General features: G+C 38.5%; 1 protein-coding gene across 2 annotated transcripts; it reads right to left on the bottom strand.

Moving 5' to 3' along the window:
* Positions 1 to 24,083: 24,083 nt before the first annotated feature.
* On the bottom strand, positions 24,084 to 65,581 carry eng (endoglin). 2 transcript variants are annotated; one of them, XM_063478439.1, is made up of 14 exons: positions 65,490 to 65,581; positions 64,325 to 64,476; positions 48,196 to 48,347; positions 40,871 to 40,984; positions 37,331 to 37,520; positions 34,963 to 35,131; positions 34,772 to 34,877; positions 34,408 to 34,609; positions 33,906 to 34,057; positions 33,377 to 33,607; positions 33,149 to 33,215; positions 27,766 to 27,873; positions 27,622 to 27,669; positions 24,084 to 27,546 (listed from the first exon to the last, which is right to left on the bottom strand). In XM_063478439.1, the coding sequence occupies exons 2-14, from the start codon at positions 64,383 to 64,385 to the stop codon at positions 27,425 to 27,427; spliced, it is 1,722 nt and encodes a 573-aa protein (XP_063334509.1). In that variant the 5' UTR covers positions 64,386 to 64,476; positions 65,490 to 65,581; the 3' UTR covers positions 24,084 to 27,424. The 2 variants fall into 2 exon arrangements, with proteins under 2 accessions (XP_063334509.1, XP_063334508.1); XM_063478438.1 differs by having other exon boundaries at positions 64,325 to 64,498; positions 65,490 to 65,580.
* Between the last annotated feature and the right edge of the window lie 6,508 nt (positions 65,582 to 72,089).

Raw genomic sequence — 72,089 nt, 5'->3', positions numbered from 1 at the left:
TGTGTGTTCTGAGGAGATATCATGGGGTGGCACTAGCCCCGCCGGTTCTGTCTTTGTTCATGTTTGAAGATCGTGACAGGCTGCATAGCCTGAATCTTCCTTCTGGGAAAGCAGCAGGACATTTCTCAGATAGAGACCCTTTAAAGGGCTCCAGTGGTTTTAGCTCTGAGAGAGAGAGAAGAAGTTCCTATTAGTGTTTCCATTTCACTGAGAATCAATGTGAGTTCTGGGTAATTAAGAGGCTTTGGTAATTCTCACTGAAAAAAAAGAAAAAGAAAAAAGATTCTTGTGTTGATTTATGTATTGCCTTCTTTCCACTTCAAATAACCAATTTTACACCCTTCCCCCCCACCACCACCAAAAAGGAAAATCAGGCAAAGTAACGTGTATATTATTGACTCTAGCATTGCTTTGTTGCACAGGCTATATACAGCTCAAAAGAATTAAAGGAACACTTTGAAAGCACATTAGATCTGAATTGGAAAAAAAAACATCAAGCTGAATATCTATACAGATATAGACTAGGTAATTTTAATTCCCACAGCATTTGGTGGAAATGCATGGCCCCACGGCCGGGTAAGCCACTTCAGTAAACTGAATATGTTACTTGGTTTTCCATTTACAGGAAACGTGGCTCTCTGTGGATTAAGCAACAGCAGAAATTCATCACACCATCATCATACGGGTTAGAAAAATGTTGACTTTTTTAAATGGTCATTCATTTTCAGACAAATGAACTAATAGAACATAAGACAAACCAGTGGAGTGTTTTCAGTCACAAAGCTCAGCAAGCTTGTTAACACATAACTGAAATTAAATTCATCTTTCCCTAACCTCTGCTGCCCGGCTAACCCTAACCACAGACAAGGATGTGAGGCGTATTCTCTAAAGTTTCATGCTTTGAGACTATCATCCATCTTGACCACCACTATGCCCTTCACTCAAAAATTTTTCTTTGTGACCATAATCCAGGCAGTGATTGCATTTCAAACAAGGTTGCTTGTGGGGCTTACTGGATTACTTGTAATGCATTTCTGCCTTTATGTGCTGGACAGTTTCTCGCAAGCACTAGAAAATGTGTCAAGTGCCAAACACAAGGGTACTAACAAAGATAAACAGTGCCAACAGAATGATCCAACACCAGCTGTTGCATTTGCTCCTCAGCAGCACAAACTCTCACCTCATAGTTTGCCAGCGTGGTACCAACAACAAGTTGAACTATTTAAGTTTCCCGTGATTTTATTTGTTGAACTTTTATTGCTTGGCATTATATTATAGCGCAATGTGTGCTTGTTATTTCATCCACCCCCATGTATGTGCATCACTGTCCTGAGGGAGTCCACACTGCGCCTGTCATCCAATTAGGACTAAATCTGATTTCACTAAAAGGCTCCATCATTTAGACGGTCTTTTAGGGAGCAGGCACTGAGATGCATTACAACTGGAGAATTGTTTGCATTCATTTTCACAGCAGTGAGCACATTCTGCTTCAGCTTTTAAGCAAATGTGTTACTGCCTTATGTTTGGTAGTGGCAGCTGGCACATACTGACAGATTGGTCTAAAGCAGTGGTTCTCAAACTGTGGAGCACAGAGCATAGGCACTGCAGGGAGGGCATGGAGGACCAGGAGAAATGTATGGCATGAAGCTAAGTTGAATGAATGGGGAAAATAAACTAGAGATTGCTGCAGCTTTCTTTTATCATTACTGTTTGGAGGGGGGGAAGCATCATAGGGTGGAGATTGTAGTTTTTTTCAGGTGCCAGTGGTATAAAATCCAAAAATCACACCTATCATACAGTACTAAAAGGATTGGAAAAAAAAGCTCCAATTTAATCGAAACGTTATATCTTGCAAAGTTTAATGTCCCACTTCCATCGGGTGCTCCATTCTGATGTAATTATTGAATATTGCAATTGTTAGCTAAGTGGAGACGATTAGTGTTGATGCAGGATGCATGAAACAGCAAGAATTGTGTTGAGGGTTCAGGAGTTTGTGTGCATTCTGTATCATTCGTCATTCACAAAGGTATCCTACCCGACATTTATAAGTCAAAAAACACAGGCACAGCACACTCTAATTTCACTAAATCTAATTTCAGAATTTCTGGTAAATAAGTCTAATTTGACGACATAATTGAAAATAATTATGTGCTTTACTATTTGTTTCTTTCTTCTTTTTTTGTAAAATAGTAAACTGGAAAGTTCATAAACAAAAACAAATTATTATGTTTTAATATTAAAAATCTATTTCTGACAAAAGAGCTTGTGCCTACTCATACTAGAAACATAAATAACATTTTAGTCCTTTCCAATACTATTAGTTGAGGGCAACTGTGGCATAAACTTTACATGGGTGGTGGTCAAGGAAATTTGCTAAGCATTGTACATTTCTCAAAAATCCTGTAAGCCATGAAACAGCTACTTGTTCCTATGTGTTTGATGTAATCAAACACTGATTTGGTATTTGCCTTGATGTACTTGCTAAAGCAAAAAATATGGTTTAAGATACCAATAAACTCAAGTTGGGTTTTTGGTCTTCATACCTTCTAAATCAAGAAATGACCACTATTGCTTTGTTATTGTTACATTATATCATTATTTCTTTAACACCTTTGGTGATAGGGCAGATGATCTAACAGCTGAGCTACAGTATGTGCCAGTGAGGCTGCTGTGTGCACACTTACGGTTTTCAAAAGAAAGGCCTAATTAGCCAGAAACCTGCAAGTGAAGCAGAGAGTCGTGTCAAAACAACCAGCTTCAATTCTCAGGACACTGCCACCAAACAGCAAACGTAGGAAACAGAACAACAGAAGCCTCTTCACTATAGCACATCCACAAAGCCAATCTCTCCTTTGGTACCTTTCAGAAAAGAAAAGTAAGAGCAATTTTATGTGCCCTCTTTTGTTGAAGGTCCCCAATGTCAGCCACTGGTGTTTTTCTTCAAATGAACATCATGAAAAGTGTTTTAGCTGCAATATCGGTGACATCTTGCGAGCGACCCCATTTGAACCCAACAGAAGGATGAAGAAATGAGAGGATGTGTCAGTACAAATTCACAGTATAAACCACTGCAAATACAAAAGTGCAGCACTGGTGGGGAGTTACATCTTTGGGGAGCATAGCAATGTGACATTTCGTAGACACATTAAACGCAATATTACATGACAACTTGCTGTGGTTACGATAACAGGCTACACAGTGGTGGAAACGGCTAACTTGCCACCTTTCACACAGACACTAGTGTCCGTGGCTAAATGGTTTATGCAACCTCTGCCTGCCAAGAAGATAGCAGTACATGCTTCTTATACATATGAGTATGAGAAACAAAAGACACAGTCATATTAACTGAATAATTATAAACAGAAGTTTTTTCTGATAGCAGTAGGAGGCAGTATATAACCTGCCTCCCCTGAAAGTCTCATCAGTGGAGAAGGCTAATTATCCACATGCTATGCATCTGAATGAGAGCACAAAAGAAACACATGCAAAAGAATTAAAGCTCTTTTCCAGACATTATGTCTGCCGTATTTTAAACTTGCAGCTCTTTTTTTAATCATAAAATAGAAGCGGGTGAATAACATACAGTGCAAATCATATAGTTTAAAAAGAAGAAAGTTATGACTTCCATTTAAACCGCCTCCGTAAGAAATTTTGACTTTGTTCCTCACATTATATTGCACAGCACTAAGGTTCAAAGAATGTAACTCTGCTGTAACTCTGGTGAAGAAAATTTGTGTGCATGAAATTTGAAAACTGTGACTAAAAGCAGTTTGTATACCATATCATCTAACTGTGATGATCCACTCATGAGCCAAGCTAGATTAAGAAAATTAAAAAAAAAAAAATCTTTATTTTGCTAAAACAATCATCAGAAAAATGCACAAAATATTTTTCTACAAGGTAAAAATGTAAAAATCTCAATGGAACTCCAGGATAATGCATCTGGGCCTAGTTATGCGAACAGGAACATTTGGGAAACATTCGCATTTACATAAGAATACATGTATGGCTTGTACTTGCTATTAAGCAGCCTCAGTCTCACAGACCAGGCTATACATGAAGTGACCTCTTGTTTCCTACATTGTATACTAACTAGTAAATCAGCTCATTACAGTGCTTTATTCCACATCACCTATTAATTTCATCAACTACACTTCTTCTTCCAGTTGCTACATTTAAGCTTCTGTCACACCAACCCTCTACATCCCCTTGTTCACTTCATGAACTCTATGAACTTCCTTTGAGGTCTTCTTCTTTTCCTCTTGCCTGGCAGCTCTATCTTCAGTATCTATTGCCCAGTGTATCCACTGTGTATCGCTCCTCTGCACATGTCCAAACCACCTCAACTTTGCTTCTTTAACTTTATCTCCAAACCGCTTATTCTGAGCTGGCCCTCTGATGTACTCCTTTCTTTTCCATCTTCATCACTCTCAATGAAAATCTTAGCATCTACAGTTCTGACACCTGGAGAACTGACTCTTTTGTCAGCATCACCATCTCCAAACCATACATCATAGCAGGTAAACCTTCCATTTCACCCTTGCTGCTATTTTTCTATCACAAATCACCCCTGACCCCCATCTCCACCTACTCCAACCTGCCTGCACTCTGGTCTTCAACCCTTTTTTGTGCACTGTTTGTTGCTCCCTGTCATCCAGAGACATGTATTCTTTCTTTCTTCTGCCGACTTCTTCTCCCCAGTGAATACCTCCAACTTTCTAGATTCTTATCCACTTGCTCCTTACTATACCTATGGATCACAAAGTCATCTGCAAACATCATAGTCCAGGGGGACTCCTGACCTTATGACCTCATCTATCAGCCTGTCCATCGCCACTGCAAATTCCAAGGCGATCCCTACTGTAATCCCAACCCCACCTTGAACCCATCTGTGACTCCTAACAAACACCGCATCACTGTCTCGCTGTCTTCATACATCTCTTGCACTACCTTCACACACCTCTCATACACAACTACAGTTCGTGTCTTGACACCTTACCACGTCCTTTCTCTAGATCCACAAAGACACTCCTTCTGACCTTCTCTGTAGTTCAACCCTGGCAAAGCAAACATCAACTATTAACACACTACAACATGGCAATGTTACACTCCCAAAAAAAGTGTAGAGAAGACACTGCCTTCATCAGCCAACACCATCATGCATTGTGGTCTGTCTGTCTGTTGCAAAAGAATAAAAGGACCATCAAATATGGAGCTAAGTTGATTTTCTTAATTGCTCAGAGTGTCTGGTGGGCATAATACTTCTCAGACATCTCAGCTCTGCAGCGGCTCATCTCCTCCGCTGCCCAAGCAACAGGATGTAAATAGAAAATACTAATTAAATGCCTACAGTATTTGATATTTTAGTTGCTCAGTCTAAGCTGGAAGTTTCAGAGACGCATTGAGGTTTGGTTATGAAAAATTTGCATGTAAGCAACAAAAACAATGGGGCCAGTGCTCAGAAACAAAAATGTTATAGAAATTCATTTGACTGCTTTGTATGGGTGACATTATTTCACAATTAATACATTATAGATTAGCCTATAATAGCACAGTTACAGCTGTATTTGCCTTCTGGCATGCCTGGGAGATAGAGGACCTACTTCAGCACATAACTTTTCTCACACATATGCAAGTTTCTATAAGATGTTTCAGTTACAATGTGCATGTAAGTCACATAAAGTCAAAGTTAAAATGGCTGACAGTATTCTGATGCCACTGCTCCCCAGACCTGTGGACATGTGGACATTTTTGCAAACATGAGTGTTTGCAGTTGGCAATGGCAGAAGCCACCGTCTGTGTATCTCTGAGATGCCAGCAGCTTGGACAAAACGGTGGTATTTGATGCTTTGGGAACGGGATGAGCTGGTTTAACTGAGTGGAGCTCGAAGTGACAGTCTGACATGAAATTATTTTGACAGCATCTCATTATAGTGTATTGGATAAAAGACACCATATCAATCTCTTCCTCTGTCATAATTTTATATTCTAAGAACTTTTGAAGACATTGCGATGTTGCCTTCATCTAAAAAGAGCCCAATGAAAACACTCAGAAACACCCGCCATTTAAAACCCCAAACCCTTTATTCTACTGACCTCTTACATTAAAACAGTCTTATGTTTCTGTTTCCTTTGTCGGTTTTAAAATGTGAGGGGTTTCAAATGGGGGGAGGGGGGATTTCAAACTATTTCCAAACAGTTCAAGCAATCTGGTAAAACAAGATGCTTTTTAATTGCAGTTACTAGTATTTGCACTATTATCTGCAAGATAACACATTAAAGAACAGAAAATAATTGAATACAGTGGTACAAATTTCTTTAGAACTGTAAGATGGGGGGAAGGTTGGTCTGTTCTCATACACATAAATAGAGCTACAATATATATTTGTGTGTTTCTGACCAGTCTGTCGGAAAAATACTTGCAATTCCTGACACTTTTGTAAGCTACAACTCAAGAAATGTCCAAGAAATGAACTGGATATGTATATTTAACGATATACAACCAAGTATTCAATGAAAAAAATGTTTTTTTCTTTTGGCAAACACTATGAAGCCCAACTATAAGGGAGACTCAGTTTCACTAATATCTTATAGAATTATCTCTCAGTAGGACTCTATCAACTATTACTATCATAAGCTCTCAGCAAACAGGAAATTTAAAACATGATTCATTGTGGCATTTCTAGTAACATTTTATTACTTGCAGATGCAGCTGTGTGTTATTACTGGCAACAAAAAATGCTAGGCATTAGGTACTGATCAAAAGACAAGAGAGAAATTTTTTTAACAGTATGCAAAACTACACTCTAATATCTCAGGGGCACAATTGTATGCAAAAGGTTAAGGAACCCATGGTTAAAATTGCTGCTACTGCAAAGAGTTTGTGAAGTTCTGTACAAATAAAGTTATTATTGTTATTATAACATTTAACAGAGTAGAAAATTAATTGGTCTCCAAATGGCATAAAGTTAAAAGAAAATGAGATTAGTTAATTATATTGAAAAAAGGAAATGAGGACTGTGCATATTCCAGCAGATCTGAACTCTCAGATAACTATTTGCCAAGGTCTGAGATTGCAGCTAGCTCTCCAGGATTGCTTACTACAACACTGATGGGAAAAGCCAGGTTATATCAGTTTTGCCTAAATAATATTCTGCAAGTGCTGTGATTTTTTAAAACAATCAGCATCTACCTAGGCAAAAAAAAAAGCTAAAATAATTGACAGAAGGTCATCAGGCAATAGAAGTGAAGCAGTTTCTTCAGTTTGCGCTGTCATTATGAACGTAGAAAATGAGAGTTGCACTTTTCTGCTTTGCAGCGACACGTGCACGAACAACCCTAAAAAGCTACTTTTAGCTGCGCTCTTATTGAGAAGGGGTTGCTCCAGTATCTGCAGCAGCTCCACCCCAAAGGGATGTGAGTCTCCTCCTATGTTCGAACCAGAGATCAACATTATGAGGTTGATCTCTGAAAAGTTGATCTTATGAAAAAAATCCCAAAAAATGCTTTTCCAGTTTAACCAGATAATTTAGCATCCGATCTTTTTGTTATATGCAATAAGAAAGAACACCTGAATGTCATGAGAAAAAAATCCCCTTTTCAACTTCTACGATGGACAGCTTCAAGAGAGGCAAGTTAAAGGTTTCACCAAGGCCCTGCAGAGACACCCAACCTTAAAAATCTTTTTTTTTAATGTGTTGGTTAGACCTCAAAGGAAAATGGCATTAAAGACAGCCCAAGTGTATTACAAAATTCGAAGCCTTTAGCTAAATAGAATGGAGTTTAAATCTAAAAAAAGAAAAAACTGACCATACATAAAGAATGCCTTGACTTTTGCTTCAGGCCTTTTTCCTTTTTCATTAGTTTGGAACTGTAAAAAACTTAAATAAAACATAATCTGTAAATAAATGATTCATGTTTCATTTTATTTTGGAAATAACACATTTTAATCAGGGTTGCTTAAACTTTTGCTATCCACAGGATACTTGAGCTATACAGAGATAATATCAGCTAGAATATGTTGCTGCAGCATGTTAAGGAACAACACTCATGGCCTGTGGGTTAATATGAATCACAGCTCAATAACAGTGGAATGAACTGTTGCAGTGTGGCTCTTTCAGGGACGGGTTTCTGAAAGGAGAAAATGGATTTCAGCAAATTATCTCAAAATAAAGGGCACAAAACTTATTTTTGCTTTTCAAGTATCTCTTTGCTTGTTTGGCGGTGTTATTTTGTGGATTCGGACGAGTTTAGATCAGCTTTCAGCTGGAGTAAAATCCTATACTGACTGCGGGAAATGTGGCCTGCAGCATCTAGGCGGCGTGGAGATTCATTAGGAGCAGAAGACGAGCACATTTGCAACACTAAACAACAAACCACAACAGTTAAACCGTGAACGTGCTCACGGTCTGCTTAGAAGGTATGTCAGTGGTTTTCACTGTTATAAAGCAACTACTGTCTCATTAGCACATTCTCCAATGTCTGGTCTCTGTGTTTGACTGTTGCATATTTGTGTAAAGATCATTAACTGGGTGTGCATTAAATATAAATACAATTTCTTAATTACTTGCACCTAAGACAAGTAACATAATAGCAAAGACTCATAGAAACAAATAACATATACATAAATTTGGAAGAGGAAAATGTGTCATGTCTTGAAATGAACTGGGGATACAGCTGAATATTGGCTTTGAGTTTTGATATTCTTCACTGTAATTTTCAGTCATATGCACTCACACACTCGCCTATCAAGTTCTTGGAGGCAGCCGGTTTGGGGGCCACAGAGATTTCCTATGACTGGATTTTTAAGACAGTATTCAGTGTTTTGCCATCTTCCAACATGACGTTCTGTGACAGCCTCTTTTCTTGGCCAGACTATGTCTGTGGTGAAGAAGTCTGGGATTGTAGACAAAGCACAGGGTTTGAAGCCTCAATTTTTAAAGAGAAGAAGCCTGCAAAGCATGCTTTTTTCCCATGGCTGCTGAAATTTTCGCATTACTCTCAGGCGTGTCAGAAATAGTATTCATGTATTTTTCTGTGCATATGTATTGCAGTGTAGGTAGTAAACATGTACATTTTCACAGTCCTAAAATATATTAATTCTTTTTGTGAAAGATCAATGGTAGTAAAAGCATTAGAAATAAACTGCATAGAGAGGATAGAGATTGATGTTTTATTTCGGCTACCTTGGAGTTGCTTGTGCTTGAAGACCTGCACACCTGCCAAAACCATAGGATGCAGCCCGACTTATGCCCTCATATTTTATTACCTCTTGATGAGCAGACCTGTGGTGCCATTAATCAAACACCGCATGGCAGACATATCCTTTTAAGCATGGGCTCATTCTCAGCTCCATCTTCTATCTCTTAGAAACACCAATCTCCACTTTGCACTGCAAAAATGCAAAATAATTTCTACATTAAATTACTTCACAAGTGAATATATTACTATGAGAGGCAGCAAAGCTAAGCATGGTAATCAATGCCTTGGCACATCAACAAGCAATTTTTCTTTTTTATTTTCCTTACTTCTCTTGAAAGCCATTTAACTGCACAACTGAAAGTCCCACAATTCTGTTCAGCATAATAGAAGACGTTATTATTTGAAAAGACATCCTTCTATACTTCAGTATGCTAAAGATGAATGCTTTCTTTTTCTAAAGGGAAGGAAAGGCATAAAAGCAGAATGGAATTTCTCTGAATGTGTTGTCATTGCCTCACCGGAACCCAGCAAGAAAGGTCAACCTGTCTAAGATGCACATTTTCCCAATGAAGTACGGCCATCTTACATCCCATGCAAAACACGTTTTTTTAACATACAAGCACCACCCTTCATTGATCAAATGATCATTCTTATAAATCTGATTGACATTTATGACCAAAAGCAGTATTTCTTTCCCCTTTTTTTCTCCCATTGTCCCCATGTTGTATACATAACATCAGAGTGGACTCTGAACAGCAACATCTCTGTTGCCACAGCTCTCTTTAACATCTTGTCGATCTCAATATAGTGGTATCTCACTCCCATCTCATTAAGGAACCCCATTCTTCTCTTATATAACTATGAAATATTTCATTTTCCTTTCTCTGTTGTAAGATTCTTAGCTGTGGGACATGAGACGTGTCATTAATATATTTTGTGTGTGAAAAACTATTTCAGTGACATGGATGATCAGGGACAGTTGGACAACAGAGAGTGTTGGATAATTCTGTTTCTAGTCATTAATGACACAACAGTTTAGTTGGGGTTTTTTTAATATGCAGACTAGTTGCTGTATAATGCTATCATGTTGGGGTTGGGGGTAATAATTTTCTATTTGGTCCCTCGCTCAACTCTTTTATGGTGCCGTTATGAAGCCAGTGGCAGACTGGAGATATATGATAAATTTTGCAAATCAGTGTCCTCAAATCTGATGCAGAAAAGGGTGATTATTTTTTAGCCCCAAGGAGGAACAATCAACAGTAGAGTAGTGAAGCTGGTTGCTACTGACAGTCTCCTCCAAAATTAATCCAGCAGGAGAACTTTGGTAAAGACAGCAAGCTATCTTAAGCGTCTGAGCTATATGTGCCATGTGTGTGGGTGTAGAAAAACTTTTTTTTATCACTGGCATCAAATAATTAATTAAGTGTTGCATTTGATTTGCATCTGTTTGATACATTGCATTAAATCATGTAGGTGTAGTTACTGGAAGTGATTGGATACCGCACAGCCCCATCACCAATCACTTCTCTGCAAACTCGCCTGATTTAAGAGGAAAGACCTGAGTCACAAGCAATGGAAAAGAGCAAAGCATTATAAAAGAAGAAAACCTGATGACAGGGAAGCTGCTGCAACAGATGCTGGCTGTCCATATAATTTCATAAAACATGTGGGACATGTAACACTTATGCTGAGTTGCCAGGAGCCCATCACTTTTTCGTTGTTAGTGTTGTTTGTGGGATTTCACCACTGTCTTAAAATGCTTTTATTCTCTTGTCTCCCACAAAGCCAAACTAAACTACTGCACTTAAGCAGTCCATGAGGGGAGAGGCACACTGTCAAAATGAATAGTCATGGAACAGTCACTCAGACATTAACTCATCCTGACCTGCATGCCATTCCTGACTTTTCTCATTTAGTCTAACTCAGTAGGATACTAAGCTGTTTAAATGCCTCTCAATCAGGGTGTTGTAGTTCATATAAATGACTAGACTAACACATCCTTCAAGTCACCGCAAAACTGAACAATGAACATCAACCAACTGGGTATAAATTGAATGTTGTGTTCTTATGTTTTATGCAATTCTGGCACCATGGCTTAGGCTTACAAATCAAACTACAAAACAACTGGAACGATGCACTTAGGACATATAAGACCAAAATGATGTTTGTCCATTAAGCACAGGCTTCTGTGCCAGAAATCAAAAACATAGCAAATCAACACAAACACCTCAAACCAACTGTCAGCCCATGGAGGAATGATGAGTTGGGCTTATTTCGAAGCCACAGAAGTTGGGCACATTGCAGTAATTGAGTCAAACTGCATACCAAATTATTCTAGAGTCAAATGTGAGGCCATGTGTCGACAGCTAAAGTTTTGCCCAAAATGAGTCATGCAACAGGGTAAGCACACCAGAAATTCAACCAGAGTGGGTGAAAAAGAAAAGAATAGGGTCCAAGACCTTAATGCATAAATAAAATGCCTGCAAATATCAATGAACTAGAGTGTCTCTAAATTTCTCTACAATAATATGAGCAACCTGATATCACGGCAAAACGTGTAATAGACACCCCGTTCTGCTGTGTCCATTTCACACCTTGACAAATCGAAACGTGAAATGGACAGAAGGTGCAGTAAGCTGCAGTAACAGCAGAGGGAGATATTTTATTTCAAGCCAACATTAAAAATATCACGGGAAAACATTTAAACAGACATTATTAACGCATTTGCATGTATATACATATTAGCTGAATCATTTCTGGCTATTAAGGACCTTGGAATGTACTTCATACGTTTCTTTGCTAAGTACTGACTTTGTGGCTTTAAATAAATATATTATCTCTCCTTGCTGGTAAGGCAACTTCTGCATGCAGTAATGCAATTTCTGCATGCGTGTCCATGTCACATTTCAGAGAGGCAAAGCATAAAATGGACCGGTGCATATTACACATTTTGCCATGATATCCGGTTGTTTACATTATTGTATAGAAATTGAATATAGAAATACTGGGTTGATGTGAGAGACTGCTAAAGTCATACAAAAAAGACTTCTTACACATTGATTTCTTTGCAGTCTACGCTGGCTATAACACAACAGTTATGCGTTACTGCAATCATATGACATTTTTCGGTAGTTTTGTAATGCAGCACTTTATACTAAATTAAGTAATCACGTTAAATTTATAATTACATCATTACTTGTGTTACAAAGGTTCTTCTATCTGTGCAGTGGGCAGATAAATAACAATCTCTTTCAGTGCTACAGTCAGCTGGGCCAGTCTTTAAATTTTAAGGAGTGGAGTTTTAATGGGCATTACTTTTATTTTCACAGAACAAAAGGAGCATTGAACATGCTGTTAAAGCGCACCCTGTGTCCAGAAACAGAAACAACTATCCAATGCGGCTAACAGGACATCATTTCTTTGCAAGTATCTGCAAAGTCAGCATGCTAGTACTAATCCAGTAGGGAATGTTAAAAGGTGAGTGTCAGCGGACATGACCCCAGAACCCAGAGGCTGATCAACAAGTAAGAAAAGCAGTCAGTCTTAGTCAGTCTACACCTGCCTCTACAGTAGAATTGCAGTGACGGTTGCTGTGACCTGTTCTTTGGGCTGGTTTCAGCTTTGCTATTGGCTATGTCCTCATTAGGATATAGATTTCAGTCAATGTATGTGACTATGTGGGAACAGTTACTGTGTCAACTTTCATCTTAGGTCATGTAATGCAAACAAGTTATTAAGTAACACATGTCACTGCTTTTCAAAAGAAATGTCTAATACATTACTTTTTGTGAGAAATCACCCCAGCAGTGTTTGCAATATCCTTGTGTGTCAATTACTTTCACTTGCTTTGTCCTGATCAGGTGTTCGTATCAGGGGATTTAGCATTCGTCATAGCATTCACCACCTGCAGTTATTTCAGTTGCTTTTTTTTTCCACTTCTTGAGAAATATTTTAGTAATATGCACCTTTTCTCCTCTTTGGACACAGTTTTTTAGACCGACTAATTCTGACTCAATTTTTAAGGGAAAAAAATGTTTTTAATGAGTCTTCCTGTAATTTTAAAAATATTTCCTGTGCACATATTTTGTGCACAGAAAAAAATGGTTCTATGTATATAATAATAAAATACATAGAACTAAGCCACTAAGAGTGGATGTCATTCAAGTAAGGAAAGTACTCGTGGATAGTTGCGCTACAAAAGAATTCACAAAGTGTAGCAATATTTATGAAAAAGAAAATGGCGATTTTTTTGGTTTAGGGCATTTTTTGGGGTTGGTTGGGTGGGTTTGTTTGTTTGTTTGTTTGTTTGTTTGCATTGTAGTGTTTTCTTCCTTAACACCTCTGTGTGTGTTTGGATCACAAGGTGCAACTTTAAAAGCAGCCAGCGAGCACTGTGGAGTTTAAGAGTTGTGAAAGTGTGGCATGATGGATGCTTGTGCCCAGCGTTGTGGAAAAAGTGATTCCACTTCACACCTAATGGACTGGCAGCCCATCCCCTACACTGCTAGTGATTCCAAAATAAAAGCCCAGTCATTTTGTAAAGCTGACAACAGTCCTTCCATCTAATTAAAACTTTATGATCCAGCTCCACCAGTACAATAAGACAAATACCCCTATATACTGCATACTGTGTGAATAAAATGCTGAAATCTGAATAAATCTGAAGAGTTTTAAGCAAAACAACACTAAAAGAATTATTGAATGTTCCCATAGCTACTCATTTTTGTGATCACGCATCACAATGTTCAACTCTTGATGCATTTAAAAATGCTTAAAAATACTTCTGACCTTTTCTGGTGTTCGCTCTGTGTCGCATCAGCAACACCGCCTCATTCTATAGCTCGTCTCAGCACAGTGTGCTTTACACAAGTCCACAAAACCACATGGACACAGAGAGAGAAACAAATACAGCCATAGACAATGAGGCCAAACATCATGCTGCTTCTCACCTTTCTTAAAACTACCCTACCCTGGGTATTTAGGCATCACAAACACAGAATAGTGCAGTGGGCAAACAGGGAGGCTGCCCTGGTCTGACCTCACTAGTAATGGGATGACTTTGATATTCCCTGGGCACACGACACAAGGTACTCAGATTAAAAGCCTTTTATTCACCGTGACCTTTCGCTCAACATCTTTCCTCAGAGAAATCGTCCCTCCTTCTACGGCCATCACAGTGACAGGCCATCCCCACCAAAACAAAAGGCCAAGTGGTAGGGTGACACAAAGTCAATATGGGAGACTTGTTGATGTTTGAACACGTCACAGAATATCCTCTGGGTTTTCTTGTTTCTTTATAAAACTTACAGGGTGAAGAATGCAAACTTAGGTGATTGATGTTGATTAATCACCACTGTTCAGAGCCTTATGCGTTTCCACCAAAAAATATAGATTAACTACATTAATTAATGTCTGCATTGTAAATGTTTTATTTATCACTTTCTTCTACTAAAAATTTAAATTAGTCATTTAATTCTTGGTTGGATGGATATCATGCAACATTATTGTTTTATAATCCAGTGTGCTATTATTGAAACACTCCAGTGTGATATATACCAGATTAGTTTCCTGCTTTGCTCCAATCATCATTATCACCATCCTTATTATCACCTTCTTCATGTGGGTGTGACAGCTTACCTTCAATATGTCATGACTGTGCATGAACATGGATTTGATGGTTTCTTCAATCACACATTTTGATATATTTTTGTGTAACTACAACTCTCATGAAATCTCACAGCTTACCTATGACAAACATGTTAGAGAGGTATAGTAGCTTAATGCTGCAACAGAATAACAGTGGACACTTTCACGTCTTTGTAAAGTGAAAGTGATCGTTGTTATTAGTGTGTGGAGCTGTGACTAAATAAAGTGCGCCGTCTAGCTTTTTAGAATGAAGAAAGATGTTACTTCAGCGGTGTGGCTCAATAATGCCTTTTTAATAGTTTATTTTAGTCCTATGGCACAGAGAAGTAAGCTGAATCAGAACACAGAGTACTTCCAGGATTAATTCAGTGTTCAAAAACATATGCCTGCTTTGTTTTAAAATTAATACGAAACGCTTCCATTCAGTTGGTTTAAATCTTAGTGGAGCCTCACAGATTTGGAGCTGTGCTGATTATATCTTGTAGTCTTATGCAAAAAAAAAGAAAAGAAAAAAGAAAAGAAAAAAAGTGCTTGACTGAGTTCATTACACAACCATATAGCGGACAGAGAGTGGGATGTAGCATATTCATGCATATGATGGCTTTTAGGTTTGCCCTTGTGCATAAATAATTGTCAGGAGACACAGAGGGATGGTAAAAAAAAAAGTATATTATATAAAATATAGACACATTTACTAAGAATTATCACTTGATATCAAGGAGAACTGGTGAACAATATTATAGCTGGCATGGTCATCCAATTCTGAAGTTAAAATCTTACATAGAGTCATATAGACCATCGTAGATAAACTCTCCAGATAAGGAAAGACAATATGGGTAGTCTGCTCTTGGGGCTACAATAGAGCCAAAACACTGATTACCATCAGTAGATGAAGGTCATGATAGTCCTAAAGGTTTTTTCCAGCTTTAACAGATAGTGAGACGTCACCAAATAGAAGGATTGATCTAAAAAAAAAGAAAAAAAAGAAAAGAAAACACTGACAACAGGAGTCAATAGCATACGCTGAATGCTGTATTTCTGTATTGCATTCATGGTTACATTACAGCAAAAAACCATTGGTACCATAACAAGGTCAGCCAGTATCTTTCAATTAAAAAACAAAGAAAAGAAAAGAAAAATTGTATCAATGATATCACTGCAAGATTACTTGAAAATGTTGACTTTAGTAAGCACATGGCCATTTCACAGATTTTTATCCTTCTGGCTTTTGTTCATTGCACGGAGCCTTCACTGTGAGAGGTCATTTTCATTTTATAATGTAATCTCCATAACACTGGCACTAAAATTTGTTCCAAGCAACATATGGTGAAGGGCCTCTGCAGGACTTAAATGCTAAATATCAGTCTGTAAAAAGAAGGACGGAAATGCACTCGAGCAATTACACATAAAACCATCTTCTCTTTCACTCCTGTGTAGCACACACATAAACGCACACACTTCATCTCTCCTTGGTGTGCAGATATAATCATAATAATTCGATTTGAAACCACATTAACATGTATGTTGTTCCCCAAAATTCATTACGGCTGTGATTTTGGCTCAGGGCACTGTTACTCATTGTCCAATTGGTCCGTGCCACCCGCTACTAACTTTATCTCTCAGTCCAGCTTTCCATCCACTGTAGCCAAGTCCTCTCTCCCCCCCACCCACAAAAACTGTCTTTTTTTTTTTGCACAAGGCCCCCTCATTCATTCTAATTAAGCCAACTGAAACTAAATAGCAGAAGCTTTGTTTACAAGGGGATAGCTGCACTCAGCATTCTGTGCACGGAGGCACTTGTCTTTACAGCCAGCCAGAGGTTTATCTAGAGCTACACTTACTGCTTACACTAATTTACATTTGTGTTTTCCTTTCCACTTATTTCCATATCTGCCACGGTGGGGCTAGGTTGCCTTCACAGAGGAAATTTATCAGTCACATTTAAGCTATAACTAACACAGGCTGCTTCAGCACTACAAAAACATGAGCTTACACTCAGTTTCTTTTAAGAAATTGAATGGTGATGCAATAACATCATCACCATCAAGGAAAACAGCATTGCCGGATGAGGTCAAATAATAATTTTGGTCTTAAAAAAATAAGCAAAACAACATTGTGGGTGAAAGAAAAAGAAAAGCATCTGACAACTTCAAAGAAAACATCCTGAAAATATCCTTGAGGACCTTAAATAGCTGATGAAGGGTAAAATACCCAACACCATGGAAATGCACACCACTTTGATCAAGTAGAAGGAGACTTATGGATTGTGAAAACATAGAATATTTCAGTATTCAACATCTTATTTTATCTAATTGTATCTCAGAATTTAATGTGAGAAACCTTAAGAGTTCAATTTTGCCAAAGCTCAACTGCACCTGTCAGTCAAATCTATCGATCTATCTATATACATATATACATATATATGTCTATCTTTCTATCTATGTATCTATTGATCTATCTATCTTTAGGGCTACATAACCAATTAGGCAAGTGCCTGGTACAGAAACACCAGCATATGAGGTACAAGGATATTAACACACATGCTCTATGATCACAAATTTGCAGACATGTAAGAAACATCAGGGACCTTCATGTAAGAAGCATGGAAGATGTTTTGCCATACATCCCACTGAACATCTTTAATTAGCATTAATAAGCAACGTTTTGTAAACCAGAGTCTAACCAATTGTCTTGTTTCTGACAGCTACCTATCCAGTTTCACACCTGCATTATAGATCATTTAGAATCACCCACTAATTAACATTGATCTCTAACATTGATCTGTTTGGACTGAACATCCAAATTCCACACAGAAAGGTCTCTGCTGACCGAGAGGTTCCAACACAAAACCATCTTGCTGTGAGGCCTCCCTTCCAACCGCTGCACCGCTATACAGTCAAATCACTAGTGTCCAGTTCTTCTTAATACATTCAGGGTTCATATACAGTGATTCTCACTCATTTATTAATTTATCGATAGCTAGTCTGTGTACTGACTCATAGTTACAGGGTTAGGGTTAGGGGTAAAGATCATTGTAAAGATACAATGATCTTTACCATTGTATGCTCCATCAGAACCATTCGTGGCGAGCCATCTGCATGACTCACTAGACTATACTATGTAATCTGTTCTTGTACCGCTATATATTTAGATGCTTATTTTTTTATATTTTGCCTTTGTGACTTTACCGTTTTATGTGCAAACACTCGTCCATCATTCCCGAGTCAAAACAACTCGGGCGTGTTTGGTTATATCGAGATCCACTAGATATATAAAACAAACCTGTAACTGTGAACTCTGTAACGCTTACCTAGTTCAGCCCATTTGAAAGTGGTAAACAAAATGTTCTGTGATAGACCAGCATTAGCAGAAGCGAGCAACCTGATGAAAATTTTAATCTGTTGTGGCAGTCAGCAGAGAGACAAACTAAAAGAGAAACAAAACCCAATACCTGTAGAGGATTTAGGCGAAACCAATTACACATCAGCTGGATCACCAGGCAAGAGCAGAAAATGTTCAGCACCTAAAATGTTACTGCAAGAGCCTTTTTTTTTTAAAAAGTGAAGTCATGGAAAACAAAGGTAGAGTCGATAGAAAAGACACCATTCTGTTCTTTATTCCTTTTCAAAGAGCTGTTGCAAAAGGAAAGGGCTACAGCAAGATTGGCTTCTAGTAAAAGTAACATTACATTAGGCTACAGGTTAACTGTGGCTGAATATGTGTAATAATGAAGAAAATACACATATGTTTCAAGACTCAGTGTTCAATCAATAAGTAAACGCAACAGTCCTGGCTTTGCTCTGTCACATGAGGATGTCTGTCAGACCTACTTTTGCAGCAGTTTAAAATGCATTGCTCCAGGCACTACTTCTGGGTATGTAATTTCAAGAAGAATTCAGCTGGCGACAACCTGGCAATTTTAGATGAGGAGACCACTAAGGGTTTGTCGGGGTAAAAGTTTTCTCCAGCAGAGGGAACTGTTGTGGACCATCCTGTTAAAACTGTTGAACCTTGATGAACTCCCAGGGCAGCACTTTGCAGCTGTTCTTAGCACATCTGAGGACACAACTGTGGAACTTTGAGGACACACTGGTATGGAGAGGCTGTGGGTTACTTCTCCTAGCAGGTCTGCAAAATAACAAGTTGGATGAATGGCTGGATTGACATGAACTACCATCTGCAGACTAGGTTTCCCTTCACCTATCAGGAAAATATATTCACACACTAGCGGCACCTGGACTGAGATGTGCTGTATGTTAGGAAGTAGAACTGTATGTATTTTAAAATTTAGAGAAATGTATGAGCTTACAGGGTCTGCATCTATATTGGCTTTTATTTTGCACTATTTCTATCCGAGCACTGTTAGAGGAAAATAATAATGCTCACAACATTCACTTTTCTTATATGTAGACCTGTTTGTGTGTAAAAGCAACAAATTACAAATTTAAGTTAAGCTGCTTATTGTTAGAAGCAGTTCACCTGTTAAATACTATGTTTTAAGAGAATGTATGCCTTGAAAAAAATCATTTTCTTTTTAATTACAGGAGTAATATGATACTAGCTGGGATATTTGTATTAAATGTCATATTTCCAATAACTGTTTACATGTAGGTGAGCAAGGGAGCAAGATGAGCAAAGACTGAAGGACGGGAAAGTGTTGCTGTACACCTCTGAGGTGTTTTATCCAAACATCAGCTCAGAGGTGTCTGCATTTTGAAGGAATACAATTTGCTTCTAGCAGACTGTACTGCCTTTAAGTTAGAGGATTACCCCGGACCAGGCGGTAGATACTCAGTGAGGTGTGGGCAAGTACATGGGCGCCTGCGAGAGAGTGATGTGTGGGTGAGAGATGAGGTGAGAGGCTGAGCCTGTACACAGGCTTGAAGAGTGTAAACAACCTTGTGTGCAGCACAGTGCCTCAGGGTGTGAAAGTCTGACGGAGAGCCGCCTTACTCTGGGTAGCTCCAGTTGTGCTCTGATGTAGCTTCCTGAATTCAACATGGCTATAAGGCTTCATGTCAGGCTTTTACACTGAATTTCTTTCTTGCTTTGTTATTGATTTCATTTAAGTGTTTCTCTGCAAATTTGTTTGGTACTTTGCTTCCAGTGAAGGCTCATTGTCTTCTTCTGTTGACAGGCCACGCAATCTGTGCATTCAGAGAAAAATACAAATTGTTGCACCATCTGGTGGTGGCCAGCAGTAATCCATTCATCAGGGTAATTAAATGGAATGGTATGTTTCCCCGCAGCCACTCATTATGCAGTGTTAAAGGAATATTTAACAGTATAATGACATCTATACTGGGATAGTTTATCTTTTTAATTTCATCATAGTCGATGGTCACCTCTACACAATTGGGTTTATTGAGTACTAAGGTGGTGCTCGGGGACATACGACTGAACAAGACCACGAAATTAGAGTCACCGGTAAACTCCTACTGCACCAGTTTTCTCCCATTCTTACTTACTTTTTTGAGTAGTTTGTGAATGTTACATTTTTTAGCTTATTAAATGCTATATATTAATAATGTAAATGTAAATGAAGCCCAAAAACATAATGGAGATCCAAACATACATTTACATTACAATAATAACACATTATTATGGATTATTATTCATAATGCCGTGTTATATATATTACATATTTATTATTAATGTTGTTTCCTTCTTTCTTCTGTGCGCGGTTGATTTTGTTTTCTAATTTAATGATACCATTCCTTTGCGCCCGTTTTCCTCGCAGCAAATACACACTGGCACAGCTCCCATGATTACCTTTCTATTTCCAGTCTTTTCCTTTCTCTCCCTGTGCTTTTACCATCTACTAAATGCACTTTATGCAGTTCTTACAAAACAGATGGCAGCGGATCAGAGGTAATGTTTTCTGTTTGTCTACTGCTTAGCACATTTGTGTCAATAATATGTTTTACTTTTTTTAAATATAAATGTAAAGGTTCTATTAATATACAGAGAATGTAGTCTAAACACGATATACTAGTTAATAATCCTAAAAGTAATGTGCTCCCATACTGTGTGCTAATTTTCTATATTTCAGCTTGCACGGTGATCTTAATTAACTTTTTTTAACAATAGGAAAGGCTAAAAGTTAACCAATATATTTAACAACTACTGTCTGCAGTACATTACTTATTATACTCATCTGAGCTGACTGAACAAGAAATTGTTTTTCTAATGGTCTATTGCTGAACACTAATGTGTTACCGACTCTGCTGCCCTTGAGAGCCTAGCAACACACTATGATGTATATCGTTGGGAAGCAACTCCTTGGCAACAATGGCTTTTCTTTCCTTCTACTTCTTGAAATATATCCTCAGAGCCTACAGCTCCATACAACACTGACATCTGTTTCTTTATTTACATATAAACACACGGAGTGCATGATGTTGTCAAGAGAAAAGAAAAATCTTTCTCTCTTACACATTCACACCTTAATTCTATAGAAAAGAGCTGACAACTGTTTTTACCCCGAGGCTATTGTTGCGAGCTTTATGCATGGATAACACATTTCACCAGGCACAGTTTTGCAGAAAAGAACAGGCACGCACACAGACGGACACATCACGAAATGTATCCTGTGCAAGGCCAAATGGTTTCATGGTCACATTTGGAGATGAATGCTGTCCATAAACATGGATTGTGTGCCTTGGCTGCAGTCCTGAAAACACTGATTGAACTTGTGTATTAAAAGGAAGAGTTGGAGCCTAAAGAATGACTACAGCAGAAAAACACATTCTTTTCATTTATATCCCCCAACAATAAGGGTTATATATGACTCACAAGGTCATTAGAGTGTGTTTTGAATTCAGTCATTCATGAGTCAAACTTTTTTCTGAGTCAGAATAATAAAATCTGAAAAACTGACTACTCGATACTGGTGGTGGAAATACATCAACTTACAAGAAATGCAGATGTAAAATGTAAAAGTGAGATCAGAGGTCAAATATGACATGACATTTGGATGCAAACTACAATGTAATATTTAATATCCCCATGTACCAGTATCATTTCCTACACGTTGCCAGTACAAACAGAGGCAGTAGAATTTCAATCATAGTTTTAAAGATAAAACACATGAAAGTTTGACCTTATTTGACCTTGAACCGCTGACATGTTGAAGAAGATGTCAGCGGTTTAAAGTGGCGTGATATTTAGAATCCCTATATAGCTTTCCCTATATACCCTAAATATCTTTCATGTCAATACATGCAATGGCAGTAAACGTAGTTTTAATAAATAGCTCCATTATTATCACTTCAGATCAATCTATTGACCTTGAACGAAAGGTTAAATTTCAAATATACGATGATATTTAAAATCTTTACACAGTACTTTCTATATGTTGACAATACACACTAAACTTGTAGCAATCACAGTTATATGGCTTTTTTAAAAAGTTCAACCAATAAATCATTAAGTTCACCTTTAAGGCCTTGGTGGATGCATCGTGTTTACAGACACTCACACAAACGCTACCAAAAACATAACCTCCTTGGCGGATTTAATAATTTCAAGTAATGGAGACGTTTGTAAGTTAAGTCAAAAACTAATATGATGCAAACTTTAATGTTTCTGTAATATGTCATAACCATATAGAGTATGCCCATATGGGTTGATAAGTAACCGCAAGTGTGTATCTAATGTATCTATTAGTATAAACTCTCTGCACCATACTCATATGGATTTGCTGTCTAATCAAAAACACAGCAGTCAAGAGAAGCTCTCACTTGACCGCAAGCAAGAGAATGCCAAAGTAGTTGTCACAGAAAAAAAAAATCAGTCAAATAAATCTTCATTTTTCTAGCCCCCTGCATGTTCAACAATGATTTCATCAAATTGGTGGGCAAATATGGCTTACAAACACTGTACTCTTTGTTGTTCCTTTGCATTTTTCATTTGTGCTATGAATACATTTGAGACGGTGCGGTAAATCTGGTTCTTTATTCCACATCAGCGCTCTACAAAGTGTGCTATATTACTGCTCTCTGATATTGCTTATCCTGGGAGATCTGTGGTGTCCTGGGAGTTTGCTGTTTCCGAGGTCTACCAGCTAGCGTAACATAAAGGTCTAAGAAACACAGCAGAAAACACAGGGAATTTTTTTCAAATGGAGTTTATTAAGATAATTTTGACAAAACATATATTTCTCTGAGACAACACAGAAGTACACGGCATCAGTTGAATACTGTCTCAACAAATGGACTCATTTTAAACAGTAAAAGGCTGCCAACTCCAGAACAAAAATAACACTGCATCTTATACTTGATAAAATAAAAGCAGACATTTTGACACATTGTTACAATTTCCGACTGTTTGGTAGGAATACAGTTATGAATCCTCTCGCATAAATGTAGCTGTAGTTCCTATTGTAACGACACACCCACGCACACACACAGAGCACGCATACTGTGTATATGTGCACATATTTCATTAACTGTGTAGAGCATCTGTGGAAAGGAGAGCTTTTGTCAGAGGTAACGAAGGGATCTGCAGGGTTAACACTGAATTAACTGACAACCTGTCTGATTCTACTGTCAGTGCTTAGACAGTTACTGGGGCTGGTTTAACACAGGTGCAGGATAGTTATAATAGAAAAAAAGTCTCATGCTGCAACGCTTCCACGAATCTAATGTAAAAAAAAGTTTTTTATAATAGCTGCGTTTTGACTATTTTAGGTGCGAATGTATCCTGGTAACTGTCAGTGCTGAATATTTAACTGTGATGCTACTGTTTAGTGAGACATCCTGTCTTCAGAATCCAGAATGCACTTCCCCCTCACACCCAGTGAAGATAGTACAATGAATACAACACAATGTCAGGATGTCAGTTTGCAGAGATATCTCGTGTTTTTGGACAGCACGGGACCCTTAGGGTGAGGGCAAAAGTGAAACAGGGCTAAAATCAATAAACCATATGTACTGTGACGTGATGTGACACGCACTGTCTGTGATTACAGAATAAAAACCTATATGAGATTCAAAAACAATTGCTATACAGAATCAATGTGCATTTTATATGTGCCATGATTATGAATTGTCCCAGTAAATTAAATACATAAAAGAACAAGTCAGGTTAAAAAATCATTCAATGTAAGATTATCATACAAAACTTACAAAAAAAAGGATAAAAATGACATATAGACATTACATACAGGTTTACCTCATTATATTGCACAAATACTCAAGTGACAGCTTGTACTGGCCCTCTTTGTCTACAAAAAATATACAAAGAAAATCAGGCATGCACTGGAAAAATGTACATGCAGACACACTGAGTAAGAGAGAAAATGTGGTTCTGCTACATTGCTCACATACAAAGAAAAGACATTTTACAATGTTGGTGGTTTGGAACATTTTTAAGATCATAATTAAAGGTGAACAAATTCTTTTAGCAAACCAGAAGGAGAAGGAGGATAAGCATTTCTCATTTGAATTTAAATAATTCCTAGGTCTACACACACAGATATATATATATATATATATATATATATATATATATATATATATATATATATATATATATATACACATATACATATATACACACTGTATATCCTCTGTAAAACTAGGCACACTTCATGTTTCAATAGCTTGAAGAACCACCCTTAGCACTATAACATGTAGTAATCTTCCCTTTTCAGCTGCACTGCTGTAGATTTGCTAATGAGCTTGTACTGCTGCATAACCCAACTTCTAAACTAAATAAAATGCTTTGGTAAAAAGAGGAGATCATGCTTGATCTAATGACTGCAAGGTGCACAGGTCCTGTGATTAAAAAACAAGCCCAAATCATAACCCCTCCACCGCCATGCTTGACAGTTGGTAGGAGGTGTTTCTGCTGATATGCTGAGTTTAGTTTTTCCAAAGTCTTGTGGTTTTCTCAGATGTAAGAAAAGCAAATGTTATACCTCCCGCCCAGTTCTGACATGCTATTTTTGTTCTGTCTTCTTCTAGTTGTATCTTCATGAATTGTAACATGCTAAGTGAGGCCTGAAGAGTTACAGATGTTTAGTTTTTGTGCGATCTCTCTCACTTTGCGGTGAATTTACTGGGGCCTCCACTCGTGGAAAACACTGGCATTTTTAAACAGAGCTGATTACTGACCAAATCGCCAGAACTACTGCTTTCACAGAGGTGGTCACACTTACTGATGGTCAGTTAATCAAGTGCATTTGACTAGCAGCAATCTGGCTGCTACTTCCGCTCTTAATTCCTTTGTAAACAGTAAGGGTGTACTTTTTATATATACATCATATATATGTGTGTGTGAGAGAGTGTTTGTCATCATAAAGTTTAACATATCACAGTTTTACTACTTGTGTTGATGCAATGTACTGTAAATGCAAAATTATTTCTTTTTTCTGCTTACTTACACCAGAGTTGATGTGCGATGGCAATATTTTAGAGGTAAAAGAGTGGCAATAAAATACTAAACTCATTTACATTTGTACATTAAAATAAAAAAGTGGGTTCACGGATCAACCGTCACTTTACAGTTGTAGACCCCCCCCCCCCTTAACATCCTCATCATGCAAATATGCAGCATAAGTCTAACATTAGCCAGGCACTGGCTGATGCAGCCTATTAAATGTGGAGAGCAGAAGTTAATATTGATAACCACAAACTAATTTCTTGCAAATGACAGCTTCCATATCTTTATACAGGTCATGTGACAAATGAAAAAAAAAATAAAGATTTGAATTTTTATAATAGTATGCATGGAGCTGAATTCAAATTTTAATACTCTGTGGCAGTGCATTCAGAATATGGTCTTACAGTACAGTTGCAATTGATACTGCAGAGTCACAATGGGCTGTGTTCAGAGCTGATTTAAGTAGGCAGTTAAAGTTAAAAAGTTAAAGGTCAAAGGATAAGTGGGGGGAGCTGTTTTCAGGGGCAAATTTACATACACGTGGGCACATTCGAGCACAGCCATCTCATTTAAAGCAAACATTTGCCTTAGACTGGATTCATTTTTTTTTCACATTAAAAAAACAAAACATTTAATGTGTTACATTAGCACTTATATTTATTATTTTAAAAAATGATCACCTTTTCATTGAGCCTGTACTTCCCACCTAAAGCAAGGTCATGGCATGGGTAACAATAGCTGTTTTTTTTTTCTTTAATGCAAAATCTCTGATGCATTCGTGGTCCACAGCATCAGTTTAATGACAAAAGCCCTTTTACACCCTGTGCACTCATCTCCAATCAAAAAAATAGAGCAGAAAATTACTGCCTACATTTTGAATAAAATGACACTGAATATAAGAAGGTCAGCTGGTCTTCATGTCAAGTATTCAAATGTAAGTACAATATACTGTTAACACTATAAACAGCTGCGCTTAATTCTACTGGGTGATGATTACACCACCCTGAAAACACCAAAATGTAATTTAAAATAGTCTGTTGTGAAAAAAGTACAGCAAATTGTGAGGCCATGGTGATAGACGTGGTGATTGATGACTCTCATTAGAATGGATATTGTAGTGTTTTAGAACTAACGCCTAATTACAGCCATACTTGTCAGTTCTGAATACAGCCATATGTCTCTACATGTGACACTTTGGACAACTAAAGGTACTGACGTCTTAATGATTCAGTATTAATTGCAACCTGTGAGCCATAAACGATAGCTTTGATTGTACTTCTTGAGCAATTAGTAAATATATCTTCCAAAACACATTAGTACAGCAGCTTTGATTCACCTATTAATAGCATGAAAATGGCACCATAACTTTGTTTCATAGGCTACATATGACCGAAACAGTCATTTTAAGATTCACCTAAAGTGACACAGAATTTATAAAAAAAGAAAGAAAGGAAATGAAATTCACTACAGACATCTAAGTTTAAACTTAGGTCTAAACTAAATAATAAGAGGTAGCTGTTAACCATTAACCTTAAACTTTATTTAAAAAAAATAGCCACTGAAATAAGCATTTTGTTGACTTGTCTAAGATCCAAACACGTTGATCTTTTCAGTCCGCAAAATGCTGCTGACTAGACTGACCTAGCAAACAGCCCCTCATATTTTTGTAGCTTGATGTGAGCGCACAACAGCTTTTCATCTGTTTTTCAAAGTATGTCTTTTGACTGGTTTTGTCTCCTGTCTGACTATTATTGTGCTGCCATCACACAAGCACAATTCATTGGAAGGAATGCAGTGAATTTCCTGTTAGCTCTTGTGGGGATATGGTTTGTTTTTCCTGTTGCTGCAAGCCAATTTATTTTTTTTCTTTTGCCCTCTTTAACTTCCTGTCTTAGAGCTTGACTTTACAGAGAGGTAGCAGAGGTGAACGTCAGAAGCCATTGATTAAACTCTGGTTACCATCGCTTAGCCCTCCCCACCGCCAATTACAAGCTCCCAGATCACATCCGTTTCAGACGTGTTATGCCAAAGATATGGGTTGTGCTTTTTAAAGGAGAATCTAAAGAAGTAGGAATGTAACAAATGCTTTTCAGGCACCGTTTTAAAAAAACAAATAAAAGAAGAAGCACAAAACCCGTATAGTTAAATTTGAAGGAGGATGGTGGCCCTGCTGGGTGAAAATACCACATTCTCAAGCCATGCTGCTGGTAGGTGTGCTCTGGGTGCTTCCAATGCTAGCATTGGCACTGCTGTTCTCAGAGGGGGATGGGTTGGTAGAAACAGGTTGTCGCTTTGCTCCTGAGCAAGGACATCCTGTGGAAAGGAAAAACAAGCCAATAAGAACCTGCTAAAAACAAAAAAGAATTATTAAAAAATAAGAGTCCTTACCAGGAATATTGACTACAGTTGAATTCATCTCCAGTCCAGTTGGGTACCCTGAATTAAAGAGAATTGGACAATTTCAAATTCAGAAATACATCGATTCAGATCTATTCTGGAGTCCAAACATTCTGTCCTCACTCATAAATTTACCTGTTTTGATTTTGATAAACCACAGCGCTCCAATAAGTAATGCCCCAATCAGGAACCCTCCAAAGGCAATACCCAGAACTTCAGACAGGCCATTAATGCGTGGTGCGGCTGAAAAGCAGACATGCAAAAACAATGTATGCAAGCTTAAATTTAAAAAAAAAGAAAGAAAAAGATTTACTACAACTGCTACAACTACAATTACGTTCAATCGAACACGATTTAAAAAATCTTTGGAGACCCGAAATCCTCCTTTTATGTTGTAATGCAGCTTCAATATAATATATCATATATAATATAATAATATAATATAAGAATTTCTCCAAAGAACCACTGAAAAGTCCTATTTGTTGTGCTCCAGCAGGACTACACCGGACAATCAATCAAAAGCATGTGATATACAACAATTTATATGGTGGCATAAAATACATGTTCTTCTTACAAGCTATGGTGTGTCCTTTTTTTTTTTTTTGTTGCCTGTCCCGTTTGGTTCTTTTGCCATCAGAATTATTGTCTAAAGGCAAAGAAAGATGCCCAACGGATTTACTTTACCAAATGGACCATCCCAGCCTTGCCGTAATGGTCTATTCACCTTTTATTGTTTATTTTATTTTATTTTCACTTGCTAAATACGGGACAGACTTGACTGGGGAAAAGAAAAGGGAGAAAGAAAGAGGGAAAGAAAAACAGCAGGGAAGAGGAACAGTGATAAAAGGCAAAAAACAAAAACCAACAAAACAAACAGACAAAAAATACATATATCAATCACCTGGATCACCTGTTGAGAAAGAAAAAAGAGAAAACAAGCAAAAAAAAAAAGAGAGCAATATAATAAACAAAGGTGTGTCCTTTTAATAACGTTGCATTTTCACATTGTAAAGGTTTGGTAGTACACAGAGAGAATTGTTTCCTCTATACCAAATAAAATCAGTCATGCAATAGGTTCATTATATAATGCACACAAGTAGAATATGCAGATTAGATTATCTCTACTACAACACAAACACAGATTCTATCTATTCACTCTAACCAAAAACAAAATCACATAGCCACATAGCAAGTGTCTTCTTTTCAGGAAGACCAATGTCCTTGGCATTTTTTATGAAACTGAACTTAACTCTGCACACAGAGATTTTTTGACTTGTGGATAAATACTGCGTCCACCACTTTAACTGATTTTCCATCTGAAAATATGTTCTTAATTTGGGTTTGTCCTAAATCTGCACTGTGAATCACGATCACTACAATGTAATCTTCTTAGTTCAATAAAGAATTCACCCCAACTAACCCATGTGTGTCCTTAGAGAGCATCTCTATTAAATGTTCCAGTGAACTGCTGTTCGTACATTTATGTGTGATGCTTAAAAGTTACTATTCCATATTCTCTGTAATAGAAAAAACTAGTTAAAGTTTACGAACTCCCCGAAATGAGAGGCTAGCTCTGCAATCTACACAGTTACAATTTACATCTCTATGAAACCACCAAATTTCAAACCCATAATCTGACAGACATGCAGTACACTGGACATTTTGCCATGGCTTGCAAATAGTTCATGGCTTTAAACAAAGTACTATATTAACAATAATAATCGTGCCATCTATATCCAAAACAGCCTCTGTGTTTCAAAATTAAGTGCTACTTAACCTTAATGCACGCCAGAGCCGCTCCACATAGGACTTAATGATGATCACCATAATTCTTTCCATCCACTCCTGAAGCTGGCAGACTATCTATGCATCTACTAAAACATCTTCTGGAAATCAATAGAGCATACATACAGTGCTATTTATCACCTCCCAAAACTACAGCCAATGTTTTGGATGAGTCCGATTTTTATTTATATTTTTAAAGAAAATTGAATTTGTCCTGTTCCAATGTAGCCATACAAATTTTGATTAACAACCAACTTTGCAATTTCTAAAGTTTTCTGAGCATGCCATGAGCTGGCTTCCGCTACACAAGAGACTTTTTGGCTAACAAAATATATTAGATAACATATAACCTTGAACCAGTAGTTATAAAAATAAAATACTTTCCCTCAAAGCAGCTCTGAATGAATATGTACCGGGGCACATACAGAGGTCCAGCATACTTGGAAAATGAAAGTTTTTCTGTACACTACCACAATGGATTTTTAAACTTAAAAAAAAATTAATTAAATTTAAATGTGATTGAATAGGAGATTTTCTGCTTTAATTCAAAGGGGTTTAACAAAAGTATTGCATTGACTGTGTGAATCCATCCATTCTCTTATGCTTATCAGGGTCGCACGAGCCTATCCCTGCAACCAGAGGGCGAGAGGCACACAGAAAGGCCCCAGCCAGATGGTGAAGTCCAGCTCGGGACATTCTTGTGGTGAGGCACAAAGTGCTAACCTCGTATTAAAGCCATTTTGTACATTTTTGCTCACTCTCTGGTTTCACCTGGCCTGCTTGTCAGTTAATTGTCCAATGAATCAAAAATGAATGAATTTAAATACAGACAGTTTACAATAAGGTGCAAACCACTGGTTGTATTCAAGGTTAGACTTTGCCTGAAAACATCTAAAAGACACTGCAGAGTTCGGGGGGCTGGGGATTCGTTGGACAGATGAAGCTAAGATAAACTTGCACAAAATTGATGGGAAGAGAAATTTATGGAGAAGGAGAGAGAGAGCTCATGATCTGAACCGCATCATCTGTCAAAAACTGTGGAGGCCGTGCTATTGCATCTACAGCTGTCAGTGGAACTGGGTCTGCTGATAGCAGTAGCAGTTCTAAATTCTGAATTGTACCGTGCTGTACTCAGATTCACTCAAAACCAGCAAAACCGGTCAGACGGCACTTCACAGTGCAAATGGATGATGACCTAAAACACAAAGCGAAAGCAACCCCAGAGTTTCTCCGAGCAAAGAAACGGAATATTCTTCAACCCAGCAGAGCGTGGTTTTTAGTTATTAAATACCAAACTGAAGGCAGACCGACAAACACGGAGCAACTGAAGGTGGCTGCAGTAAAGCCTAATGGATCATCTCAAGGGTGGAAATATCTTCAGTGTTTGATTTAAAATCCACTGTGGTAGTTTATAGAGGCAAAATGACAAAAAATATCATTACCCACAAACTGCATCAACCAGACTGTACATATTGTAACAGCCTAGCAATTTTTTTCTCTAGTTTTAGTGGGCTGGCAAAGCTAGAAATTAACAACCTTGAGAAAGGCATCTTTTCAAAAAGGCTGCACAGCAGATCACTGACAGTTCTTCCCTTCTCTCAAACATCACAGTAAACTCTAACCCTTATTTGAAGATGGAAACATAAACAGATGTTCTTAAATGTATTAAAATTTGCAATGACAAACAATGTTAAAAACTTATTGCTTAGATCTAAACTTTGATTTGTTCAGTATCCATCTGACTGGCCTGAATTAACTGTCAAATTGTTTACAGAATTTGCACCAAAATCAATATCTGGGAATGTAGTAAAGCTTTTCAAGGCTGCAAATAAACAACCTTGTCCCAAACCATGTAAGCTGTTAGAAGTCCCCACAAGAGCAGAGGCAGTATGTTATGTGTTATCTATCAAGAAAACCACTGCGTAAATACCGGCTTTCCCTCCTTCCCCTCTACTGCTGCCTGTAGAGATTTTCCCACAAGTATCCAGAGCAGTAGGAGGAAACTAATCATCACCTTTCCATGAGTTTCTCACCTGCCTTCTGCTGCCTTCTGCCTCTGGGTTAAACATGCTAAGCTACGTACTAATGCACAAAACACAAAACCTCATCAGGACACAACAACCAGAAAGCAGGAGCTTGCTTTGCAAAAACGTAATCCTACTTAACACAGTATGGTCATTTGACTAATATCTGTGTGAAGCTGAATCGTGTCTGCATAAAGTCGTCATAAGGCCAAGACACATTTAACTCTAAATTAACGCAAAAATGTGCAACTATTCTCAATGAGTGTGTGTGTGTTTGTGTGTGTTATTTCAAATACACGTGAATCAGAGCACTGACACAGTGACATCTTGTGGGCATTTGGGTTGACTGCATTCCAGGCAGTCAACCCAGTTTGTTGATTTTATAGCAAAGGACATTCCTAAATGAGTGAGAAACATCACAGCAACCTAAGTAGGTTTTCCCTAGAGACGTTTTTTTCTATTATCAATTGGTGTGCTAGTTTGTATAAGTGAGACTTTGACAGCGAAGCTGAATAAACAAGAGGAGGAAGCAGAAGCTTCAGTGCAGGTGGAGAGGAGGAGAGAGACAGCATGCCTGCGCTCAGACTCCCTGTAGCCCTCTGTATGAAAACTACCAAACAGGAAAGATTGCTGAATGGAGTTCATAGTCCTGCCCAGTGAAGGCTTGCAGCAGACTGCAGTCTGCTAGTGCTGCTGGTATACAATAACCCTTGCATGTCTGACACTGGCTAATGAAGTGAACAGACGTACCAAACAAGTGTGTTACTTTAAAGTTAGATCTCTCGATTTACCCTGGTCTCCAAAAAAAATACACATTTCTTTAAACCATATAAGTCAAAGAAATGCAGAGAGAATCAAGGAAGAGGACAACCAGGACACAGGGAAGCATGGATGAGTAGTTTAGGCAGCTTCCCCTGCAATACTGACATAAAAACCTTTATCTTTCTTCTCTAAAAGGACAGGAAGCATAAAGGCAGCTTAAGGCATAAACAAACAAATTACAAGTTTTACAAAGACACTTCATATGTCCTTCCATTTAATCAGCTTCTGCTTCCTTGTGTCTTCTTGTTTAGAAATTGATTCATCTGAAATTTCCTAGAAATTAATCATAACGTGTGGCGAGGGTACTTTCTTTCAAGAAAGACATCTTTTCTTGTTTGAGTCAACTGTGTTGATTGGTCTGACAATAGCACAAAGCTCAGTGCCTATGTTAGGACAGCAGCGCAGTCAAACCCCTTGGAAACACAAAGGACTTCACCCCCCCTCCCCCGAGGGTCATTATTTTTGATTGTGGCCACAAGGTCATCCTGCAGACCTTCCTAAAGGACGAGGGCCTGCCCCACAACCCCTTATGTGCCTCACTGCATATCCACTGTTATGACAACAGCCTGTGCAGCATTTGTTTTGCACTGAAAGCAATAATAGGAATGAAAATTATTGCAGCAAGCAACAACACTCTGACCAAGCACCAGACTAGCAATTAAGTCCTGAAGGCATAAAAGGTAATTTAAAAGTTTTGGTATTTCTGCTGAGAGTTTGGAGAGTTTATTCTTAGAGAGTTAAATATAAAACATTCATCTGTCAAAAATTAATTTTAAACTCAAGGCCACCATTGGGACTTTTTTTTGCAACCTTTTTTTTTTTATTAATTTAAAGAAATAAAAAAAAAAAATAACTCATCCACATGTTGGAGTTTAAACTGAACTCACTTGGGGCTTCTGGGCATGACTGGGTAAATTCCAAATTCCTGCTGGCTTTTCCTCCATATGCACATTGCTAGGGAAGAAGCAAAAACACAGCTCACTCAAAAGTTCATAGTGTCCATAGGTTTGTCATACAGGCAGATTTTCTGAATTCAGAGCGACTGAGTTAAACACATTAAAAATGTAAAGTGTTGTATTGATGTGAAACATTAAAAGTGGTTGATAAATCCTTACCTCAGTATAACAAAAGCTGACATCACATTCCATGTCCCATGTGGTGGATGAAAGCTCCTGAAGCTGCTCTATGGAGAAGGTGAATCGAGCTCTGTTAGGACAAGAATTTGAGGGGCAGTCCACTGGAAAGAAGGGCAGGTTTTTCTCTGCAAGGCACGAGCCTTTGGATCGCAAAATACATTTGGTCACCTTCCAAGTCAAGACTAGACTCCCTAAAGTGTTTCCAGAAATCTGCAGAGAACAGAAAAGAATTCAAAACAAAGATGTTATAAGTTCAATGGGCATTAGCTGATGAAGGACAATCTGATATGTTAAACAGTAAGCCTTTTTGTTGCTATTGTAAAATATTTATATTTAGATAGAAAAAATTTCTATTTAATTCAGTTTGCGGACTGCAGTTAACTAAAAGCAGTAACTGTGTGATGGGTAACCCTGTAACAATTTAAAAAAAGACCACAAAGACAAAAAACATTACCCATCACTTATTTAAGCAGTGAATAAATGCAGTTAAAAAGGTAAAGAGTTTTACCTCTGCAAAAATTCTCTTGTCGGTCTGGATTTTGGTGTTAAAGTCTATGGGCGTCTGATAGTCTGCAGAGGTGTACAGCATTATCACCATGGGGATTTGAGTGGGGGAATTTGTTGCAACAGGATTGCCTGGTGCCGGAACGCTTGGTGCAACTGAGCGAGAAATTAAATTAAAATAGGTCAACAAAAATTTTTTGCATGAAACAACTGTATCACTGTTGATGTTCTTGGATTCTTTCTGAAAAACAAGAGTAGCTCTGTTACTGAGAACTTAAATGACCATTCAAATTACAGCATAGAAAAAAAAAATATACACCAAATGCAAGAATGTTAGTATTTAATTTGTTATTGCTGTCATTATCCTACTGATACAGTACAGTCTCTGGGTTTGGTAACATGTATTTTTTGGGGAGGTTATTGTATTTTGTAATACTCAGTCTACTCTATTTTTGGTAAAGCTTCCAACATAAAGCAAGAAGAATGCTTTCATTTTATTGTCTTACCTGTTGGGGTCTCGCTTTTCTTAAGAACCAGTGAAATCCTCGATTCTTTTAATTCCAATTCAGTATAGCTGGCAAAAGTAGGGACTTTAAAATGGTCCAAAGCCATCCTTTGCACATCTGATGCAGTATCACTAGTCAGTGTCAAGTTAGGGTGTATTTTGTGCGAGGTTGAGCCATAATTCAGCGTTATTTCATTGTTAGACTGAAGAAAATGAGGACAGGTTAAGATAAATCAGTAACAATGCGGAGGTAGACATGATAACTTAAATACCTGAAGTCTTTTTCATCTTAATAAATAATATCTCACACATGGTGCATGCCATAAATACTTCTTGAAGTACGAGACTTTAATATGTATGCTTACAGCAAACGAGGTGTGTTGTGGATTGATGAAGGTCCACATTGTGCCCTGAGGACCCCTCATGAACACGCGGGTCTGCTTCTTTGCATGCACGTGCAGGGATACATTGCTGCAATAAAAAATTAAATGTCACAAGAAAGATTTTGCCAGTAAATATAGCTAAAAAAAAAAAAGCATTTTATATTAAGGTTTACCGAATGCTGGAATTCTCTGCGATGTTTATAATATGAAGCTCAGTTTCAGTACTTGAGGCCTGCTGCTGTGGGAAGCAAAATTTGCTTGGATTTGATTGAATCGTCATGAAATGCTTCTCCAGCAGATCTTCAATTTCAAGTGTACAGATTGGAGAGCCTGGCTTGGTTCCTGTAAAACCATAAAACAATTACTTTCTATCATCGGTCGTCCAATGGTTCAAGAAAGACACTGATGAGCTAATCTCTAACCAAGGACTAACCTGCTTTGGGAGGAACATTAACACCTATCATTTACTGCTTTTAAACATACTCCAGCAGCAGTTTTGAAGATACACACAGGTAGTTCAAAGGTGTAACTTGCTACAGTGCTCCAAAAGTTTTAGAACACTATGGCTGAATTGTGGGTTGATATACGTTTCCCACAGCTCCTGACACCGCATCATCACACTAATGGGCAAGTGGTGTGTGCCAAGAACACTTAATGTGTGTTTGGAACCAAAAGACACATGGGGAGAAATGGCTCATGCTATAGGACAGGGTTGCTTTTCCCCACACTTTTATTAAATACTACAAATTATTGCAATCTGTGACCAAGTCAAATTCAAGCTGGCTGCCATTGCTCCATTTGCACAGAGGATTGGAGCAGTCTTCTTCTAATTACTTAAAATCTTGTCTGGCTTGTAGCTCTTCTAACTATAATTCAAAAGTAGCTTCATTATCATTGCTTAACACTTGTCTTCTGCAAAAGCAATAGCATGACATGAATTTGAAATCACATTTCAAATTTGACATTGACGAATCCCGAAGGACATGCACACATTTTCTACTCTTGCTGCTCGGTGAGCCCGCGTCTCAGCAACATATTGTTGTGTGTCATTGCACAGACTTTTCAAACACCTACAACAAGGCCTACGCAAATGCACCTAACACCCCAATGCAGGCAAGGCCAAATGATACAACAAAATAGAAATGTAAAATGTTCCACTGCTTGAGTAATTATCATGCCCTTGTGGAGCATGACTCAGTTACAACATTAGCTAAAACTAAGCAGGCTGAAAACATCCTTTTGCTTACAATTTAAATATGGCATTTTCAATGAGAGAAAGCACTGCTTGAAAGGGAAGCTGAGCTCCCTCTTACTGTAACACATTACATGTTGGAAATCACAGAGAAGGACAGGGAATCATGAAGACAGATTCAAACATAATTCTTTAAAAATACTCAAAATTATAATAGAAATGAAGCACAAGCAGCCGTCGCTATTTCAGCCCCACACTGTTCACTTCTTTTTAAATCCATCTAAGAGCTCTGTGTTGGCTCAGACTGCCTTAAGGAGGCTTTGCTAGGAAATAATTGTGCTTGCACTGAGCATCCTGCTGCTACTGCTGATGGCAGTAACATCCCATAATATTCCTAATGTCCAGCTTTTAGTCATCCATGAATGTTCACTTTAAATCTGTGTTGTTTTGTGCTTCCATCTTCAGCATCAATGGTCACTTCTCAATTACTACTCTTTCCAAATGTTCTGCCATATGTAATGACATCTTGTCAGCACTAAAAAAAATATGTTGATTCATCCTCAACACTTTAGCCAAGCTCAAGATTTCCTCAGAATACTTAAGATTTTAACATGTTGTGCTTGTTGCATACAGCTTTATAGAAAAAAACAAAATAAAATTTAAAAAAAATCTGTCGCAGCTGTTTGTTTTGCTTTTAATTCCTCTGGCTTGTCCACCTACAAATGCGCATGAAAAGCATTGGAAATCAGTGCACAGATGACATTCAGTAATAGAAATCTTGCCTATGAAAATGTTCGACTCAAAACAGCTTTTTGGTGCACACATTGCTTTTTGCAGTTATTTCATCAGAAAGTGTTTTTAGGCATACTTCAGATAAAAGAAGGTTAGTGATGAATGATCTCTATAGAGCACCAGAAACAGCACCGCATCCAGCCTTGATTACTATAATGCAGACTCTCTCCTGAGTTATGTAAGCTGGAGCTGCATGATGTGCTGACTGTAATTACTTTGTTCTCTTCAGCATCCAAACATGCTGTTTTAGACCAAACACAGATGCAGATAGCATATCCTAAATACAAAAAACCACACAGTTTCAAAGTTCATTTAAAACACTGTTTTAGAGACAGATAAGAAACCTTTTTGCTGTTCTTCTGTGATCTGATGTATCTATATATCTACATCTATATATATCTATATATATATAAAGGGGGAGAGAGAGAGAGAGATCTTCATCTTTATTTCATAATGTGTGTATGGCACATTTCCACACCTTACAATTAAATGGATGGTTTAGAAGATGATCGTGATAAAAATTAACCCAAAATCACCTTTACACAAATGTCTCTCACCTTGTGTTCCTGTTGATGTGATTTGACCCACATTACTAAGAGCAGTGAATGAAGTCACACCCCCAAACGTCTCTGTTGCCCATTTGATCAGCTCCTCCTCTTCGGAGGGTAAACCTTGTATCAAATGGAAATTTCTCTGAAAACTTGGTTCATTGGCACTGTGTAGTGTAATTGTGGAGTTTTGGTTTGTCTGGAGAGAAAAGACAAAAACAAATTCATTACCTTCATTAAATGCAATTTTCAGGAAGCACAGAGCCAAATCAGGTCCTAAAAGGCATGTCCACTACCCGTTGCTATGATTACACAGAACTGTATGAGTCAGCTTTGCATATATTTTTATTTACTTCTTGTCTGCTTAGAATTGGTTAGATCAAACGTATTTGGCCATTAATCTCATTATACTTTTTCTTACCCTCCACACCCAACTCTCCCCCTATTCTCTTAGCAGAGCCCTGTTAAAAAGAAATGTTTATTATGGTTAAGTGTCCACGAGCCCAGTTGCACAACCCTGTTGGAGCCAAGGTCTTTCCTTTGCTTCCTGTGTGGGGCCAGGAAATGGGACCTTTTTTAGCTTTGTGCGTCACCACGGTCGGCTGGAATCTGGCTCCATACAAGGTATAAATACATACATCCATCCCAACGACTAGACACTGCTGTTTCCTCGTCTGGGCCAATGGGAAATAATGGAGTTTATATTATGTTTTGCATGAATAAGAAAGCAGGGGAAGGCTTTAGGAATAGGGATTGCTAAGATTGTTAAGAGTAGGCTTTTATAACCTTGATATGTAAAAATGTGCTCAATAAATAACAATTAAAAAAAGAAACCATGGGTTCCAGGTTTATTTTGGGCTCAATCTTTAATGAATTTCTATCTAGGCTGATTTGTTCTTCTCTACTTGAGTGCCCCAAGAGCTGAAGAAGAAGAAAGTACTGCACCTCTTCAGTGCATTCAGTGCCACACAATGAATGGAGAACAGCTAATTTTGAAGAAATAGGTTATACCAATCCAATGACATCACTGGCCAAATAAAAGAAAATGTTATTTCAGTTTCACAGTAGCTTTTTGCCTTGCTTCGAATATTTCAGTTAGCTGTATCTGAAGTTTTAAAATGGAAGTTTTAAATGAACACTAAAATTAACAGCTCTTATGCGTTTTGGGGGGTCATCAGTGTTTCTTTCACTGTTCAGCACATTACTACAACTACCATGCCGATTGGTGCTTCAACTAGAGGTGAACACATTCAACAGATGTTTGGCATAACATAGCATCTGACCAAAATAATAAGAACATGAAAAAAAAAATAATTGAAATGCTGTAAAACATCCAAAGCAGATCAAATAAAAATCCCCCTCTAACCTGTCTACTATGCGTGACTATTTATGTGTAAGCTTTTGCGTCACAAGGAAAGGGGGGGGGTTGGTGAAAGCCGAGGAAGCCTGAGGGAGTCATCAGTCTTTCTACATAAATATTTGATTGACGCGCGATCAAAAATAGTGTGAAGGGAAACGACAGAAATAAAAGAAGGCAAGTTAGTCATGACAGACAGGGAAGGCCTCAAAGGCAGGATGGAAAGAAAAAAGGAAATAACAATGGCAATCATTTTAATGACTACAGCGGAATTTAACTGACATTAGTATCAGTAATATCAGTTTGGTATTGCGAATTTTTCCAGTAATGATCAAGGAACCTTCCTTTTGAAATAAATGAGCCTTTCTGTTTGCTGAGGATTACAGGAATTTCTTCTTCTACTACCCATCAGTTACTCCATGTAATAATTGTATAGTGTCATGTCAGAAGCTGGGCATTCCTCCATAAAATGTTATCAGTTCATATAAGTATTTTAATTATGTTAAGTTTGTTACAAATTGTTTGAAATCTGGTGGAGAAAAAAAAAGAAGCTTTTTCAACTAACAAGCTGTCACGTAAGATCATTAAAAAATGCTGCAAGACGTTACAGATAAAACGCTGCTGTCGCCACATGTATTCGGGTCAGCTATGGGAGGTCAACAAGAGCTGTGACACTGAGCCAAGCTGTCAAGCTGGTGACGTAGTTTCTCAGATGCTGAACAGATGCTGATTCTCTTACAATGCAATCTGCAGTAAAGCGCTATTATCCCCCAGTGATATGGCTCATCCCACAAAAACATCCTGCAGTCACAGGCAATGTTGTCTAGGCTCTTGACAGGACATGATACAGGATGTGCTATCACACTGCTGTCAGCATATCAGTAATTGGTGACATTCCTCCAAACATTTCATTGTTTTTCAAGCGTATCATGGCTTCTTAAAACTGACAAATACGAAACGCTAACTTCACGAAAAGGACAGTGAGATTTAGCTTTTTTCTTTCTTCCTTTTTTTTTTGTTTTTACAATCCAATGTTAATTGTTCTCAAGACAAAAACAGTCACACAATCCAGGCGAAAAAATGTTTTAAACAAGATTGTCAAAGTTTGTGGAAAGAAAAAAGACGATTAAATGTTCACTGTGATTCTTCCTCCCGAGGAAGTTTCAAATCTAAATTCAGTTTACTCTAAGGTAGGAAAAACACCTCCATCCTTCCTACGGGAGCACAAAGTGTTACATTCATTTGTGCTGCACTGTACAACTAAAGTGACTTTAAAAACCAAATACTTTCTATAGCCCTCAACAGCAGGGGATGCCTAATGGTTTTAATATTGATTTAATCAAAGTTATTACAACTTCTCATGAGGATAAGGGTCCTTATGTACAGATACTGGAACATTTTTTCATTTAGCAACGAGGAGCTTCATCAATAACATATTTAGAAATAATAGCCTAGTTAGAGGCAATCTCATTTATTTGCCCATCTCAGTACTATTTAAATCCTGGTTTATGTTTTTAATTACCACTGTAGCATTTTGCCCTGAAATTATTACTTAAGCACACAATTGAATAAAAGTTTCAAGTTCTTCCTGGGTCCAGTCCACAAACATAATCTAAGAACAGTGTATAAAAGTCAGAATCTCCGGTTTCATTGGAACATTAATTTTATAGCCAGTGCTATCAGCATCAGCCTTCCTCGACACTCTCTAAAACTTCTCTTACGATTTTATAGTGTGGAGAGTAAAAGACACAAAATACAAAACTGCTTGCTCTTTTGTAACATTTTGCTACAGAGGGGCCACTGGGGAATCAACACTGCAAAATCAACATAGTTTACTGTCTCTCCAAACAGACTCACAGAGCTGCACAGCTGTGTCAGCTTGACTGTGTGTGAAAACAGCTGGCGATAGACAAGCACATCTGGAGACATGTGAAAATCATGCATTACGGATAAAACTAACTACTTGTAGTGGCATCCCCACAACCTGATCTTTTTTTATGATTAGTTAGTGACTCTTTAACAACCTTATGTTACAGCTGAGGCAGTAGGTGTAATCAGGGTTAAATAAAAGTGGGCCAAAGGGGGCATTTTCTTTCCAGGTTCAGTCCCAAATATGCATTCAAACAAAAAGAAAAAAACTGCATGTGCGCACAGTAGTACAGATAAAGGAAAAACAAAGATGCATTACTTACATACAAGTGAACCTCGCTGTTGAGTTTGCATAAACCATAAGCTGTTTCTGCAGATGTGAGGATAAGGCGCATTGGCTTTGCATTGGTCAAATTAATTTGAAATATGGCATTTTCCTGAAAGGAAAAAAACACAAATTACTACAAGAATAAAAATAGAAAATCACACAATGCAGTTGTTATTTTAAAGATCTATTCATATAAGTTCAGACTGAAGTTTTACATACACGCAGCGTCTATTTTTACAGTGGAAAGTCTGCTTTACATATGAAAGCTAACAACTTTCCAAATAGTTTGGAGGTTCAGAAAGTGTTGCAGGCAAATGATGTCTGAAGGTGGTATACATCTCCAGGTGGAAGATTGGGACTGATACGAAAGACAAAGCAATCAAGTGTTATAAATATTCAGTCACACTGTTTAGCCATATGGGAGCTACTGCACTGTCTATTAGAAGTTTTCTGGAAAGCCTTCCACGTGGTGTATGTGCCACATAATACAGAAATAAAATCAAAGCATTAAAATGTTTGAAAAGCACTTCAAGCAATGCTTCTGGCTCCTATTGTATAATTTTTTGATTGTGTTATCATAAAGCAGAATGGAAAAGGAAAGGAAAACAGAATACATAGCAGCTATGCTAAATCATTTTTGGGGGGATGAATTAATGTAGACAATGAAAAATATCCTGTAATGAAATGACAAGAATTAACCTTTAGCACAGGCAAAATTGAAACGTAATATTTTCCTGAAATTCAAACATTATTACACTGGCTTAAGATGAAAAACATCACAAATGCGATTTAAGCATTTTCTAACCTGTGACATGAAGAATGAAAAGTTCTGAAACTTCAGAGAGCAAATAAAAAGACCAACATTATTATGGTCATTTTGCACTGAATCACAATTCGACAGTGTTCAAACTTTGAAGGTCTTGGGTAGAGCTGCTCACCAATTTGCAACCTTCCCTATCTGTCATTAAATTAATAGGCCTCAAGTTGACAGAGGAGGGAGATATTTTACTTGCAGCACACAAAAATAGTTCCAACCCCAATTTAATACCGCACAACTTTGATTTCATTTCCATGCTGGAGGAAATCTCAGCAGGGGGGACGTGACTATTCCTTATTTTCGCAACCATGAGATGTCAACACGTGGATCGCTTCAGACACACGTGCAACCACTCATTTGAAGAGAGTCAAAAACAGGCAAGAAGAAAACAGTCTTCAAATGCTTGCTTTTGTGCTGACGCTGATATTTATGAGGTGATGTAGCTTGGTTCTATTATTAAATTTCTATGCAGTGCAAGGGAGGAGAAATAAAAAACATGCAAAGCTATAAAATTAATTATTTACCAGATGTGCAATTAGATGCATTTGTGTAATGTATACTCTGTGTCTTGGTTGCATTAAAACTACCCCTAAAGGTGTAGCCAGAATTACTTACGTACAGTCTTATTATTAATTTATCAACTTCGTTTCATTCACAACCTGCTGTCTTAACAATGGCTAACCTTGGTGGTTGTTATGAGGCATATTACATATAAAACTCCATTAACATAATTCAACACATAATGTAATATCCAATTAACTATATTTTAACCACAGTAACATAATGGTGATGTGATTTGCTAATCACCACCCCAGTCACACTATGAATCAGCCTTAATTACTATGCTTCGCATATGCGTTTGGCAAAGCTGGTGCTGCAGAGGTTTATGGATGTAAGTGGTGGTGAGTAAACCTTTTGAATGTGGAATAATAAGTCTGGGTTTAAAGACTTTTTATTTTTTCGACAGACTTAATTCCAATGAATCCCAGGTCTTTTTACTTCCGCAAGAGCCCCAAGATAATTGGGTTTAGAAAAGTGAAAGAGTCATGGATTTGTAATCAGCTCAATTTTATGACTCAGTGCATTAGAAATGAACAACAGCTTTAAAAAAAAAAAGAAGAAGAAGGAAAAAAAAAACTTGGAAGTATTGCTCCAATGTGAGGCTTTTATGGGAGGTTAACATTCACACAACTTTCTGCTTTCATCCACTGGGGGATGCTTTTTTTTGACACTAAATGCTTTATTCTGTTATATTGTGTGTATTTGAAGGCAGATTGTTTTCAGACAGAACCTGTTAGGGAGACAATGAGCTTGCTGGGGAAACAGTAAGAATCCCTCATATTAAATTCATTTACTTGCTACCTGATGTTGCCAGAGCGTGATCCAAGAGAATTGTGATGAGCTCAGGTTGAAGCTATGGAAATTTTCAGGCGCATACAGAGCAGAGCAAATTAAGTCTAAGGAGACCATGGACAAATTGCCTATAAACCAAACACAGATGAATTTCAAAGACAGCCTTGCACGCTGAGTGCTATGGACAGAAGGATCACTGATATACATACATGGTGAGACACACGCTTTAACCGGTGTCTAGTACATGGAGGCTTGTGCTTAATGACTTCTGCATCTTATAAATGGGTTCAGTCCCCAGTTTGAAAGGAAAAATGTCTAAAAAGGGCGACTGCAGTCCCAGGTGAAGATACAGTGGAATTTATCTGAATAGATCAGTGGTTAGGACTACTTATAAAAGCAACATGTTCGCTACAGGCGGAGGGTTTGGCATGAAAATAATAACTTACCACAAGAACCTGGAACACAGTGTCTAAAGCTGTTAGATATCCAAGTACTCAAATGCTGCTCTGCCCATCATAATAGCATCACACTCACTTTGAATGTAAAGATAGATCCAGTTCTACAAGTCAGGGAATTTAAAATTCCTGTGATAGCCCACAGGAAAATCAGATATCAGTGAATAAGACGGGGTATAAGATAATATCACAGGCCAGAAAAACCCGGCAAAGGGTGTTGAAAAATAATTGGCTAACATATTAGCATACAGTATAATGCTAGTTGTCTGCAACAGTGCAGAAGGTGGCTATAAAATATGAGCTACTGCTGTATATGATTTCCATGTGTCAGTCTCTATAAATGCATAACATGTGCAATACTGTGTGAATGTGGCAAGGTGAGCCACAGGAAATCACATTTTTGATTCCATCTTCTGTGCGCGGTATATATTATTACATTTAAAAAAAAGGAAAAAGAATACAGCTAGATTGCCCTGAAGACAGACTAACCTTGGAGAGGTCTGAGGTTCTTTTGTAACATTTAGTTTGTGCCTCACTTGTTGTGTTGCATGTGCGTAGAGCAAATGAATGAACGGCATTTCCTCCTGACTTCATTGTGCTTCATACAGAGATAACTCTCGGCGGTGTTTTCCTTAAATACCCCTTTCTAATGAGCTTTCTGTCTAACTTCCCTTCATCCTTTTGTGACTTTCTTTCTTTCCTTTTGAACTCTGACCCTGATCACTCACCTTTGCTGCTTTTGTTCCTGTGCTTTCAAGATACAATTGTTTTCCTTTTCGGGTTTTTTTTTCTTTTCTTCAGAGCATTTTTTGAAGGGCCTTTGCTGATGCAGTTTCCAGTTATTCTTTTAACTCTCTCCCTTGGCTTGAATTGGCTCTCTTGGTCTCGTCTCGGCCTTGTGCCAAGAGCCTGACTATCCAAGCCTCTGTGTGACATCAATGAGTCCTGTACAAGCGGCTCCTCCCAGTGAATTCTCTCTGACTGTGTACCCCCTTGATGCTCCCTCTATAATTCTCTGTGGGGTCAAACTGTGACAGTCAACTGTTCCTGGCAGGTTGTAAATCAGTATGAAAATAAAGGAATGGGGAAGAAGGTGATAAGACAATTTGGAGGACAAAGAAAAGAGGATGCAAGAGCAAACCTCCCTTTTGACTGGACAGTCTGGCATAAGATGAATATGTTCCCCTTTCTTTTTGTTTACAAGAACAGTTTTTTTTTATATAAACAGACAGCCAAAAACAGATAAGGGGTATGTGTTAAGAGGTCACATGTCCACTTTTTTCTTGCTTTTTGATATGATAAAACGTCCACTCGTGGTCCCATCAAGAGACCAGGATATGCCAATTATGCACAGTGTTGAGTGGATCACACAGATCGCAGACCAAATTCCTTTTGTGAACTCTCACCAGTCTCAAACAGAGTTCACCTTTTTTTAAAATCAGAGAGCTTGCGCCATTCTTTCCACAAACTACACTTAGAACTTTTCGCAATTAAATTTTCTTCCTCTCCTACAGAACATAATGTGCCTAATTTTACTCTTCGGGCCTAATAAAAAGACCGAGAACCATTTCCTTTCTAATATGCTTTAAATCTGTTTTGTCATCAAACTGCATTTTCTTCTGATTTACAGTCCATTAAATGAGACTAAAGACCTGACGACATTTGCAGCAGTAACTGTGTCTTTGAGACAAAGACAATGATGTGCTTGCACAATGTTAGCAGCATTACTCGAAGCAAAGAAAGACACAAAACCATATGTGGGGTAACCAAGCTTCATTCTTAAGGACGCTTGTGTTAATGATTCTTTGTATATCATAAAATTTTCCAGTGGAAATCAAATTGAATCAGTTTAGCTTGCTGGTAAACGTTTCTGCTAAAGGATGACAGGATTCTCAATGGCTTTCCTGGGAGAGGTTAAAGGAAAGGACCTTGAGGCTTTTATTAATTCTGGAGCTGATGGATGGGCAGGCAGGGATTGTATTTCACCATCCTGTGACAATGTCTTAGCGAGGCTGCACACATCTGCTTTTCCCTTCTCATAATCTCTGCCAGATGACGGCGAAAAACCAATACAGTGAAAAATAATACGGGATGATCAATAAATAGCATTTGCTTAACAGAAGTTGTGCGAAAATACTACATAGTCTAAGTGAAAACAAACAGCAGAAGCAAGCAAACAAACAAAGGACACTGATAAAGAAATGACTAATGCGAGCTGACCGACAATGTTGGACAGTGAAAAATGGAGTCTGGCCGAACAATAACAACATATAGATTAGAACTTTTCTGGAATTACTTTTCACTGACATTCCCTGAAGCAAAAAGTTTGAAAATCAAAACATCCCAATACCCTATCAGCAATTACTGCATATGTTTGTTTAGCTGGAAAACGAATTCTTTAAACACAGACCAAAATTGAACAATGTGGCTTTTAAAGGGGGTTGAAAAAAGCTGCGTTAAGAAAATTTTCTGTCACATCTGGCATCTGTTAATGGTTAGCTAGTTATCAGGCTGATAAAGTTGGGAAAGGAGTGTGTTTTTGTTAATGTTTTGTAATGTGGGAAGATTTTAAAAGCTTATTTATTCAGAGTCAGGGAAAGTCTGCGCACAATGTTGACCAAATACGGTAAAATGTGCATTTTTAAAAAAAACATACCAGATACACTATTATCTTCAGCCTTAAGTTTCTCTCATAAAATGCCAGGTTCCACACATTGATCCCCCATAGGACTTTTTTAGCCTACAGTTTTGTTTTTATGCCTGACACACATCAGCAGTAAGATCCTAGATCACATGACAGATTTTCCAACCTACAAAAGCTGTTCCTTATCAAGACTCAGTCTTTACATAAGACAGGTAGCAGTGCATCTTTGCTAACTCAAGGTCTTTACATCTCTGCGTTACAATGACATTTTGAGTTGTCACAGAAGGAAAGCCGCAGGTTTGACAACTAAACAATAACATCCATCCATTTTAAGTCAAGGCACTGTGAACATGTATGCACATTACCCAAGTTCTAAAGGAGCTCAGCCATCATTAATTCATACAATTACACCCGTTCTTTTTCTAATTTGAATTAGAAAACAGAAATTTTCTAATTTCTGAAAATGTGCCTTTAAAAGGAATAAAACTCTTTTGAAGCTGCACTTATTTACCTTACCACAATATAATGTCTGATACAGGAAAGCACACAAACTGTTTTACTTTTTTTTTTTAAAAAGGAATACTTTAACATATTTCCTTCATAAATAAGTCATTATGTATTTTTCTTTTTATTCACAGGTCATCAATTTACATAAAAGCGCTATATAAATGCAATCCATTATTATTATTATAAAGAAAAGGAGTGTTTAATGGTCTATGCAGTGCTTTTAACACTATTATTCATTAATTTGAACACATTAAACTGAATAAAATCATATCTGTCAAACTATATCAAGTGTGTAAATTATATGCTCCATCCTATGCCAGTTTTATTTCTTGCGAAATTAATGACCTCACTCTGTGTGGGACGGTGTCAAACGATGTGTTCAAACACTGAGGTGTTTTTTTGGATGCTTTACTTGGCTTGAAAATATTAGAAGAACATGCTCAAATGTAACATTGATATTTTTAGAAATGAATAAGGAAGCATTCATCGTTCGCGTTGGTCTCTGAAAGCCCCTGTCACAACACTGAAAAGCCCCAAAAGTTATAGACAAGAAGTAAAAACTGCATAATTACTGTCACATAATCAGTAAAGTGCTGAACTCTGAGAATTAATTTTTGTCAAGGTACTGAGAAATAACTGCACTGCCATCATTATAAGCTTTGTAAATCTTGCTCAAGCCTATTGATTAGAAACTAAAGGTCAACTGCTAACAATGAGGGCTTCGTCCCTAAAACAAGCTCTGCCGTTACACAATCTTCCATTTACTTCAAGGCCAAAAATTGCAACAAGCTGTCTGATATTTTGCCAGTTATGCCAAGGTTTAGAGATGGAACAAGAAAGGGAAAGGAGGGTGTTTACTGGTGCTTTTGATGAGTGTAGTTCTGCATATTGTGGAGATTGGTTGAACTGGTGATTAACTGATATATTTAAAGTTAAATGTGCATAATTACACAGTGCATGTTTCTTTTTACTGGGTATGGTCAGTTTTTAAAACTCAGCTTTAATACTTTAATACTGTCCCACATTGCATAACATCTGATAACTCTTTAAATAAGTAAATGAGCATCATTAAATTCAGTGTAATGATAGTTCAGTGGAATGAAACATTTCATTTTAGGAATGCTGTGAACTGTGAGGTGAACATAGGTGCAGAGCTTTCTCCTTTTCAGCATGACAGCACCTGACATACTATTCCATCAGCTAAAAAGTATGATGAATGAGCAGACGATAACGTATCCCTGTCGCACAGGGGAATTTGGGATTAAATGACAACTAAGCCGTGCTTGACAGATGGCAGCAGTTTGATTGTGAAACATTTGAACTTTCTACATTGTGATGTTTACCTAAAGTTTTATTTGAATTTTACCACTACTTTTCAGGTTATTACTTCTTTCCATAAAAATAATTTTGTTCAGACGAGCTCGGTGTACAACACTTTACTCTCAGTCAAACTGGATTTCTTTTAACTTGATGACAATTTTTACAGATTATTATATCTAACTTAGATAGCCAGCATTACACTCAAATAACTTTGACATGCTTACCGGGTTATCAAAGTTCAGTTTAAAGATGTGGACCTCTGCCTTGTCCTCTCCGACAAAACTGGTCCAGCAGCCAATCTCATTCACAATCCACGGGCTGCCTTTCTCACCATTCTCACCTTTCGCAGTCACTGGGGTGCATGTCTGACTTGTGGCTGAAAGAAATGAAGTAAAAATAGTTAAATATGAACAGCAGCATGTTTTTAAGTTGCAGTAAATAATTTATTTCTTACAACCTTAATATGAAACTCCCTGTATTCTCCAGTCTCATATCTTAAATAGCTTGTATTGCAAGAATTTGAATCCATCTGTAACAATCCTGTCATATTTTGACATAACAGGAGAAAAACCAAATGAAAACCTTCATGTGTGAAAGCCAAAAAGCTATTATTTAAAAGAAAGATAAACCCAGCAATGTTACAGATTTCTTGTCAGAACAGGGCTAAATTTCTTATTAATCATTTTGAAAGCTTTCCCCTGGTCGCAGAGAATGGATGTTAAACGTGTGGGTAGGACTACATTGTTTAAAAACAGATCCGCTGGTTCACGTTTATCAGACGTGTCAGGACACGGGGCTGCGGTCATTCATCACCGTGCTCACTCTGCTCCCTGCTAGAAGACTGCTGTTTAACCTGAGGATCCAAGTCTTGGGAGGCTGAATTAATCCAGCCAAGGGTGTATGATCACTGGTGGGGGTCGGTATAAATGCCTGGTATTTGACCTGGACTGTGTATGCGTGTCTGTGTGTGTGTCAGAGATATATTGTGCTAGACTAGAATGAATATGTGTGCACGCATGCTTATTCTAACCTGTATAAAGTTGCCAGGGACAAAATATTCTCCAACAAACTTCCTCTTTCCTCAAGAAAAAAAGGTCAGAGGCTTTTTCCAGCTCAATTAGAGATCGCTTTCCTTGCCCATCGCTCACCGTTCGCTGACTATAGATGACAGAGTTTAAGTGGGTTATTCTAGAAGTTTTCTGGCACTAGTCACAGCCACATCACGGCTGACACAGTCACTAGTTTGGATTTACTCCTTACAGAGTCTTCCTAAGCCCACCTTCACTATGGAATGAGGTTTCATTAAATCAGTCAGAACTGATCTGCACTCAAAAATAAGATAAGCATATCCATTGTGTGATGAATATACGCAACATATGCCGAAACATCCACTATTCATGCCTCAATCACCCTCAAAGCAGCTGGCACTGAAGCACATAAGTGAGCGAGTGTGGTATCATGACAGAAGCGACGAATTTACTAAGCAAATGCTGCATAACACTGCGCTCCACTGGCTTTTATGATGCATTTGGTCTGTTTACCTAGCAGGCCACAATTCATCACAGAGGAGATCTGGAGTGAGGCAAGTGAGACAGAGACAGAAGAATAGAGTAGAAGAGGTTAATGGATACATTACAAGGATTGGAAAGCTAACCGGATGTGCCTTATTTAGAAGTGGCGCTAATCAGCAGCCTTGTTTAAGGCAATGTCATCACTGCCGGTGGGCGAGAGTGGCCAGAGATTGTGATAAAAATGGGACAGAAATGGATGAATGCTACAAACAACGGCAAGATAGTGGGAGCAAGAGCATGTTACATAATCAGCTCTTTGTCTTCTTTAATGGGCTGTTTTTTTGTCTCTGTTTTTGTTTTGTTTTGGGGGTTTTTTTGGGGGGGGGGGGGGGGGGGGGTATTGAATTGGTAAATTCACATGTTTTTTTTTTCATTACCTGTCACTTAAGATATCCCTGATGAAAATAGGCTGCTTTTAATTTAAACTCAGTTATATCATTGTTATCACATCACTTTTGTGCACTGTAGAAGTGATGCATCTTTTTATGTTCCACATGGTGTTTTTTTCCTCTTAGATTGTGGAACAAGTCGTCTCATTATTCCATGAAGTTAGGAACATATCTGGCACAAATTGAGGGACTTGGGAGGCCTGTATCATTTGTAAATCATCGTCTTCACTGTTCCTCAGTCTGCTCACCGTCAAACTAAAAGTTTTCCTGAAAATCCAGATGGGGAGCCATCCATACTTTGCTTTCTCTTTTTTTCCCCTCTGCCTCTCACCCCAGAGGTCAAGGCTGGCTTCCTGTTATTCTGCTCTTCTGTGTTAATGTTTGTTGCTCAATAACCACAACCATAAAGTTATTTCTCTCTTGTTCTGCTGTCATAGAGTCAACGGCCCATGACTGTTGCCCAAGAGCTCTGGGTATAAATCACACTGACCACACAAGAATGTGCGTGTATGTTTGCGTGCTTGTGCATGCTTGTGTCACCAGCCTCCTTTTTTACGAGTCACCATCGGATATGAAGAACATTCATTTTGCCCTCTTGCCCCCGGAAATGCCAATGGCCTCGCTAAGCGGTCTGCTGGTAAATGAGGTATAGAAGAACTATTTCATTCGCTGTCCTCTTTATCTACTTATATCAGTCGCCTCCATTTTCCATTCCATGAGAAGACATGTTTATGGATGCTGCTGATTTTCTATTTAGATGTTAGGTATCAGGGGTAGATATAAATAGAAAACATAATTGAAGACAGAAAATACCCCCGATTCATGAAATAAGATTTGATCTTAAAGCCTTCTTTAATCTTTATTCCTTTCCTTTTCAGTAGTTTTATATGTCATATCTATTATTTTATAGACCTAAACAGACTACTTAGAAATCCATCTCTTATGAAAACAGACGTGAAGACAGTTTTATTCAACGGGAGAGCGATGAAACCCAATCGTAGCAAACTGATCGAAAGCTTATAAAATAAAACCAAGTCTGTAGTCAAAATCAATAATTGTCAATTTGCTGTTTGTAAAAGAGACTTTGGACAAGGTTCATATTTGCAGATTAAGCCAATATCTGTGACTGATGAAAACCATACTGCATGACACACTTCACACTTGTCTGGGGGGGGGGGGAGTCCATCTGGTCCCTTTGCGTGTCCAGGTTCTATCTGCTCTTGCTTTCTTAACCTTCAGGGCATTCTACCAGAGGATGGGAGACGGACTCAGAAAATGACAGACATCCGTTTTCCACATGTTCAATTGTGCATGGGACCATTAATCCAGCATCAACACTGTGCCCATTTTAGGAAATCTGAGGATCAGCTTGACATCAACTATGTTCTGCTTCATAGCTCTACTTTATTTATTTATTTGTTAGCAATTATGCATACAAATATTGATCTCAATGAGTAGAGATGCAGTCTATCAGATTTGCAGTACTGTGTGAAAGTCCTGACCCACCCCTCATTTTTTTGTATTCCAAGGAGACAGATTTGTGGTCTTCAGCAGTAGTTCTCAAGGTTTTTTTGTAGGCCTTTCAAACTTTATTTTCCTTTTGGACATTGGCCGCTTCTAACTCATCCTAGTACTTTACCATTTTAATAGGAATGATTATTTTGGTTTTTTAAATAATTTTTTTGTTAAGCTACTTAACACCCATCTATGAATTGTTCAAACTTCAAAAAGGGACAATCTTGAGGGATGAACCAGCGTTGTGGTCACACATAACAGACAACTTCTCAAAGGACCAACTTTAAATTGTATTTTTAGGCCCTTTGTTAGTAGCAGCGTGTTGCAAAAACACTTCTTTAGTTACAAAAATTGACAGAGACAACACAATTTTACACAGGACCTGCATCTGGGCCTTCAGTTGATCCATTTACTGTTCACTGAAGCCTCATCAGAAATGGTGTCAGTGGAAGGCTGACTGTCAAGCAGCCATTCTTAAAGAAGTGAAATGGTCAGAAAAGGCTGATGTATGCCAAATTACACAAGAACTGGACTGAAAATCAGTGGCAACAGTTCTTATAGAGTGATGAATTGATATTTTAAAATTCTGGTTCAAATCATCATCAATATGTATGGAGGAGGTCAGGAAAGAGGTACAACAGTGAGTGTCTACAACCATCTGAAACACAGTGAAGGTGCTGTCATTGTTTGGGGTTTCATTCTGCCAGTGGTGTTGGGCATCTTGTTAAAACTGATTGAATTACAAACAGAAAAATGACGCTAGATTGACCATGCAATACCAGCTGGAAACCACACGACTGACAATGTATGCATTTTTCATCATGAGAATGGCCTGAAAAACACACTAGCAATGCAGCAAAATGATACCTGAATAGAACAGCACACAATGGAACAGTATCAGTCGTGCACTGATCTCCCCAGAGCCCTGACCTCAACATTATTTAAGCAGTGTGGGATCATCTTGACGGAGAACAGAATAAAAGGCAGCCAACATTCAAAGAAGACCTCTGAGTGTCCTTCATGAAGCCTGCAGAAGTACCCCTGAAGACAGAAGAAATGGCAATAAAGCTTGACTTTATTCAGTTCAGATTTTCTTGAAAAATAAAAGCTGTCTTAGCAAATATAGATTTCCAAGCTTATTAGGATTGTACAAACTATGTTTTTGCCTTGTATACTGTATTCCCATTTAAGTCTGCACAAGTTTCAATACATTGCTGCACCTATTTCCCATGTTCCTGTAAAAATATAAAGTAATGAAGTGTGACTCAAGACCTTTGCACAGCGCTGTAGCTACTAGCTAATTTCCATCGGTAACCCCTAAGCAGGTAACAATATCAAATGCACATGTTTTGACAAAACCCGCCTTCTCATCTCACCCCAAACACATACACACCATAAAACACATATACATAAAGTTCCCTATTCCATCCCCAGGCTACCCCTGCAGCGTAAAACACTGCATAGATATCAAGACAAGATAATACAGGGATAAAAATATCTGATTAATGTGAACAACACTGGTACTCAAGTGCTCATTCAATAAATGGCCATACTTTATTATGCTTAGCTCAGCAAGCTACATTTTATTTTGTCAGGCTTGTTTTACACTTAGTTTCAGTTAGCAGTGAGGTCAGGTCGGGTTCTTTATGTAAAAATGTTATCATGCTAACGCTAGCATTTTACGAAAGTATCACCTGACTGAGTCAGAAAGTAAGCCTCACAAAACAGAGCACAGATTTGTCTGGTCTAGACCTCAGGATGAGGAATGTGTGACATCTTATTTTTTTATGTATTAATTACATTATGGTAATTTTCATATTTTTAGACTGCAGCTTGTCTGACCAGCAACACCCCACTAAAGAGACCATCCACGTGTGCACCAAAGTGTTCTTCCACATTGTTTCCAGATTTAAATTAAAACACTTTGGAAAAATGTAATTAATTCGGGATGCCAACCTGAACCTCTCAAATGAAGTATCACTGTCCAGGAGGGAGCCACATAATTATGAAGAGTGCAATGTAGCTGAACTGAGGCCAGAGGCTGTGCTTGGAGACTTGGGGGTGATTTATCATTATTAAGATCAAAGGTACCCTACACATTGCTGATATCCTAACTCGATACGTGTTCAAACTCAAATCTGTTCCTTTTACATTTGTGTAAAATTTGTTGTAACATGTTCATGCAAATCTTCTCTACAAAAATTTAAAATATATACTGTCTAGTCATCACACAATATGCTACCAGCGTCAAGTAGTGTTTGTGAATCCACAAAAGAACAAGCTGAATGTTCCCAAGGTTATCAAGTTATTACAAATGCTAGGAAATAGTATAATACGGGCACCTGTGCACTGGCGCTAGCATTTGATAGGCTGAATGGGGATATGTGGAACTCTATGCTTTCAGTGCTACAAGTACTATAACATAACACCTCTCTATAATGTATTTGACCTTTTTTTTAAAAAAAAATATGTTAGCTAATCATTACTTATGTGCACAAAGTGCATTTCAGTATAACTCTCTTGCTCACATCACAAATCCTAGAAATTATTCACTATGGCTCCAGACTGTCTATAACTGCCAGGAAAAGGAGAAGCACATATATGCAAAAAGTTCACTTTTCAGTCAGCTTCTCATTTTGAATATATTCTAGGGTGTCAGCATGTCATTGGTCAGCAAAAATAAAAAGGACTAAAGCTGACTCCGGTAATGGGAGCAATAACATTAAAGAAGACTAGAAGCCTGTGAACAGCAAATACAACATCTCTTTTATGGGAAAGCACCCTTGATGTAATGAACCCCAGAGAAATCTTGCTTGGTATATTCAAACAGTTTTGGTTTTGCAGAGACTGATGTTGCACATAGTCAGCACACACAAGTAATTATTTTGTTGTATTATTCGCCACAAACATGCGCGATTTTGGTAGTTTTACATTATGTTTTAAGGCGTTCTTAAAGATCTCAAAAGCCCAGGACTGTTTGTGCGTTTCGTTAACTTGAAGCAACCCCACCGTGCAGAATGCTGACAGCCAGCAGCGAGTCCTTGAATTTAAAAAGTTCCATCACACCCTAACTAAATGCTGATTTTGATTCAAAGCACTGAGTACTTGCTGTTCAATAACTTGCTGCCTTTTCATTCACCTCAGGAAAGCAAGCAGGCAGGCTTGATTTCATGCCCGATCTTTCACGCACACCCTCATTGTGAGTCTCTGTGGAAAAATGGAGCTACTTGCCTGGAGTGTATGCAAAACGAAGGCTTGCAAAACTTGCAGTAGGATGGTTTAAAAGCGAGAGAGAAAGAGAAAGAGAGAGAAAGGGAGGAGAGAGGAAAGGGAGAAAAAAAAACAGGAGGGGGAAACCCTGACAGCAAACAACATCAAGACCAGCTGTCTCCCATGGTCCCTTGGGGTCAAGTAAACTGTTTGTGTCCAGGGTCGGGCGACAGAGTCGTGACGGGGAATGTGGAGGGAGGGTCAGCAGTCCTACCCTAGTTAGTCAGAGAGGGAAAGGGGAGCTTCAAGGCTAGCTCAAGTTTCTCTCTTGATTCCACACACACACACACACACACACACACACACCTATTGTCCTGGCACTTCCGCGACTGCAGATTGAGGCCTGACCATCCACAGGAAGGTAAACAAGCTCTTATCAGTACTCTGCAGGGGCCTGCACTGTCCCCTGGCCTCTCACCCCTGCATACTACACAGTACACACTCCATGCAACACACAAGCTTCCTGACCATCTCACCTCCCTCTTCTAAGTCTGATATTTTATCCAAAAAAGAAAAAAAAATGCTGATTAGTCTTGTTAGCTTGATAGCAAGTCCTAGAAGTCCTGCTTCCACTATTTGCTGGGGCCGGAATTACGGATGTGATAGCGGGTCTGGAGACAGCCTGTCTTCACACTAGCTCTGTTTACACCTCTGGGAGCCATTCGTCCGTCGTCTCATCATTGTCGTAAACCAGTGGCGATGTTCACCACACACGCGCACACACACGCAACCTTATACCCTGTCTGTTGCTAGTATTTAGCCACTGCTGCTGATTAGCTCAGTGACACACGTAAAAAGCATAATTTTAATGTCGATGCTCGCATTTTCTCTCGGTGATGTATTATACTGCAGATGGTTAACGGGTAAAGTGTTTCTTTTCTATCCACTTGTTTCGTTAGATTTCTCTCCTCTACACCAAAAGAGCACTGGCAAAACACAATTAATCATCTAAGTGTTAATTGGTGGATAGACAGACTAATTTAGCAAGTTTCATGCTAACTGCGTGCAACCAAAACAGGCTGAAGCGTTGAGAGATTCATTGCACAGTGGCTGCTCCTAATCATTCAAGATTGATGTAGCTTTGCACAACATATGCTTCGTGTAGAACCAATAGAGATTAGCCTGTTTTTCTTGACTGAGTTTTGCCAGTAAATATTAATACTTTCCAACATGAAGACTGCATATTAATGAAGGCTCTGATATTTTCTTAAGATATTCTAAGTGAGGGGGGGTCAAGGGTGCGATTCATGATCCATGAATTGAGAGCCACCATAGTGCACTATACGGGACTGGAGAGGCTCTCAAACTGGAAGTGATATTCTGCAAACACTCGTACATGACAACTACTAAATGTTATTTTCTGATGCCGTTAAAGGCTGTTGACATCAGTGAATTAAAAAAAAACAAAAAACTACTGCGTTCAGCCGAAAGCACAAAATGAATAGTGTCTTTTTATTTCCATGAAGAGATATTTAAATATATGTGGTCACACAAACGACTTTAGTGGGCCTCAAAGGGTTTTGAATCATCTCAAAAAGAGATCTATGAGACAGCTTCAAGTTTTCTGATTTCATTTCACTGTTTAACTAATGGAAGTGTCTGGACTCCGGCACTTGTTATTTGACAAGTGTAACTTTATTCCCTGCAGCAGGGAAAAGATTATTAAGTACCCCAAGTTTGACTGTTGGATTTGTTGTAGTAACACTGTATGAGCAGATTAAAATAATCTGTCAGATGTCTCAAAGCTTTCTCTTCGAGTCACATATTCTGCTTTCTGACATATCACAGAAATGCAAGCAAATGAAATATCGAGCATCCAAATCCAGCGAGGGCTCTCTCATCACATCAAACACACACACACACACGCTAGGAAAAAACACACGCACAGCCAGACATCACAGAGAAATTTCAGCTCTTTAAATACAGATTGACCGGTTTGGCACCTGAATCAACAGGAAAACTACCCACCCAGTGCTTGAATCAAGAGGCCCTGCCATTTTAAAGCACTCGACTGCACATTGTGCACCATTAGAAATCAGTATATCGTGTACTGAGAAAGCCCATATTTCCTGTTTAGGAAAGCACCGTGTACAAGTAAATTGTACGCTAACATCTAAAATACATGTGAGCTAAAGATTCCACAGTTTATGTTTGCTGAAAGTTAATTCAAACCAAAAGGAAATTTCCGAGCAACAGCTCTATACTCACGCTATAACGTGACACAAAATATTTGAAAGCTTTTCAACTGAGCATATTTTTGTCAAGCTGTTCTGTCAAGAAATTTTGAACTCTGACCTGCAAAAGCATTAATTAAAGATACCCGTCTAAGATTTTGCTAAGCAAGGACAGACCACATAACCCTACTGTGAGTTGGCACCTCTGACTTGAAGTCATAGGGCGAGTCAGATGACCTGCCAATAGTTCATCCACTAAATCCAGTAATACTGTGCAGGTACATTTCCTGCGTTTGTGCAGACCAAGGGTGACTGTGGCAGACAGACCACAAGATAAGAATACATAACACCATGCCTTATCTTCACAGACAGCAGGCATGTTGACATGGGTACAAGTGGTCGCCATGCTGACTGGGCATTTATCTCGCCCAGCACTAATGAGGCATTCAGTGCTCATACAGCTCCATAATGAAAAACATTGGGCCAGAGGGCATGAGACCTTGCAGTCACATAATAATGATGTTCAGGACACGGCTAAGTGCCGGTATCTTAAATTTATATGATGATGCTGCACTCAGGTTTCAGTAGTGAAGGAAACTTGCAGAGCCATTAAGAAGAAGATGGTTTCATTTATATAATATAAGGGCGAGATACAGCACAGCTGCAGCATGAACCGTGTTTCACATTTTTGGTTTGTTTGTTTTTTGAAACAGTGTGCAGTTTTTTCTTGTCCAGTGATACATTTAGCCCTTATATGAATTTCAAATAACGTCATTCAAATTTTTGACAACTGATTTTTGTTATTAGAGGTCAGCACATGGGTGCAGTGGTTTGGCCATGGATCTAAACAGTTGTCTGTATGTGTTAGCCTTGCAACAGGCTGGCAACCTGTCCAGGATGTACCCTGCCTCTCACCCTATGACAGCTGGTGCAGGCTCCAGGCCCCGCCACTGCTGCAACCATAAATTGGATCAACAGAAAAAGGCGGATGGATTTTTATTAGGTTTTTGTATAATTTCTGTCAATAAAAATTGAAGACCTTATTGATTTCTTTTTTATCTAATTTCTCGATTTTTCATTTTTATATCTCCTAAGGATCTTTGTATAAGGTTACCATGGCTACAAGAGTCATTCTCATCTGTGGCGAGGTTAATGCAGGAGGCTGAGATTCCATGTCCATCTCCTCTGCAGTGTTCCGAAAAGACTTTTCTCAGTTAACATTATCATTTACAAATTCTGTTTAAGCAGAGCCGCTCTTCTCTGTCCATCCTGCTCATCCTGCTGTAGCATTATTGCCGCAGCTACTTGTTCTCTTTAATGATGAGCTGCTGCTATTCAGAAGATCATTGATTCACTTCTTTACTTTAAAAAAAAGCTCTTTCTGGCTTTGCCTGGTAAAGAGAGCCAAATCTTTTGAAAGCACAGACAATACCTCTCTGAAATTAACATTAACACTGCATCACCTGTGTTACATTAACTGTGTCAGATTAAACCTGGGACAGGAAACATGTTTTGGGCATCATTTGATGAAAAAAAAAAATCCATAAACACCTTGGGGGCAACATATTGTAATTCAGGTGGTCTGAGATGGAAGTAAAAAAGCCTTAGCCAATCACAGGTGTGTTCAGTCCAGATTAGAGGTCTCATCTATAAAAGAGCGCTAAAGATCAATACTACAAGTGTACATGAGCACGAAAGCCAATAATGGCCGCACACAAAAAAAGCGAGATTTATAAAACACGTGAACACACACCTGGATCGCATGTTCCTTTTATAAATCCGATCCCACCTGGAAATGTGTCCGTGTTCGTATCCTGCCTTCTAAATACCCATATTCAACCATACACTGGGAAACACTGAGCAGAATTTAAACCGAGACCTCATATAGCTTTTATCTTTTATCGACAGAAAAACTAAAAAAGAGATTTTTTGGGGGGGGTCAGTGGATATGTTTGCAAATGAAAAGTTGCACTATTTAATTCCAAAGACTCCAAACCGTAAAGTGTTCTTTGGTTCATTGTGAATACTTTAATTACGTTTTTATTTGTTAAATCATTTTTATTTGAAGAAAAAAAAAACCTCTAAAACATATCTTTATAGTTTTAATCTCGACATACTGATTTTATCCAGCTTCCTCACACGCAGCCGTTTCGCTTTGATCATGAAAAAAATTACTTGTCAATATTTTTCATCCTGCTTTTTCTTTGATGAAATTAACACTAGTTTTCTCAAAGACAAAGTAAGAATGGGGAGATAACGCAAAAAACTGTGGACTCCCTTGTTGAGATCACACAGATACCATCGCGTGTACGCCACACTGCATGCCAAAGCCGTCCAGTCAAGTGCCGGGACATGGTGTTAGTGAGGCTTCCCCACAATGCTTTCTGTATTCAAACAGAGGAAAAGCGAGGCAGTCAGAAATGGATTGTTATTTGGGAGGGGCATAACACTGAAGGAGATTGAAATCGGTCTCAGGCAGCGACAAGCGGTCGCGTCTCCCTGCCACCCAGTCTGACTGCAGGCAGAGCTGGCTCACTGCAGTAAAACAGGGGAAGTGGACTGTTTTGACTCTCAAAGCCATTTTTAACATGACATGTTTTTTTTTCTTTTTTTTCTACTTCAGCATGCTTTCTGAGAAGCCTCAGTCATCTTTTTCAGTTTCTTTTAATCTTTCCCTGACATCCCCTTTCTGTAAACTAACACATTTTCTTTTGGTTTCAGAGGTTTTTTTCCCTCGTCTTTCTCTTTGGTGTCATTATTTTGTGTAATTAATAGTTTTGCATTTTCACTTATCACTACTTGAAATTTCCCTCCTCTATATCTCTTAATGTTTATCCGTTTTGCATTTTTCTTATCTTTCTTTTTTTTAATCCACTATTTACTTCTCCCCCCAAAATCTTTCTTCTGATCCACTTATCTTCTCTTTGACAGTCACATAAATTTGATCCCCACTCCCTCACTGTCTCCATGAATCAGCCTTTATGAATTCTGTTATCTCTGTTTGTGTTTCTGTCTGTCTGCCCGTCTCTCTCTTTCCCTCTTTAAGATTAATTTTCAGACAGCTTGTCGTCCTTCTCCAGTGGTTCGCTAATCACTTTTGTACTTTTCCTTTAGCCCGTGGCGGGAGGCTCGGGGGTAAGCAAAAGTGCAGCAGGAGGTCTGGCAGTTAACATCACGATGTCTGTCTCCCACTGGGAAAGCTGTTGCAGCAGGGGGCATATTCAACACGATTTTCCTGCCAGGAAATGCCGGACTCACAGTGGATAAAAATCACTAAATACAAAGACTTCAGTCAGACGCAAAGATAACTGTTTATGTGTCCAACTGCCACGGTCGGCTTAAGTGGTAACGCTTATTGTGCTTGGTCTGGAAATAATAATCTGAAAATTGTCTTCAAAGGAGGTGGCATGCAGCTACCTCCCATATAATAAGCGGCTAGCGAGACGCAATCTGCAGCGACGCTTGGATAGCAAAACTACATACATGCTAAAATGTCTAGATCTAAAAGGCCAGCAGGGGCACTCCGCTGATTGTATACACAAAGATCAGTTCATTTGTCACAGCCTGAAAGCTAGTTGCATAATGTCCTCTGTATCCTGGAGGGGCTTTTTTCAAGTCAGGCAAATTAACCCCGATGACATCATGAGGGTTATCGCAGTTTGTGCTTAGAAAGTTAAGATTAATGAGAGAGTTATAAGAGAAAGTGGGGGCGTTTACGAAAGTAGACTTCTTAACAAGACAGGGAGGCACCAGTTGTGGTGCCAGGGAAACAAAGGCGTCTTCGGTCTTCAGTGTTTCAACTCTCCGTCACACTATTTTTGAACAGTGAGCCAGTGCAAATTTAACGTGACACAACATAAGCACTGGCTTACATCAGTAAAAGTCATCCTACTTACAGGCCGAGCAGTAAGCGAGACAAATGTTATCACATCCACACGGAGAAGGTGCCGCGTTAGCTTCACATAATGCCTCAAAACAATGCAATTGCAAGAAAACCTGACACAGTAGCTGCACTTCACACTCGAAAGAGTCAAAAACTACACAAAAAAGAGTCAAAAGGAAAACTTAAAGAGAGTTAGACAACTGAGGGGAAACTGCATGTTTATTAGACCTATCACAGTGTCTATATGAGCTTGACACAAGCAAATACCACAGTTAAAACGGATTCAGACACATCGCGGCTTCAGAGGCGCTCAGAGATAAACCTGTAGCTTGGACCATGTAAGACCTTCAAAACAAACAGCAACATTTTGAACACAATTGACCTCACAGGGAGACAGTGTAGTGAAACTAAGACCAGCGTGATGTTGTCTGTTTCACTGGAGCCTGACAGAAGCTCGTCCAGAGAATATGGATGAGCTGCAAACAAGAAAGAGAGAGGCCTGACTGATCCCAACACAGAGAGAATTTTAATAATCATGCTGTAACATGAAAGAACGGATGATCGTTTCACTGAAAGACATAGGCAGAGGGTGACTTTACAGATAATCCAGAGCTAAAGAAAACACGGCCTCGGAACCAAATTCATCCGTGTTTGTCAAATTGCAGGGTAAGTACAAAAGTCATGTCTGGGTTTTTAAGAAAGGAAGCCAGCAAGTCAGCGTAAGAGCTAAAGAACTGGAGTCTGGTGGGCTTAACAAAATGAATGCAGTTTTACTGATTTACCCAGGGACTGCTGCGAGGCATCCACCTTATTATCATCTATAGAGTCTCTAAATTTGGCCGGATTAGTTAGATAGTGTCATTTTAATGAAAGACACTGTCTGTACTATTGTAATAGGAAGAATATTTCAGTCCTTTGGTCCCAGACAGCCCAACGGTGAATTGATAAGCGTGCAGGAACATTAAGGAAAAAGCCCTAGACTCCAAGTTTTTTTTACTGCTAACGCTTTAACGCTAATAATCTGTCCAAAGGTAAATGAACACATGACAGAAGACCAAGGGAAGTTCCAAGGAGCAATTAAGTTTCCAATTTCAGGAAATTTGGTGCACACGTTAAGTATATGACTCTTAGAATTAAGGGTACAAACATAATCCTCTGGGTTTTACTGGGTCATTTTGCAAGATTGTGCATCTGTAGTAGCTCAGAGTGCGTAATATACCAATAAGATCTATACATGAAGTATAAGGCTTGCTTTAACTTTGAGCTTAACAACTGTTTGAAATTCAAACCCTGCTTTAAACGTCACACGAGGATTTCATGAGTCTGATTTCAAGGAGCTGACAGGGGGTCAAACATATGGAAAGCTTAAATAAAGCTAAAGCAAGACTGACCTGAAGCAAAACACAATATGCCATTTCTTGCAGTTGGGTAAGGGTTTCATGGGATTTGTGGCAGGCTGCGGGCTATTTTTGATTTACTTTTTTCTGTTTACCTCTTCTTTTCAGTTGCCTTCGCATCGTGTCTTCTCCCACAGTGACTTGAAGTTTACTTGGATTCGATTAAACACGCAGACATCGAATCACAGTGGATGTTTCCAAATGTGTACAGAATATATACTCGTATATCTATTTATGTATCTATCACCTGTCTGGAAATATGATATTATAGCGCTGGGTACGGCATGTCACACCTGAGGATTGTGCTTGATTTACTTAAGAACGCATTATTAATCCCAGAAGACAATATAAGAGAAAATGGTTAAATAATATGACAGTACTGGGCTGCATAATAAAGAAATAAACTTAAAGCAGAAACGATGTACAGAGAATCAGAGCGCTTTGTCGCCTGAAAATAATGGCACAGCTCCCTCTGGGTCTTCTTCTAAAGCTGCTGCAGCAGATGCAAAAAAAAGGAGGGAAAAAAGGAAAATTTGCAGAGCCTCATTCAAGAAAGAAAAAAAATGATAGCAAATACAGAACTATGTGTCACAGAGGCAATTAGGACTGAGCAAAACAGCTCCTCACAGACTACACCAGCAGACAGCGAGACTGATCCCCTGCGGTGGATGCTACATAAGGTCAGCTCTCCATAGGTCAGTTGGCCAAAAAATACCTCTGTATTTCTGCCACCAGCACCCATGCTGAGAGGGTGTTTAGCACTTGTGGCAATATTGTGATTTGTCATACAGCAGGTCAGCACTGAAGCCAAATTCAGTGAATAGGCTTGTTTTTCTGGCGCATAACTTTAACAGTGATGTATGCTTGCCTCGGCTACTTTGCTTTATTTAAAGAGCAAGCTGAAAATGTCACTTTATTTTTTCTGCTGTATGTTTATGGGGCTGGAGTGTGGAAAAGGTTATTTGGCAAGTGTTTTGTTAGGTTTTCATTTTGTTTTTTGTTTTTTTGCATATTTAAGTATATGGCACTGAAAAATGCAAGCACCTGAGCTCATTTAACTGACAGTTAATTTTAAAGCTGTATTAAATAACACCAGGGCGTGTTATGCGTTCTTTTATGACATTTAGAGTGAGGAAATGTGTGTTTTACATTTACAGTCAGCTATTAAATTGAGGCTCATAGCTTTTAACACTTGACAATTCAGAACAACCAGATTGGGATAAAAGGTTTTCCTAAAGCTAATAATAAAAGACTGATAATTTCTTGTTTTTTAAAGTGAAATATTTTCATATTCAGATTAGCATATCTTTTATTTGGAGGGGGGGGGGAGATGTCTGTAACAAAAAAATGTGCGCTTTAATCCACTTCTACCTGCTAATGTTTTAACATGAAATATATAACATTTTTTTAACCTTATTAAAAAAACACCTAAACTGTGGCCACCTCAAATGCAATGCTGCTGTGGGGAAGTGTGACGCAAACACCCTGAAGCATCACTGGAGGTAAGAGAGCGAAGCTGGATTACGGCCTATGGAGATAGGGAGGGTTTCTGATCCTTTTGCCACCTCGCAGGGATTACAGGTTTGAATTCGATATGAGCAGCCACATGCAGCCAAGGCAGGGAATGGCAGAGCGGACAACAGAGGAAGATCACATAAAATCTATCTAGCATCCGCATGCCGTCTTGTTACCTGAATGTGGACAATCTTTAAAGAAAATATTTTTTAGCACTAAAAAAAAAAAAAAAATGAAAAACTAGACAAACAAATGCTTTGGCTGACTTGGAACAACACTTGTTTCCTTGTTACCAGTATAATTCTTCATTTGATTTGTAAAATTCAACCATCATTCAAGAGTTTTGTTCTTTTTTGCATGTATTTTTTTCGTCTTCAGACTGATTTCCATCTAAAAAAATACATTATTGTCAGAGCACGAAACAGGAGACGATCAATATCTGCACTTGAACTTTAGGCCAGAAACAGTCCCTGGAGGTTTCACATCTTCTAAAGCTAGTGTCTGCTGACTAAGATGATAATATTTTCCTTTTTCCCAATTTAATAAAATCAAGCTGCAGAAAGAAAGACAAAAAGAAAGAACGGAAACTAACTTCAAATCTGAACTGCTAAAATGCTCAATAACAGCAGGCAGACTTACCAAAGGCTGTAGTAGCGACGATGCACAGAAGAAGGGCAAACCGTGTCACGCAATCCTCCATCTCTGCTGCTGAAGTTTAAGGTGTTGGGAGAAAGCTGAATCTCAGTCTCTGGGGTGTGAAGACACTCGGGCGGAGGTTGAAGCGTGCTTGTCTGGTGGCAGAGCAGCAAAAGACTGTGACAGAGGAAGAGCAGAACAATTCCAGTCTTAAAAAGGTGGAAAGGTCAGAAAGTAAGAAGCTGGGGAAATGGTGAGGAGAGGAGGAGACGTGATGGCTGATAAGGCTCTGACTAACTGCCAATTTCCAGCATGTCCCTCTGAGAGTCAGCGTGCGATGTCAAACCAAGTGTCCACATGTGTGTAATGGACAACTTATGCAATGAGTTTGGTCTCTGCTCTTGAGCAACCACGATTATGGTGATTATTATTTATTATTAACATGAATATTGTAATGATATTATTGGTGGAGACAGCTGCTTACATTTCTTCCTAATAGGACGACTGGAATTTCCTTATGAGACAATCCCATCATGTTTCTGCCCGTCTTCCTGGCACACAATGAGGGTCTGAACCTAGAGGTTATCTGGTGGTCACTATGCTTCTGGCCGACGGTTTCAGGAAGCACCACGGCACCGTTTTCTTTAAATAATACCACAATGCCAGCATCAGATAAGAAGGAGACTGCTCCTGTTATATGATTCATATAGAGTAAAAGGAAGAGCCTGTGTAAACTGTTTATGGAGTTCCAAATGGAAAACAAAATGTCTCGTTAATTCGTTATTTCCCGCAACATCTTGCCGTAAGAGAGAAAATGACTTAACCATGGACTAACGTGCTTTTTGAAATCCACAGATGTGCATATTGGTAAAGTAATAAGCGCGGATTTTATCAGGCACTGCGTTAATACAGAAAGTAGTTTGACTTGAACACACGCACGCGCCTTTCTGTCACCCATAATTCCGTGTTTTCGCAAGTCTAACATTTGGCATCTTTACAGCGTTATTTGACCAAAACATGCGCATTAAATTGTTTTTAAACGGACATGAAGCCGGATTGCTTTAGAATCTAGACACAGAAATTTCCCAACAAACTTTCAGGAAATGAATCACAGATCACAGAGAGTTACAAAGATGAAGTAGAGAAAGTTATAAACAGCAAAACTTACTTTTTATGTAGGTGTCTATCTCGAATAAAGTAGGTTTATAATCCACGGGCGGGGATGTGGTGCTTTGAGCAATGTAACGATGCCTGGACTTTCCAAACTTTTTTGTGCTGTCTGGGCGGTGCGAATTTACTTCAGCAGCCCTCCCTCCCTCCCAGTCTAATAAGCACTCCCACCGTCATGCTATTGTCATTCCGTGGAGTTTTTGAGTAATAAGACTTTACTATTGAAACCAACTGTGACAACGCACGGGGCGAAATTGTTGTATTTAAAACTTATCTAGTGCAGGGCATGCTTAGATAAGACAGGAAAACATGCCTTATACATGTGTTGATGAATGATGATCATATTGTTGAAAGAAAAGAAAAACTCCTATGACACATAGTAGCTGTACTTTCCAAAATGGGCTTGGAATTTCAGGAGAAGGATGAATAATATAAGCCAAGTTTTATCGCAAAGGATATGAACCTTTTGGAATCAGCTCCACAAGCCTTAGCTGTTTTATCTGGCACAAACACCGATCATCTACACTCACCTGCCAGTTAACGCAAACATCTAGTCTAACAAACACATGGCAACAACCCAGCCCAGTTAAGTGTGCCCAGTATGGTCAAGTTAACCGGCTGGAGTTCAAAGTGAGTGTCAGACTGGGGAAGAAAGAGGATTTAAGAGACTGTGAATATGGCAATATAGGTCTGAGAACTTTAGATGTACAACCATCTCAGCTTTACAGAGAATTGTCTGATGAAGAGAAAATATCTAGTTGCCTGGACAAAAATCCCTTGCTTTTGCCAGAGGTCAAAGGAGAGAAGCTAGCCTTCTTCAAGTTGATAGGAAGGCAATAACACCTTAAATAACGCTAAGAAGATTGTCTCTTAGTCAACACAGTACATTAAACCTTGAAGCGGATGGGCAACAGCAACAGAAGAACATGAATCCAAGGCTCGTGTGGGCCCAACAAAACAGAACTGTGTAGAAGAAAGTCATTGCCTGGTCCCATGAAAAACGACGCATGGTCCCAATGTCATGGATGATAGGGTCAAAATTTGGTGGTGGCAACATGAAAGCATGGATCCATCCTACTGTGTCACAACAGTCATCCCTTGATGACCACTGTCTGACCGTCTTCTTTTGATGGCTCACCATGTGACAAATGTCAAATCACCTCAAACTGGTTCACTGAACATGACAGTGAGTTTGCTGTACTAAAACGACCTCCCCAGTCACCAGATCTAAATCTAATACAGCATTTTTGGATTACTGTGGGAGATTCACATTATGGCTGTGCAGCCATTAAATCTGCAGCAACTCTGTGATGTTGTCATGTAAATATAGAGCAAAATCTCAGAGTAATCATGCCAACACTTTGCAGAATCATTAGCATAGAGAATTAAGACAGTTCTTAATGTAAAAGTGGGCCCAGCCCAATATTAGCAAACTGTACCTAATGGAGTGTCTGTTGAGTGTATATTAGAAGCATCCACTCATTCTGGTCACCAGTGCGTTGTTAGACCTTTTCTTAATATATTAGGTTTGTTGTGATGAAAAGCAAGATTGATCAGGCTCAGAGGTGTCATGAAAACCAGTGCAACAAAAGCATTTACCGTAATTACAAAACTGCTGCTGCGAGCAAATTTACTGAGCTGTGACTTAAGCAGAATACTAGTGCCTGCAGTCAGTGGTGAAACAGATTAAAGCAGTATTCCCAGAGATACGGCTAGATATCCAAGTTTCTGTTCCACACTTGTCCAAATGTGTTTGGAGAAGACCAAATGGCACATATGCCACACAACAGAGCACAGGTGTTACCAAATATACATCAGCAAGAAGGTGTTTCAACAATTACTGTCACATTTGGTTATTTCTCATCTTTCAGTAAGACAAGAAGGTCCAGATGTCTGCTCATCTTATGCACATATATACAAAGTCCAAGCTGCCCAGAGCTGACGGCACACTAAATTGTTGCTCATTTTGAGTTATGCACGTTCATTTCTATTTCCAGTCACACACCTATTCATGTACAGTATTGTCCCCAGACCGACACAGAATTGTGTAATATGGAAGTAAGTTTTTGTATGCCTCAGGGAAGCATAATCGGTGTCATTACAGTGCTATTATGGAAATTACACACCTATTATCAGGTAAAGGTCAGTGCTGTGTTTAATGGTCTATACTTAGGAAACCGATGCATAATTTAAAGATATTAGCAGGTCCATTTTAGTTAAAATTATTTACCAGGTGTCACTGAAGGTGCTTTTCCTATGTACACCATTTTCTACTAATATCCCCACAATGCAGTAAATGCCAATAATTACCATATCGCACAAAGGAGGTGCATTTTATGACTCCCGTTTGTGGTGGTGATGGTGCAAAGTAGCACATGGACATTATAGATTATTTAAAGTGTATTAAGATGGGATTGTTTTGGACTAGGATCCAAGAAGTCAGACACTAAGTTTGACAGCTACATAGTAAGCAAGGTCAGTGTCACCTGCAAGCAGTTACAACAAGACAGTTGTCAAGTTTCAGTTAAAAGGCAGAATACATTTTCACCAATGAGGGGGGAAAATGCAATCTGTTGTCAGTTGAGTGCTGTTTATATCTAACAGTTAGGAGCAAATTCACAAGTGAAGTGCTACAGGGGAGGATGGCACAAGGAGACAGAAGTAAAAGACCAAAACATTTTACAAAGGAGAGAAACCATATTCACAATTTAACAGAAAAATGGTATTTATGTATCAATTTGAAGTTCATCACTGGGCCACACCAGCTTCCCTCTGGTCCCTTCAGCAAAGCAGAGACTTAAATAATACTTATCATCTCATTTAAAATCATGATTTATTCACTAAATTTGTTCCCACACCACATTTTGTCACATTTTACTTTAACTAATATGCAATTTTTTTCATGGCTGGCTTTTCAGTGCCAGCAAAGTGGATATGAGACATCATTAAAGTTATTCTTACATTCATAACCTGCAAATATGAAGATTGAGCAATGCAGAATTGAGACTAAAAAATACGTCTCAAAAACTCCTTGATAACTAAAAAAGTTTTTTGCATTTTTTTAATTGTACATACATTAATTAATTAATTACTTATTTAACATTTCAAAAATATTTTGTTATTTGTAATTATTTGTAAGAACGCCTTGTAATTTTTTTTTAAGTAAAGAAAATAGTGTGACATTTTTACAAGCTGCTTACTTTAAAAACCAAAACTGGAAAAAAAAAAAGTTTGATTTTTCTTTGAACTGTGTTTATGTTTGGCTACATCAGCCTCACAAAGAAAGAGTGAGAGTTCTAAAGAGTAGACACAACATCCTTTTTGCACTGAACAGACTCGGAGGAGTCATCATCGTATCAAATCAACAATGCAACAAAAGCGTTCACAGTAATCACAAAAGTCCTGTAGCAAACACTTGCACAAACAGCAACTCTGCAGTTTTGTGGCTTTCTTTCATTTTCTCTCTCTCTAATGATTTACATGTGCAATATAGGAATGTAAAAGAAATACTTAACTGCCTAAGTCACTCTGAACTTACCTTCGTGTACACAGTTTAGTGGACATGTTTAATGAAGCCAGCACATGTTTCTAAGTCTGGTTAGTATTCTGTGTATGGACTCTGTAAAATGACCACACTCCTTCAGGCGGCATGAACAAAGAAGTGCACATGGGATGTGACACTAAACAGAGACAACTGCATGCTACTTGTGTCCATTGATGCTCAAACAACTGCAGTGCTGTCGTACTGAGGCGTATATCACACTTTGCATTTGCTTCAGGTATTTAATTCCTTCTGAAGCTAAAGGACAGTAGCCCTCTGCTTCAATGGCATTCCTTTTTTATTGGAGCCAGCCCCCAACTCTCCACCCCCACCCATGCGTCCTTTTTCAATAACAGGAAACAATCGGCCGTCGTCTTTCATCACAAGTTGACGTTGGTTCCCGCACGGTGCCACTGGGTCTCTGTGGTGGTGCCAGCCAGCCCGTGCTATGCAGTCCACAGCAAAGTAGAAGGAGAATGAGGACTATGAGCCAGCTTACTTATTTCCTTATCGTACTCCGAGGGGGATCTGACACATGGCCTTCCACTGGTAATTTTACAGACTGATACCAGATGAACAGAAGTCTGTCCGTTTTACAAAGCAATTGAACCTACACCCACAATCCCCTATGGTGTTTAATTGGCAAGACCCTCATTATAGAAAAGTCCCATTTGCAAAATCATATCTCACCTTTAAAAGTAATCCAAGGCTTTTGTTAGAGTGCATTTATCTTTGAGTTAAATGAGAGGCCCTTGTTATTTTTAGCCTTAAAGCCGTGAGTAACAGTCTGTGACAGTCTGAAAGTAGGCAGGTTATTTTCTCAGCAAGTTGACCCCCCCCCCCGCCAAAAAAAAAAAAAAAACCAAAAAACCCTCTGTATACATAAGTTAGTGGTAGCTGGAATGACTCCCATGAGATACCTGTTGTCTGGAATAAACAAAGCCCAACAAGCCTTTGCTTAGAATTTCTAGCTGACATTAGATTCTGCTGTGCAAATAAGTGAACGCAGTTATACATCATGTACACATTCTCTTCAGATCATCTTTTCTGCCTTGGCTGAAATCTTACACATGGACTGTTTCATTTGAAACTTACCTTTTAACCAGGTTTTAAAGCAAATAATTTTGTGCATGCAAGGCCATTCACTTACTGTTTAAAAAACCTCCACAGGGGGGCACTGAAGAAAAAAATCTAGTCCTACATAGGCTATGAAGAAATAAGTGCTCAGATCTTCCCTGCTTGTTGTTCATTAGGCAGGTGTTAGACTTGGAACATTGCATAAAATCTATTAGTGAAAAAAGAGTGTAAAGTAAAGATGTGCAAATCATTTTGACTTAGTAGTGAATTAGACTTCCAAGCGATGGAAGGTGAGGGAGGAAAAATGTTGTTGAGTTCAGGAAGGAGTGAAGAAGTAAGGAAAACTACAAAGAAGGTATTTGGTGTATCCTCTGGACAGAAGAAAGAAGGCAATGACACATGGTGGTGGAAAGAGGGTGTACAAGCAAGTATATGAAGGAAAAGGCTGGCAAAGAAAAAGTGGAAGAAGTAGTAAAGGAGTACTTAAAGTCTAGTTGTATACTAAAGAGAGAGGTGGCAAAGCCTTATAGGACTTGCATCAATTGGCTAGGCAGAGAGTGCATGCTGGAAAGGATGTGCAGCAAGTTAGGGCAATTAAGGACAGAGATGCAAATGTACTAATGTGTGAAGAGAGCGTGATGAGAAGGTGGATGGAGTCATTTAAGGAGCTAAAGAATAAAAAGAAAAGGGAGAGAAGAGGACAGAAGGAGGACAGTTAGTGAAATTTTAGATGACCTCTAAAAGGAAGCAGATGTATCATCTGTAATATGTTACTTTGAATTTTATATTAACAACACTCCCTATGCCGCTTTGATAAAGCTGCAATATGGGCAACAAAACACTGGAAAACCTGTCTTTCACTCATAATTATAGAAAGAGTTTACCACTCAGTGACAGGCTATGTGGGCAAATACTTGAACAATTTAAAAATGAAGCTTTTCAACATAAAAATGAAAGGAATTTGGGGGTTATTTTCTATTCATACTGCATAGTAGGTGATGTATCTTCATACTGTAGATAACACATATCATTAAATAATCCAGAGAATCTAAAGCAGCCTTTAACTGCAAGGGGCAACACCAGAATGAGAAAATGCACATCACAACACTAAAAACCACTGACAGTGAACATACATCATCAGTACCTCTGCACATGCAGCTCATGCAATGAAAAAAAATATATAAACAACATACAGATATGTCACGACTTTCACTGAGCCTGAGCTCATTAAAGATGGACTCAGTCAAAGTGAAGAACTGTCTCTTGGTCCAACCAATCCAAGTAATGTACACCAAGCCTGTGGTTTGAGGAGGCAAGAGATTTTCCAGCTTGTTATGAGCAGTTGTTATGTATTCTTGTTATAACTTCAAAAGCCATTATATGAGTGTGTACTAGTGAATATACCATGAGTAAGTAAGACATCTATAAAGACTTCATTAATATATATATATAAGGTTCTAAGGCTAGATTCCCCATGCTAAGCCAGCCTGCCGCAGACATGAGATTTTTCAAAATAAATATGAAGTCATGTCAGCTTGGATGTTGCCCGGATTAACAAGGTCCAGATGTTGAGGAATCAGGACACCCTGATGAGAAGTGGGCTACTGGAACAAGAAGGCATCAGTGGGCAAGAGATGAAATTTTTATATGTGAATGTTTTTGAAGAATCATATGCAGAGAATGCCAAACTATAATCTGCACACTCATCAGAATTCTTTCATAGCAAAAGAGTCTAGGTGCAAATGTGGCCTGTCTGCAATGCAGGCCTGCCACCTATTGAAAATATTTGCCACAATAGCAAATGAAAAAATGTAATGAAGTAGGTCTCTTCTTTTATACATTAATTTTTACAAAACATCACACGGTGTTGTGTAAAAGAAAAGTCTTGACCCAATCTTTATTTTGTCATATTCTTGCTTTCAAAGAGCTAGATGTATAATTCTTGAAGTGTAGCAAGATGATTCCCCAAATCCTATTATC

Source organism: Pelmatolapia mariae, linkage group LG7 (genome assembly GCF_036321145.2).
Source record: "Pelmatolapia mariae isolate MD_Pm_ZW linkage group LG7, Pm_UMD_F_2, whole genome shotgun sequence".
Taxonomy (NCBI): Eukaryota; Metazoa; Chordata; class Actinopteri; order Cichliformes; family Cichlidae; genus Pelmatolapia; species Pelmatolapia mariae.
Note: the sequence above shows the minus strand (reverse complement) of the source record. Positions and strands in the feature narration are given on the sequence as shown.

What these genes read in the sequence shown, in the direction of transcription:
- eng (XM_063478439.1), bottom strand. Translation starts at nt 64,385, where the DNA reads ATGGAGGATTGCGTGACACGGTTTGCCCTTCTTCTGTGCATCGTCGCT. An exon ending in CGTCGCTACTACAGCCTTTG is followed by an intron (nt 48,348 to 64,324) that starts GTAAGTCTGCCT and finishes CATTTCTTTCAG; the next exon opens with CCACAAGTCAGACATGCACC. An exon ending in GTTTATCAAAATCAAAACAG is followed by an intron (nt 27,670 to 27,765) that starts GTAAATTTATGA and finishes TCTTTAATTCAG; the next exon opens with GGTACCCAACTGGACTGGAG.